We start from the raw sequence: 72089 nt of genomic DNA, 5'->3' as shown, positions 1-72089 counted from the left end.
AAGCCTAACCTGAACCCTAATCTAAACCTAACTGTAACCCTAACCATAACCCTATCCCTAACGAACCCTAACCAACACTAAACCTAACCCTAACCCTAAGCCTAACCCGAACCCAACCTTAACTCTAACTCTAAACCTAACACCTAACCCTAACCCTAACACTCACCCTAACCCTAACCCTAACCCCAAACCTAAACCCTCACACTAACTCTAAACCTAAACCTAAACCTTACCCTTATGCTAAGTCTAATCTTAAGCCTAAACCTAACCCAACCCTATACCTAACCCTAACCCAAACCCTAACACTAACCGTAACACCTAAACCTAATGCTAACCATAAACTTAACCCTATCCCTAACCCAACCCAACCTTAACTCTATTCCTACCCTAACCCAAACTCTAACCCTAAACCTAAACCTAAACCTAACCCTCAACTTAAACCTAACCCTAACCTAAACCTAAATGTAACTGTAACCCTAACCTTAAGCCTATCCCTAACCAACCCTAACCATCACTAAACCTAACCCTAACCCAAAGGCTGACCCTAACCCAACCCTAACCCTAACCCTAACCCTAACCCTAACCCTAACCCAACGCAAACCCTAACCCTAACCCTGACGCTAACCCCAAGCCTAACCCTAACCGTAACCCAAACAATAAAACCTAACACAACCCTAACCCTAACACTAACACTAAATCTAATCCTATCTCTAATCCTAAACCTAGCTCTAACACTCACGCTAACCCTGACCCTAACATAACCCTAACCCAACCCAAAACCTAACCCTAATCCTAAACCTAACCCCTAATCCTATCCCTAACTCGAACCCGAAACCTAACCCTAACACTAGCCCTAACCCCACCATAAAGCTAACACTAACCCAAACCGTAACCCTAACCCTAAGTCTTACCCTAACCCTAAGCCTAATGCTAACCCTAACCCTAACACTAAGCCTAACCAACCCTAACCAAACCTAACCCTAACCCTAGCCCTAACCCTAGCACTTAACCTAACCCAAACCCCAACGCCAACCCCAAATCGAAACACAACCGCAAACCCTACCCTAACCCAACCCTAAACCTACCCCTAACCCTAAACGTAACCCAAGCCTAACCATATCCCTAACCCTAACCCTACTCTAAACCTAACCCTAAACCTAACCCTAACCTTAAAGCCAAACCCAACCCCAACCCCAACCTGAACCACAACACCAACAGCAACCCTAACCCAACCCTAACCCTAACCCTATACCTAACCCAACATGAACCCTAACCCTAACCATAACCATAACCCTAACGATAAGAGTACCCTAACCCTAACGCTACCCTTACCCTACCATAGGCCTAAACCTAACCCTAACCCTAACCCTAAACGTAACACAACCCTGAAACTAAACCTAACTCAAAATGTAACCCTAACTCTAAACCTAAGCCTAAGCCTAAGCCTATCCCTAAACCTAACCACCCGAAACCAACCCTAAATTAACCCTAAACTTAAAGCTAACCAAAAGCCTAACCCTAACCCTAACCTGAAACACAAACCTAACCCTAAACGTAAATCTAACCCTAACCCTAACCCTAACTGTAACCCTAACACTAACCCTAACCCAACCCTAACCCTATCAATAACACTAACCCTACTCTACCCATACACCTAAGCCTAACACTTACCCTAACCAACCCTAACCAAATCTAAAAGGTACCCTAAACCAAACCCTATCGCTAAACCTTGCCGTAACCAACCCCCATCACAAACACGACCCTAACCCCAACCCCAACCCTAACCATAACCCGAACCATAACACTAACACTAGTGAAACACTAACCCTAACACTAACTCTAACACTACACCTAACCTTAACCCTAACCCTAACCATAACATAACCCAAAACCTAAATCAAACGTAACCCTAACCCTAGCCCTAACCCTAACACTAACCCAACGTGAACCCTAATACTAACCCTAACCCAACCCTAACCCAAAACATAACCCTAACCCTAAACCAACCCCAACCATAAACCTAACCATAACCCTAAACATAACCCAATAACACTAACCCTAAACCTAACCCTAACCATAACCCAAATCTAACACTAACCCTTTCCCTAACACTAACACAACCCTAACCCTAAACCTAATCCTAACCCTAACTCTAACAATAGCCCTAACCCTGACTCTAACCCTGTTCCTCACCCTAACCCTAACCCTAATCCTCACCCTAACTCTAAACCAATCCTAACCCTAACCTAACCCTCACCCTCACCCTAACGCTAACCCCAAGTCTAACCCTAACCCTAATCCAAAACTAACCTTAACCCTATCCATAAGCATAACCCCTAAACCTAATCCTAACCGTAAACCTAACCCTAACCCTAACTCTAACCCAACACTAATCCTAACCCTAGCCCAAACCCTAAACCTAAACCTAACCTAACCATAACCCTAAACCAACGCTGCACCTAACCCGAGCCCTAACACTAAATTTTACCCTAACCCTCCAACACTAACCCTAACCCTCAAACCCTGACCCTAGCCCTAACCCTAACCTTAACGCTTACACCCACTCAAGCCTAACCCAAACTCTAACCCTAACCTTAAACTAACCCTAACACTAACACTAACTCTAAGCCAACACCTAACCGAACACTAAACGTAAACCTAACCCTAACTCTAATCCTAACCTTAATCTAACCCTAACCCAAACCCTAAACCTAACCTTAACGCTAACCCTAACCCTAACCCAACCCTAATTCTTAACCTAACCCAACCCTAAAACTAACTCTAACCCTAAACCGAACCCAACCCTATACCTAACCCTAACCCAAACACGAACCCTAACCCTAACACCTAAACTTAATGCTGACCATAAACCTAACCCTAACCTTAACCCAAACCAACCTTAACTCTAATCCCAACCCTAACCCTAACCCTAAGCCTAACCCGCCCCTAATCTAAACCTAACCGTAACCCGAACCCTAACCCTATCCCTAAAGAACAATAACCAAAACTGAACCTAACCCTAACCCTAAATCTAACCCTAACCTTAACCCTAACTTTAACCCTAACACTAACCCTAACCCAACCCAAACACTAACCCTAACCCTAACCCTACCCTACCCATAAACCTAAGCCTAACACTTACCCTAACCAACCCTAACCAAATCTAGACCATACCCTAACACTAACCCTATCCCTAAACCTTGCCGTAAACCTACCGCCAAACACAACCACGACCCTAACCCCAACCCCAACTCTAACCATAAACCGAATAATAACACCAACAATAGTGAAACCCTAACCCTAACAGTAACTCTAACACAACCCCTAAACTTAACCCTAACCCTAACCATAACCTAACACAAAACCTAACCCAAACGTAACCCTAACCCAACCCTAACCCAAAACATAACCCTAACCCTAACCCTAACCCTAACCCAAACCCAACCATAAACCTAACCATAACCCTAACCATAACCCAATAACATTGACCCTAACCCTAAACCTTACCCAACCCTAACACTAACCCTATCCCTAACACTAACACAACCCTAACACTAAAACTAACCCTAACCCTAACTCTAACACTAGCCCTAACCCTGACTCTGAACCTGATCCTCACCCTAACCCTAACCCTAATACTCACCATAACTCTAAACCAATCCTAACCCTAACCTAACCCTCACCCTCACCCTAATGCTAACCCCAAGGCTAACCCTAACCCTAATCCAAAACTAAACTTAACCCTATCCATAAGCATAACTCCTAACCCTAATCCTAACCGTAAACCTAATCCTAACCCTAACTCTAACCCAAAACTAATCCTCACCCTAGCCCGAACCCTAAACCTAAACCTAACCTAACCATAACCCTAAACCAACGCTACAACTAACCCGAGCCCTAACCCTAAATTTTACCCTAACCCTCCAACATTAACCCTAACCCTCAAACCCTAACCCTAGACCTAACCCTAACCCTAACCCTAACCCTTACACCCACTCAAGCCTAACCCCAACTCGAACCCTAACCTTAAACTAACCCTAACCCTAACACTAACTCTAAGCCAACACCTAACCGAACAATAAACGTAACCCTAACCCTAACTCTAAGCATAACCCTAATCTAACCCTAACCCAAACGCAAAACCTAACCTTAACGCTAACCCTAACCCTAACCCTTACCCAAACCCAACCCTAATTCTAAACCTAACCCAACCCTAAAAATAACTCTAACCCGAAAACAAACCCAACCCTATACCTAACCTTAACCCAAACACTAACCCTAACCCTAACACCTAAACCTAATGCTAACCATGAACTTAACCCTATCCCTAACCCAACCCAACCTTAACTCGTTTCCTACCCTAACCCAAACTCTAACACTAAACCTAAACCTAAATCTAACCCAAAACCTAATCCTAACCCTAACCTAAACCTAAATGTAACCGTAACCCTAACCTTAAGCCTACCCCTAACCAACCCTAACCATCACTAAACCTAACCCTAAGCCTAAGGCTGACCCTAACCAACCCTAACCCTAACCCTAACCCTATCCCCTAACCCTAAACCTAACACTAACCATATCCCTGAACCTAACCCTAACGCAACGCTAACCCTAATCCTAACCTTGACCCTAACCCAAAGACTAAACCTAACACTAACCCAAACAATAAAACCTAACCCAAACCTAACCCTAACCCTAACCCTAACCCTAATCCTAAACCTAGCTCTAAGCCTAACGCTAACACTGACCCTAACCCTAACCCTAACCCAACCGTAACCCTAACCCTAACCTTAACCCTGAAAAATCCTAAACCTAGGTCGAACCCTAACCCTAACCCTAAAATTTACCCTAAACCAACCCTAACCCTAACACTAACCCAAACCGTAACCCTAACAATAAGCCTTACCCTAACCCTAAGATTAATGCTAAACCTAACCTTAACCAACCCTAACCATCACTAAACCTAACCCGAACACTAAGATTAACCCTAACACAACCCTAACCTTAACCCTAACATTAACCTCTAACCCAAAACCTAACACTTACCCTAACCCTGACCCTAACCCTAACCCAACGCTAACCCTAACCCTACCCTGACCCTAAGCCAAAGCCTAAACCTAACCCTAACCTAAACAATAAAACCTAATCCAACCCTAACTCTAACACTAACACTAAATCTAACCCTATCTCTAATCCTAACCCTAGCTCTGAGCCTAACGCTAACCCTGACCCTAACCCAACCCTAACCCTAACCCTAACCCTTATCCCTATTCCTAACCCTAACTCGAACCCTAACCCTAAACCTAACACTTACCCTAACCCAACCCTAACACTAACCCAAACCGTAACCCTAACCCTAAGCCTTACCCTAACCCTAAGGCTAATGCTAACCCTAACCCTAACACTAAGCCTAACAAACCCTAACCAAACCTAACCCTAACCCAAACCCTAGCACTTACCCTAACCCAAACCCCAACGCCAACCCCAAACCGAAACACAACCTCAAACCCTACCCTAACACAACCCTAAACCTATCCCTAACACTAACACTAACACAACCCTAACCCTATCCCTAACCCTAACCCTACCCTAACCCTAAACCTAAACCTAAACATAACCCTTTCCTTAAACGCAAACCAAACCCCAACCCCAACCTGAACCACAACCCCAACAGCAACCCTAACCAAACCTAACCCTAACCCTATACCTACCCCAACACGAACCCTAACCATAACCATAAACCTAACGATAAGAGTACCCTAACCCTAACGCTACCCTTACCCTACCATAGGCCTAAACCTAACCCTAACCCTATCCCTAACCGTAACACAACCCTGACACTAAACCTAACTCTAAAAGTAACCCTAATTCTAAACCTAAGCCTAAGCCTAACCCTAACCCTAACCAACCGAAACCAACCCTAAACTTAAATCTAAACAAAAGCCTAACCCTAACCCTAACCTGAAACCCAACCCTAACCCTAAACGTAAATCTAACCCTAACCCTAACCCTAACTGTAACCCTAACACTAACCCTAACCCAACCCTAACCCTAACCCTAACACTAACCATACCCTACACATAAACCTAAGCCTAACACTTACCCTAACCAACCCTAACCAAATCTAAACCGTACCCTAACCCTAACCCTATCCCTAAACCTTGCTGTAAACCTATCGCCAACCACAACCACAACCCTAACCCCAACCTCAACACTAACCATAACCCCAACCATAACACTAACACTAATGAAACCCTAACCCTCACTCTAACACTATCCCTAAGCTTAACCCTAACCCTAACCATAACCTAAACCAAAACCTAACCCAAAAGTAACCCTAACCCTAACCCTAACCCTAACACTAACCCAACCCGAACCCTAATACTAACCCTAAGCCAACCCTAACCCAAAACATAACCCTAACCCTAACCCTAATCTAAACCTAACCCTAACCCTAACCCTAACCCTAATGCTAACCCCTAACCCTAACCCTAACCTAACCCTCACCCTCACTCTAACACTAACACCAAGGCTAACCTTAACCCTAACCCAAAACTAACCCTAACCCTATCCATAAGCATAACCCCTAACCCTAATCCTAACCGTAAACCTAACCCTAACCCTAACTGTAACCCAAAACTAATCCTAACCCTAGCCCTAACCCTAAAACTAAACCTAACCTAACCCTAACCCTAAACCAACGCTACACCTATCCGGAGCCCTAACCCTAAATTTTGCCCTAACCCTCCAACACTAACCCTAACCCTCAAACCCTAACCCAACCCTAACCCTAACACTAACCCAAAACGTAACCCTAACCCTAAGCCGAACCCTAACCCTAAGCCTAATGCTAAGCCTAACCCTAACACAAAGCCTAACCAACCATAACCAAACCTAACCCTAACCCTAAACCTAGCACTTACCCTAACCCAAACCACAACGCCAACCCCAAAACGAAACACAACCGCAAACCCTACCCTAACCCAAACTTAAAACTAACCCTAACCCTAACACTAACCCAATCCTAACCCTATCCCTGACACTAACCCTACCCTAACCCTAACCATAACCCTAAAACTAACCCTAACCTGAAACCCAAACCCAACCCCAACAGAAACCCTAAAATAACCCTAAGCCTAACCTAAAGCAAACCCAACATGAACCCTAACCCTAACCATAACCATAACCCTAACGATAAGAGTACCCTATCCCTAACGCTACCCTTACCCTTCCATAGGCCTAAACCAAACCCTAACCCTAAACCTAACAATAACACAAACCTTACACTAAACCTAACCTTAACCCTAAACCGAAGCCTAAGCCTAAGCCTAACCCTAAACCTAACCAACCGTAACCAACCCGAAATTAACCCTAAACTTAAACCTAACCAAAAGCCTAACCCTAAACCTAACCTGAAACCCAACCCTAACCCTAAACGTAAATCTAACCCTAACCCTAACCCTAAATGTAACCCTAATACTAACCCTAACCCAACCCTAACACTAACCGTAATACTAACCGTAACCTACCCATAAACCTAAGCATAACACTTACCCTAACCAGCCCTAACCAAATCTAAACCGAACCCTAGCCCTAACCCTAACCCAAAACCTTGCCCTAAACCTATCGCTAACCACAACCCTAAACCCAACCCCAACCCTAACCATAACGTGAACCATAACACTAACACTAATGAAACCCTAACCCTAACACTAACTCTAACACTACCCCGAACCTTAACCCTAAGGTGAACCATAACCTAACCCAAAACCTAACACAAACGTAACAATAACCCTAGCTCTAACCTTAACACTAACCCAACCCGAACCCTAATACTAACCCTAACCCAACCCTAACACAAAACATAAACCTAACCCTAACCCTAACCCTAACCCTAACCCTAACCCTAAACCAAACCCAACCATAAACCTAACCATAACCATAACCATAACCCAATAACACTAACCCTAACCCTAACCCTAAACCTAACCCAACCCTAACACTAAGCCTATCCCTAACACTAACACAACCCTAACCCTAAACCTAACCCTAACCCTAACTCTAACACTAGCCCTAACCCTGACTCTGACCCTGTTCCTCAGCCTAACCCTAACCCTAATCCTCACCCTAACTCTAAACCAATCGTAACCCTAACCTAACACTCACCCTCACCCTAACGCTAACCCCAAGACTAACCCTAACCCTAATCCAAAACTAACCTTAACCCTATCCGTAAGCATAACTCCTAACCCTAATCCTAAACGTAAACCTAACCCTAACTCTAACCCAACACTAATCCCAACCCTAGCCCAAACCCTAAACCTAAACCTAACCTAACCCTAACCCTAAACCAACGCCACACCTAACCTGAGCCCTAACCCTAAATTTTACCCTAACCCTCCAACACTAACCCTAACCCTCAAATCCTAACCCTAGCCGTAACCCAAACCCTAACCCTTACAGCCACTCAAGCCTAACCCAAACTCTAACCCTAACCTTAAACTAACCCTAACCCTAACACTAACTCTAAGCCAACACCTAACCGAACACTAAATGTAACGCTAACCCTAACTCTAAGCCTAACCCTAATCTAATCTTAACCCAAACGCTAAAACTAACCTTAACGCTAACCCTAACCCTAACCCTAACCCAAACACAACCCTAATTGTAAAACTAACACATCCCTAATTCTAAACCTAACCCAACCCTAAACCTAACTCTGACCCGAAACTGAACCCAACCCTATACCTAACCCTAACCCAAACACTAAACCTAACCCTAACACCTAAACCTAATGCTGACCATAAACCTAACTCTAACCTTAACCCAAACCAAACTTAACTCTAATCCAACACTAACCCTAACCCTAAGCCTTACCCGAACCCTAATCTAAACCTAATCGTAACCCTAACCTAACCCTATCCCTAACGAACCCTAACCAAAACTAAACCTAACCCTAACCCTAAGACTAAACCTAAACCAACCCTAAACCCTAACCCTAAACCTAAACTCTAACCATAACCCAACACTAACCCTAACACTAACGCTTTCGCTAAGCCTAACCATAACCCTTACACTAACCAAACCCTAACACTAACCCTATGCCTAATACTAACACAACCCTAACGTTAAACCTAACCCTAAGCCAAACGTAACCCTAACCCTAACCATAACCGTAACCCAATAATATTAATCCTAGCCCAAACCCTAACCGTAACCCTAACTCTAAACCTAACCCTAACACAACCCTAACCCTACACCTAAACCTAACCCTAACTCTAACGCTAGCCCTAACCCTGAACCTGACCTTGATTCTCACCCTAACCCTAACCCTAATTCTCACCCTAACTCTAACCCAATCCTAACTCTAACCTAACTCTCACCCTCACCCTAACACTAATCACAAGGCTAACCCTAACCCTAACTCTAACCCAAAACTAATCCTAATCCTAGCCCTAACCCTAAACCTAAACCTAACCTAACCCGAACCCTAAACCGACCGCTACACCAAACCTGAGCCCTAACACTAAATATTACCATAAACCTCCAACACTAACCTGACCCTCAAACCCTAAGCCTAACACTAACCCCAGCACTAACCCTAACCCTAAACCTTACACCCACCCAAAGCCTAACCCCAACTCTAACCCTAACCTTAAACTAACCCTAACCATAACCGTAACACTAACTCTAAACTTACACCTAATCCAACACTAAACGTAACCGTAACACTAACTCTAAGCCTAACCCTAATCTAAACCTAACCCAAACGTTAACCCTAACCTTAACATTAACCCTAACCCTAACACTAACCCAACTTTGGTTCTAAACCTAATCCAAACCTAAACCTAACCTAACCCGAAAATTAACCCAATCCTATACCTAACCCTAACCCAAACCCTAACACTAACCCTAACACCTAAACCTAATGCTAACCATAAACTTAACCCTATCCCTAACCTAACCCAACCTTAAATCTATTCCTGCCCTAACCCAAACTCTAACCCTAAACCTAATCCTAAACCTAAACCTAAACCTAAACCTCAACCTCAACCTAACCCTAACCCTAACCTAAACCTAAATGTAACCGTAACCCTAACATTAAGCCTCCCCCTAACCAACCATAACCATCACTAAACCTAACCCTAACCCTAAGGCTAACACTAACCCAACCCTAACCCTAACCCTAACCACTAACCTTAACCCTAACACTAACCCTAACCCTGACCCTAACCCTAAACCAACGCTAACCCTAACCCTAACCCTTACCCTAACCCAAAGCCTAACCCTAACCCTAACCCAAACAAGAAAACCTAACCCAACCCTAACCATAACATTAACAATAAACATAATCCTATCTCTAATCCTAACCCTAGCTCTAAGCCTAACGCTAACCCTGACCCTAACATAACCCTAAACCAACCCTAACCCTAACCCTAACCCCTAATCCTAACCCTAACTCGAACCCTAACCCTAACCCTAACACTTACCCTAACCCCACACTAACCCTAACACTAACCCAAACCGTAACCCTAACCCTAAGTCTTACCCTAACCCTAAGCCTAATGCTAACCCTAACCCTAACACTAAGCCTAACCAACCCTAACTAAACCTAACCCTAACCCTAACCCTAACCCTAGCACTTACCCTAACCCAAACGCCAACTCCAACCCTAAACCGAAACACAACCGCAAACCCTAACCTAACCCAACCCTAAACCTATCCCTAACCCTAACACTAACCCAACCCTAACCCTATTCCTAACCCTAACCCTACCCTAAACCTAACCCTAAACCTAACCCTAACCTTAAACCCAAACCCAAACCCAAACCCAACCTGAACCACGACGCAAACAGCAACCCTAACCCAACCCTAACCCTAACCCTAAACCTAACCCAACATGAACCCTAACCCTAATCATAACCATAACCCTAACCCTAACGATGAGTACCCTAACCCTAACGCTACCCTTACCCTACCATAGGCCTAAACCTAACACTAACCCTAACCCTAACCTTAACACAACACTGACATTAAACCTAACTCTAAATGTAACCCTAACTCTAAACCTAAGCCTAAGCCTAAGCCTAACCCTAACCCTAACCAACCGAAACCAACCATAAATTAACCCTAAACTTAAATCTAACCTAAAGCCTAACCCTAACCCTACCCTGAAGCCCAACCCTAACCCTAAACGGAAATCTAACCCTAAACCTAAACCTAACTGTAACCCTAACACTAACCCTAACCCAACCCTAAACCTAACCCTAACACTAACCCTAACCTACCCATAAACCTAAGGCTAACACTTACCCTAACCAACCCTAACCAAATCTAAACCGTACCCTAACCCTAACCCTATCCCTAAACCTTGAAGTAAACCTATCGCCAACCACAACCACAACCCTAACCCCAACCCCAACCCTAACCATAACCCGAACCATAACACTAACACTAATGAAACCCTAACCCTAACACTAACTCTAACCCTACCCCTAACCTTAACCCTAACCCTAACCCTAACCTAACCCAAAACCTAACCCAAACGTAACCCTATCCCTAACCCTAACCCTAACACTAACCGAGCCCGAACCCTAATACTAACCCTAACCCAAACCTAACCCAAAACATAACCCTAACCCTAACCCTAACCCTAACCCAAATCCAACCATAAACCTAACCATAAACCAATAACACTAACCCTAACCCTAACCCTAAACCTAACCCAACCCTAACACTAACCCTATCCCTAACACTAACATAAACCTAACCATAACCCTAACTCTAACACTAGCCCTAACCCTGACTCTGACCCTGTTCCTCACCCTAACCCTAACCCTAAGCCTGACCCTAACTCTTAACCAATCCTAACCCTAACCTAACCCTCACCCTCACCCTAACGCTAACCCCAAGGCTAACACTAACCCTAATCCAAAACTAACTTTAACCCTATCCATAAGCATAACTCCTAACCCGAATCCGAAACGTAAACCTAACGCTAACCCTAACTCTAACCCAACGCTAATCCTAACCCTAGACCTAACCCTAAAACTAAACCTAACCTAACCCTAACCCGAAACCAACGCCACATCTAACCTGAGCCCTAACCCTAAATTTTACCCTAACCCTCCAACACTAACCCTAACCCTCAAACCCTAACCCTAGCCCTTACCCTAACCCTAACCCTTACACCCACTCAAGACGAACCCCAACTCTAACCCTAACCTTTAACTAACCCTAACCCTAACACTAACTCTAAGCCAACACCTAACCGAAAACTAAACGTAACCCTAACCCTAACTCTAAGCCTAACCCTAATCTAACCCTAACCCTAACGCTAAACCTAACCTTAACACTAACCCTAACCCTAACCCTAACCCTAACCCAACCCTAATTCTAAACCTAACGTAACCCTAAACCTAACTCTAACCCGAAACCGAACCCAACCCTATACCTAACCCTAGCCCAAAAACTAACCCTAACCCTAACACCTAAACCTAATGCTGACCATAAACCTAACTCTAACCTTAACCCAAACCAACCTTAACTCTAATCGCAACCCTAACAATAAACCTAAGCCTAACCCGAACCCTAATCTAAACCTAACCGTAACCCTAACCCTAACTCTATCGCTAACGAACCCTAACCAAAACTAAACCTAACTCTAACCCTCAGCCTAACCCTAAACCAACCCTAAACCCTAACCCTAAACCTAAACACTAACCATAACCCAACACTAATCCTAACCCTAACCCTAAACGTTACGCTAAGCCTAAACTCTAACCCTAAACTCTAAGCCTAAACTCTAACCGTAAACCCTAACCCTAAACCTAAACTCTAACCATAACCCAACACTAATCCTAACCCTAACCCTAAACGTTACGCTAAGCCTAACCATAACCCTAACCCTAACCAAACCCTAACACTAACCCTATCCCTAATACTAACACAACCCTAACCCTAAACCTAACCCTAAGCCAAACGTAACCCTAACCCTAACCATAACCATAACCCAATAATATTAATCCTAGCCCGAACCCTAACCCTAACACTAACTCTAAACCTAACCCTAACACAACCCTAACCCTAAACTTAAACCTAACCATAACTCTAACGCTAGCCCTAACCCTGAACCTGACCCTGATTTTCATCCTAACCCTAACCCTAATTGTCACCCTAACTCTAACCCAATCCTAACTCTAACCTAACCCTCACCCTCACCCTAACAGTAACCCCAAGGCTAACCCTAACCCTAACTCACACCCAACACTAAACCTAATCCTAGCCCTAACTCTAAACCTAAACCTAACCTAACCCTAACCCTAAACCGAACGCTACACCTAACCTGAGGCCTAACCCTAAATTTTACCCTAAACCTCCAACACTAACCCTAACCCTCAAACCCTAAGCCTAACCCTAACCCTAGCCCTAACTCTAACCCTAACCCTTACCCCCACCCAAAGCCTAACCCCAACTCTAACCCTAATCTTAAACTAACCCTAACCATAACGTTAACACTAAGTCTAAACTTACACCTAATCCAACACTAAACGTAACCCTAACCCTAACTCTAGGCCTACCCCTAATCTAACCCTAACCCAAACATTAACAATAACCTTAACGCTAACCCTAACCCTAACCCAACCTTAATTCTAAACCTAACCCAACCCTAAACCTAACCGTAACCCGAAATCGAACCCAACCCTATACCTAACCCTAACCCAAACACTAACCCTAACCCTAACACCTAAACCTAACGATGACCATAAACCTAACCCTAACACTAACCCAAAGCAAACTTAACTCTAATCCCAACCATAACCCTAACCCTAAGCCTAACCTGAACCCTAATCTAAACCTAACTGGAACACTAACCCTAACCCTTTCCCTAACGAACCCTAACCAACACTAAACCTAACCCTAACCCAAGCCTAACTCTAACTCTAAACCTAACACCTAACCCTAACCCTAACACTAACCATGATCCCAACCCTAAACCCTCACTCTAACTCTAACCCTAAACCTAAACCTAATCCTTATGCTAAGCCTAACCCTAACCCTAAACCTAACCCAAACTTATACCTAACCCTAACACAAACCCTAACACTAACCCTAAGACCTAAACCTAATGCTAACCATAAACTTAACCCTATCCCTAACCCAACCCAACCTTAACTCTATTCCTGCCCTAACCCAAACTCTAACACTCAACCTAAAATTAAACATCAACCTCAACCTAACCCAACCCTAACACTAACCCTAACACTAAACCTAATCCTATCTCTGATCCTAACCCTAGATCTAAGCCTAATGCTAACCCTGACCCTAACCCTAACCCTAACCTGAAACCCAACCCTAACCCTAAACGTAAATCTAACCCTGACCCTAAACCTAACCCTAACCCAACCCTAACCCTAACCCTAACCCTAACCCAACCCTAACCCTAACCCTAACCCTAACCCTAACCCTAACCCCTCATCCTAACCCTAACTCGAACCATAACCCTAAACCTAACACTTAACCTAAACCAACCCTAACCCTAACACTAACCCAAACCGTAACCCTAACCCTAAGCCTTACCCTAAACCTAAGCCTAATGCTAACCCTAACACTAACCAACCCTAACCATCACTAAACCTTACCCTAACCCTAAGGTTAACCCTAACCCAACCCTAAACCTAAACCTAACATAACCCCTAACCCTAATCTTAACACTAACCCTAAACCTGACCCTAACCCTAACCCTAACTCTAAACCTAACACTAACACAACCCTAACCCTAAACCTAAACCTAACCCTAACTCTAACGCTAGCCCTAACCCTAAACCTGACCCTGATTCTCACCCTAACCCTAACCATAATCCTCACTCTAACTCTAAACCAATCCTAATCCTAACCTAACCCTCACCCTCACGCTAATGCTAACCCCAAGGCTAACCCTAACCCTAATCCAAAACTAACCTTAACCCTATCCATAAGCTTAACCCATAACCGAATCCTAACCGTAAACCTAACCCTAACCCTAACTCTAACCCAACACTAATCCTAAACCTAGCCCGAACCCTAAACCTAAACCTAACCTAACCCTAACCCTAAACCAATGCTACACCTAACCCGAGCCCTAACCCTAAATTTTACCCTAACCCTCCAACACTATCCCTAACCCTCAAACCCTAACCCTAGCCCTAACCCTAACCCTAACCCTTACACCCACTCAAGCCTAACCCAAACTCTAACCCTAACCTTAAACTAACCCTGACCCTAACACTAACTCTAAGCCAACACCTAACCGAACACTAAACGTAACCCTAACCCTAACTCTAAGCCTAACCCTAATCAAACCCTAACCCAAACGCTAAACCTAACCTTAATGCTAACACTAATCCTAACCCTAACCCAACCCTAATTCTAAACCAAACCAACCCTAAACCTAACTCTAACCCGAAACCGAACCCAACCCTATACCTAACCCTAAACCAAACACTAACCCTAACCCTAACACCTAAACCTAATGCTGACCATAAACCTAAGCCTAACCTTAACCCAAACCAACCTTAACTCTAATCCCAACCCTAACCCTAACCCTAAGCCTAACCCGAACACTAATCTAAACCTAACCGTAACCCTAACCTTAACCCTATCCCTAAAGAACCCTAACCAAACCTGAACCTAAACCTAACCCTAAGCCTAACCCTAACCCAACCCTAAACCCTAACCCTAAACCTAAACTCTAACCATAACCCAACACTAACCCTAACCCTAAACTTGACCCATAACCTAAGCCAAAGCCTAACCTTAACCCTAACCCTAATCATAACCATAAGCCTACCCGAACCCTAAGAGTACCTCTAACATTTAACCTAACCCTACACCTAATAGGATCCCTATCCCTAACCCTAACCCTAACCCAACCCAAAACCCTAACCCTAAACCTATACACTAACCATAACCCAACACTAACCCTAACCCTAACCCTGACCCATACCCTAAGCCAAAGCCTAACCCTAACCCTAACCATAACCATAACCCAAACACAACCCTAACAGTACCTCTAACATTTAACCTAACCCTACACCTAATAGTATCCCTAATCCTAACCCTAACCCTAACCCTAATCCAACGCTAACACTAAGCCTAACCCTGACCCTAACCCAAAGCCTAAACCTATCCCTAACCCAAACAATAAAACCTAACCCAACCCTAACCCTAACACTAACAATAAACCTAATCCTATCTCTAATCCTAAACCTAGCCCTAAGCCTAATGCTAACCCTGACCCTAACCCTAACCCTAACCCAACCCTAAACCTAAGCCTAACCCATAATCCTAACACTAACTCAAACCCTAACCCTAACTCTAACCCTAACCCTTACTCTAACCCAACCTTAACCCTAACACTAACCCAAACCGTAACCCTAACCCTAAGCCTAACCCTAACCCTACGCCTAATGCTAAAGCTAACCCTAACCTTAAGCCTAACCAAACCTAACCAAACCTAACCTTAACCCTAACCCTAGCATTTACCCTAACACAAACCCCTACGCCAAACCCAAACCGAAACACAACCGCAAACCCTACCCTAACCCAACCCTAAACCTAACACTAACACAACCCTAACCCTATCCCTAAAGCTAACCCTACCCTAACCCAAACCCTAACCGTAAATATAACCCTTTCCTTAAAGCCAAACCCAACCCCAACCCCAACCTGAACCACAACCCCAACAGCAACCCTAACCCAACCCTAACCCTAACCATAACCCGAACCATAACACTAACACTAATGAAACCCTAACCCTAAAACTAACTTTAACCCTACCCCTAACCTTAACCCTAACCCTAACCATAAATAACCCAAAACCTAACACAAACGTAACAATAACCCTAGCTCTAACCTTAACACTAACCCAACCCGAACACTAATAAAAACCCTAACCCAACCCTAACAGAAAACATAACCCTAAACCTAACCCTAACCCTAACCCTAACCCTAACCCAAACCCAACCATAAACCTAACCATAACCCTAACCATAACCCAATAACATTGACCCTAACCCTAAACCTTACCCAACCTTAACACTAACCCTATCCCTAACACTAACACAACCCTAACCCTAAACCTAAACCTAACCCTAACTCTAACACTAGCCCTAACCCTGACTCTAACCCTGTTCCTCACCCTGACCCTAACCCTAATCCTCACCCTAACTCTAAACCAATCCTAACCCTAACCTAACCCTCACCCTCACCCTAACGCTAAACCCAAGGCTAACGCTAACCATAATCCAAAACTAATTTTAAGCCTATCAGTAGCATAACCCTAACCCTAATCCTAACCATAAACCTAACCCTAACCGTAACTCTAACCCAACACTAATCCTAACCCTAGCCTGAACCCTAAACCTAAACCTAAACCTAACCTTCAACCTAACCCTAAACCTAAACTAAACCTAAATGTAACCATAACACTAACCTTAAGCCTAGCCCTAACCAACCCTAACCATCACTAAAACTAACCCTAACCCTAAGGCTGAACCTAACCCAACCCTAACCCTAAACCTAACCCTAACCCTAACCCTAACCCTAACCCTAACCCAACGCACACCCTAACCCTAACCCTGACCCTAAGCCAAAGACTAACCCTAACCCTAACCCACACAATAAAACCTAACCCAACACTAACCCTAACACTAACACTAAATCTAATCCTATCTCTAATCCTAAACCTAGCTCTAACGCTCACACTAACCCTGACCCTAACATAACCCTAACCCAACCCTAAACCTAACCCTAACCCTAAACCTAACCCCTAATCCTAACCCTAACTCGAACCCGAACCCTAACCCTAACACTTACCCTAACCCCACACTAACCCTAACACTAACACAAACCGTAACCCTAACCCTAAGTCTTACCCTAACCCTAAGCCTAATGCTAACCCTAACCCTAACACTAAGCATAACAAACCCTAAACAAACCTAACCCTAACCATAACTCTAACCCTAGCACTTACCCTAACCCAAACCCCAACGCCAACCCCAAACCGAAACACAATCGCAAACCCTACCCTAACCCAACCCTAAACCTACCACTAACCCTAACACTAACCCAAACCTAACCCTATCCCTAACACTAACCCTACCCTAAACCTAACCCTAAACCTAACCCTAACCTTAAACCCAAACCCAACCCCAACCCCAAACTGAAAAACAACCCCAACAGCAACCCTAACCCAAACCTAACCCTAACCCTAAACCTAACCCAACACGAACCCTAACCCTAACCATAACCATAACCCTAACGATAAGAGTACCCTAACCCTAAAGATACCCTTACCCTAACATAGGCCTAAACCTAACCCTAACCCTAACCCTAACACTAACCCAAACCCAACCATAAACCTAAACATAACACTAACCATAACCCAATAACACTAACCCTAAACCTAACTCAAACCCTAACCCAACCCTAACACTAACCCTATCCCTAACACTAACACAACCCTAACCCTAAACCTAACCCTAACCCTAACTCTAAAACTAGCCCTAACCCTGACTCTGAACCTGATCCTCACCCTAACACTAACCCTAATCCTCACCCTAACTCTAAACCAATACTAACACTAACCTAACCCTCACCCACACCCTAACGCTAACCCCAAGGCTAACCCTAACCCTAATCCAAAACTAACCTTAACCCTATCCATAAGCTTAACCAATAACCGAATCCTAACCGTAAACCTAACCCTAACCCTAACTCTAACCCAACACTAATCCTAACCCTAGCCCGAACCCTAAACCTAAACCTAACCTAACCCTAACCCTAAACCAACGCTACACCTAACCCGAGCCCTAACCTTAAATTTTGCCCTAACCCTCCAACACTAACCCTAACCCTCAAACCCTAACCCTAGCCCTAACCCTAACCCTAACCCTTACACCCACTCAAGCCTAACCCAAACTCTAACCCTAACCTTAAAATAACCCTAACCCTAACACTAACTCTAAGCCAACACCTAACCGAACACTAAACGTAACCCTAACCCTAACTCTAAGCCTAACCCTAATCAAACCCTAACCCAAACGCTAAACCTAACCTTAATGCTAACACTAATCCTAACCCTAACCCAACCCTAATTCTAAACCAAACCAACCCTAAACCTAACTCTAACCCGAAACCGAACCCAACCCTATACCTAACCCTAAACCAAACACTAACCCTAACCCTAACACCTAAACCTAATGCTGACCATAAACCTAAGCCTAACCTTAACCCAAACCAACCTTAACTCTAATCCCAACACTAACCCTAACCCTAAGCCTAACCCGAACCCTAATCTAAACCTAACCATAACCCTAACCTTAACCCTATCGCTAAAGAACCGTAAAAAAACCTGAACCTAACCCTAACCCTAAGCCTAACCCTAACCCAACCCTAAACCCTAACCCTAAACCTAAACTCTAACCATAACCCAACACTAACCCTAACCCTAACCCTGACCCATACCCTAAGCCAAAGCCTAACCCTAACCCTAACCCTAATCATAACCATAAGCCTACCCGAACCCTAAGAGTACCTCTAACATTTAACCTAACCCTACCCCTAATAGTATCCCTATCCCTAACCCTAAACCTAACCCAACCCAAAACCCTAACCCTAAACCTAAACACTAACTATAACCCAACATTAACCCTAACCCTAACCCTGACCCATACCCTAAGCCAAAGCCTAACCCTAACCCTAACCCTAACCATAACCATAACCCAAACACAACCCTAACAGTACCTCTAACATTTAACCTAACCCTACACCTAATAGTATCCCTAATCCTAACCCTAACCCTAACACTAACCCAATGCTAACACTAAGCCTAACCCTGACCCTAAACCAAAGCCTAAACCTATCCCTAACCCAAACAATAAAACCTAACCCAACCCTAACCCTAACACTAACAATAAACCTAATCCTATCTCTAATCCTAAACCTAGCCCTAAGCCTAATGCTAACCCTGACCCTAACCCTAACCCTAAACCAACCCTAAAACTAACCCTAACCCCTAATCCTAACACTAACTCAAACCCTAACCCTAACTCTAACCCTAACCCTTACTCTAACCCAACCTTAACCCTAACACTAACCCAAACCGTAACCCTAACCCTAAGCCTAACCCTAACCCTACGCCTAATGCTAACGCTAACCCTAACCTTAAGCCTAACCAACCCTAACCAAACCTAACCTTAACCCTAACCCTAGCATTTACCCTAACACAAACCCCTACGCCAAACCCAAACCGAAACACAACCGCAAACCCTACCCTAACCCAACCCTAAACCTATCCCTAACCCTAACACTAACACAACCTTAACCCTATCCCTAAAGCTAACCCTATCCTAACCCTAACCTTAACCCTAAACATAACCCTTTCCTTAAAGCCAAACCCAACCCCAACCCCAACCTGAACCACAACCCCAACAGCAACTCTAACCCAACCCTAACACTAACCCTAAACCTAACCCAACACGAACCCTAACCATAACCATAAACCTAACGATAAGAGTACCCTAACCCTAACGCTACCCTTACCCTACCATAGGCCTAAACCTAACCCTAACCCTAACCCTAAACGTAACACAACCCTGACACTAAACCTAACTCTAATTGTGACCCGAACTCTAAACCTAAGCCTAAGCCTAAGCCTAACCATAACCCTAACCAATCGAAACCAACACTAAATTAACCCTACACTTAAATCTAACCAAAAGGCTAACCCTAACCCTAACTTGAAACCCAACCCTAACCCTAAACGTAAATCTAACCCTAACCCAAACCCTAAGTGTAACCCAAACGCTAACCCTAACCCAATCCTAAACCTAACCCTAACACTAACCCTACCCTACCCATAAACCTAAGCCTAACACTTACCCTAACCAACCCTAACCAAATCTAAACGGAACCCTAACCCTAACCCTATTCCTAAACCTTGCCCTAAACCTATCACCAACCACAACCACAACCCTAAACCCAACCCCAACACTAACCATAACCCGAACCATAACACTAACAAAATGAAACCCTAACCCTAACACTAACTCTAACCCTACCCTTAACCTTAATCCTAACCCTAACCTTACCCCAAACCTAACCCAAAGATAACCCTGACCCTAGACCTATCCCTAACACTAATCTTAACCCTGAACCTAACCCTAACACAACGCTAACCCTAATCAAAACCATGACCCTAACCCAAAGCCTAACCCTAACCCTAACCCAAACAATAAAACCTAACCCAACCCTAACCCTAACACTAACACTAAACCTAATCTTATCTCTAATCCTAAACCTAGCTCTAATCCTAACGCTCACCCTTACCCTAACCCTAACCCTAACCTAACCCAAACCCTAACCCTAAACCTAAGCCCTAATCCTAACCCTAACTCGAACCCTAACCCTAATCCTAACACTTACCCTAAACCAACCCTAACCCTAACACTAACCCGAACCGTAACCCTAACCCTAAGCCTTACCCTAACTCGAAGCCTAATGCTAACCCTAACCCTAACCAACCCTAACCATCACTAAACCTAACCCTAACCCTAAGGTTAACCCTAACCCAACCCTAACATTAAACCTAACCCTAACCCCTAACCCTAAACCTAACACTAACCCTAACCCTGACCCAACCCTAAACCAACGCTAACCCTAACACTAACCCTGATCCTAACCCAAAGCCTAAAACTAAGCATAACCCAAACAATAAAACCTAACCCAACCCTAACCCTAACACTAACACTAAACCTAATCCTATCTCTAATACTAACCCTAGCTCTAAGCCTAACGCTAAACATGAGCCTAACCCTAACCCTAACCCAACCCTAACCCTAAACCTAACCTTAACACAAACCCTAACCCTAACCCCTAATCCTAAACCTAACTCGAACCCTAACCCTAACACTAACACTTACCCTAACCCAACGCTAACCCTAACACTAACCCAAACCGTAACCCTAACCCTAAGCCTTAAATTAACCCTAAGCCTAATGCTAACCCTAACCCTAACACTAAACCTAAACTCTAACCATAACCCAACACTAACCCTATCCCTAACCCTGACCCATACCCTAAGCCAAAGCCTAAACCTAACCATTACCATAACCATAACCATAACCCAACCCGAACCATAACAGTACCTCTAACATTTAACCTAACCCTACCCCTAATAGTATCCCTAACCCTAACCTTAAACCTAACCCAACCCTAAACCCTAACCCTAAACCTAAACACTAACCATAACCCAATACTAACCCTAACCCTAACCCTGACACATACCCTAAGCCAAAGACTAACCCTAACACTAACCCTAACCATAACCATAACCCAAACACAACCCTAAAAGTACCTCTAACATTTAACCTAACCCTACACGTAATAGTATCCCTAATCCTCACCCTAACCCTAACCCTAACCCAACGCTAACACTAAGCCTAACCCTGACCCTAACCCAAAGCCTAAACCTATCCCTAACCCAACAATAAAACCTAACCCAACCCTAACCCTAACACTAACACTAAACCTAATCCTATCTCTAATCCTAAACCTAGCCCTAAGCCTAATGCTAACCCTGACCCTAACCCTAACCTTAACCCAACCCTAAAACTAACCCTAACCCCTAATCCTAACACTAACTCAAACCCTAACCCTAACTCTAGCCCTAACCCTTACTCTAACCCAACCTTAACCCTAACACTAACCCAAACCGTAACCCCAACCCTAAGCCTAACCCTAACCCTACGCCTAATGCTAAAGCTAACCCTAACCTTAAGCCTAACCAACCCTAACCAAACCTAACCTTAACCCTAACCCTAGCATTTACCCTAACACAAACCCCTACGCCAAACCCAAACCGAAACACAACCGCAAACCCTACCCTAACCCTACCCTAAACCTATCCCTAACCCTAACACTAACACAACCCTAACCCTATCCCTAAAGCTAACCCTACCCTAACCCTAACCCTAACCCTAAACATAACCCTTTCCTTAAAGCCAAACCCAACCCCAACCCCAACCTGAACCACAACCCCAACAGCAACCCTAACACAACCCTAACCCTAACCCTAAACCTAACCCAACATGAACCGTAACCATAACCATAAACCTAACGATAAGAGTACCCTAACCTTAACGCTACCCTTACCCTACCATAGGCCTAAACCTAACCCTAACCCTAACCCTAAACGTAACACAACCCTGACACTAAACCTAACTCTAATTGTGACCCGAACTCTAAACCTAAGCCTAAGCCTAAGCCTAACCATAACCCTAACCAATCGAAACCAACACTAAATTAACCCTACACTTAAATCTAACCAAAAGGCTAACCCTAACCCTAACTTGAAACCCAACCCTAACCCTAAACGTAAATCTAACCCTAACCCAAACCCTAAGTGTAACCCAAACGCTAACCCTAACCCAATCCTAAACCTAACCCTAACACTAACGCTACCCTAGCCATAAACCTAAGCCTAACACTTACCCTAACCAACCCTAACCAAATCTAAACCGAACCCTAACCCTAACCCTATTCCTAAACCTTGCCCTAAACCTATCACCAACCACAACCACAACCCTAACCCCAACCCCAACACTAACCATAACCCGAACCATAACACTAACAAAATGAAACCCTAACCCTAACACTAACTCTAACCCTACCCTTAACCTTAATCCTAACCCTAACCTTACCCCAAACCTAACCCAAAGATAACCCTGACCCTAGACCTATCCCTAACACTAACCTTAACTCTGACCCTAACCCTAACACAACGCTAACCCTAATCCTAACCCTGACCCTAACCCAAAGCCTAACCCTAACCCTAACCCAAACAATAAAACCTAACCAAACCCTAACCCTAACACTAACACTAAACCTAATCTTATCTCTAATCCTAAACCTAGCTCTAATCCTAACGCTCACCCTTACCCTAACCCTAACCCTAACCTAACCCTAACCCTAACCCTAAACCTAAGCCCTAATCCTAACCCTAACTCGAACCCTAACCCTAATCCTAACACTTACCCTAAACCAACCCTAACCCTAACACTAACCCGAACTGTAACCCTAACCCTAAGCCTTACCCTAACCCGAAGCCTAATGCTAACCCTAACCCTAACCAACCCTAACCATCACTAAACCTAACCCTAACCCTAAGGTTAACCCTAACCCAACCCTAACATTAAACCTAACCCTAACCCCTAACCCTAAACCTAACACTAACCCTAACCCTGACCCTAACCCTAAACCAACGCTAACCCTAACACTAACCCTGATCCTAACCCAAAGCCTAAAACTAAGCATAACCCAAACAATAAAACCTAACCCAACCCTAACCCTAACACTAACACTAAACCTAATCCTATCTCTAATCCTAACCCTAGCTCTAAGCCTAACGCTAAACATGACCCTAACCCTAACCCTAACCCAACCCTAAACATAAACCTAACCTTAACACAAACCCTAACCCTAACCCCTAATCATAAACCTAACTCGAACCCTAACCCTAACACTAACACTTGCCCTAACCCAACGCTAACCCTAACACTAACCCAAACCGTAACCCTAACCCTAAGCCTTAAATTAACCCTAAGCCTAATGCTAACCCTAACCCTAACACTAAACCTAAACTCTAACCATAACCCAACACTAACCCTATCCCTAACCCTGACCCATACCCTAAGCCAAAGCCTAAACCTAACCATTACCATAACCATAACCATAACCCAACCCGAACCATAACAGTACCTCTAACATTTAACCTAACACTACCCCTAATAGTATCCCTAACCCTAACCCTAAACCTAACCCAACCCTAAACCCTAACCCTAAACCTAAACACTAACCATAACCCACCACTAACCCTAACCCTAACCCTGACACATACCCTAAGCCAAAGCCTAACCCTAACACTAACCCTAACCATAACCATAACCCAAACACAACCCTAACAGTACCTCTAACATTTAACCTAACCCTACACCTAATAGTATCTGTAATCCTAACCCTAACCCTAACCCTAACCCAACGCTAACACTAAGCCTAACCCTGACCCTAAACCAAGGCCTAAACCTATCCCTAACCCAAACAATAAAACCTAACCCAACCCTAACCCTAACACTAACACTAAACCTAATCTTATCTCTAATCCTAAACCTAGCCCTAAGCCTAATGCTAACCCTGACCCTAACCCTAACCTTAACCGAACCCTAAAACTAAACCTAACCCCTAATCCTAACACTAATTCAAACCCTAACCCTAACTCTAACCCTAACCCTTACTCTAACCCAAACTTAACCCTAACACTAACCCAAACCGTAACCCTAACCCTAAGCCTAACCCTAACCCTACGCCTAATGCTAAAGCTAACCCTAACCTTAAGCCTAACCAACCCTAACCAAACCTAACCTTAACCCTAACCCTAGCATTTACCCTAACACAAACCCCTACGCCAAACCCAAACCGAAACACAACCGCAAACCCTACCCTAACCCTACCCTAAACCTATCCCTAACCCTAACACTAACACAACCCTAACCCTATCCCTAAAGCTAACCCTACCCTAAACCTAACCCTAACCCTAAACATAACCCTTTCCTTAAAGCCAAACCCAACCCCAACCCCAACCTGAACCACAACCCCAACAGCAACCCTAACCCAACCCTAACCCTAACCCTAAACCTAACCCAACATGAACCGTAACCATAACCATAAACCTAACGATAAGAGTACCCTAACCCTAACGCTGCCCTTACCCTACCATAGGCCTAAACCTAACCCTAACCCTAACCCTAAACGTAACACAACCCTGACACTAAACCTAACTCTAATTGTGACCCGAACTCTAAACCTAAGCCTAAGCCTAAGCCTATCCATAACCCTAACCAATCGAAACCAACACTAAATTAACCCTACACTTAAATCTAACCAAAAGGCTAACCCTAACCCTAACCTGAAACCCAACCCTAACCCTAAACGTAAATCTAACCCTAACCCTAACCCTAAGTGTAACCCAAACGCTAACCCTAACCCAATCCTAAACCTAACCCTAACACTAACCCTACACTACCCATAAACCTAAGCCTAACACTTACCCTAACCAACCCTAACCAAATCTAAACCGAACCCTAACCCTAACCCTATTCCTAAACCTTGCCCTAAACCTATCACCAACCACAACCACAACCCTAACCCCAACCCCAACACTAACCATAACCCGAACCATAACACTAACAAAATGAAACCCTAACCCTAACACTAACTCTAACCCTACCCCTAACCTTAATCCTAACCCTAACCTTACCCCAAACCTAACCCAAAGATAACCCTGACCCTAGACCTATCCCTAACACTAACCTTAACCCTGACCCTAACCCTAACACAACACTAACCCTAATCCTAACCCTGACCCTAACCCAAAGCCTAACCCTAACCCTAACCCAAACAATAAAACCTAACCCAACCCTAACCCTAACACTAACACTAAACCTAATCTTATCTCTAATCCTAAACCTAGCTCTAATCCTAACGCTCACCTTTACCCTAACCCTAACCCTAACCTAACCCTAACCCTAACCCTAAACCTAAGCCCTAATCCAAACCCTAACTCGAATCCTAACCCTAATCCTAACACTTACCCTAAACCAACCCTAAACCTAACACTAACCCGAACCGTAACCCTAACCCTAAGCCTTACCCTAACCCGAAGCCTAATGCTAACCCTAACCCTAACCAACCCTAACCATCACTAAACCTAACCCTAACCCTAAGGTTAACCCTAACCCAACCCTAACATTAAACCTAACCCTAACCCCTAACCCTAAACCTAACACTAACCCTAACCCTGACCCTAACCCTAAACCAACGCTAACCCGAACACTAACCCTGATCCTAACCCAAAGCCTAAAACTAAGCATAATCCAAACAATAAAACCTAACCCAACCCTAACCCTAACACTAACACTAAACCTAATCCTATCTCTAATCCTAACCCTAGCTCTAAGCCTAACGCTAAACATGACCCTAACCCTAACCCTAACCCAACCCTAACCCTAAACCTAACCTTAACACAAACCCTAACCCTAACCCCTAATCCTAAACCTAACTCGAACCCTAACCCTAACACTAACACTTACCCTAACCCAACGCTAACCCTAACACTAAGCCAAACCGTAACGCTAAGCCTAAGCCTTAAATTAACCCTAAGCCTAATGCTAACCCTAACCCTAACACTAAACCTAAACTCTAACCATAACCCAACACTAACCCTATCCCTAACCCTGACCCATACCCTAAGCCAAAGCCTAAACCTAACCATAACCATAACCATAACCATAGCCCAACCCGAACCATAACAGTACCTCTAACATTTAACCTAACCCTACCCCTAATAGTATCCCTAACCCTAACCCTAAACCTAACTCAACCCTAAACCCTAACTCTAAACCTAAACACTAACCATAACCCAACACTAACCCTAACCCTAACCCTGACACATACCCTAAGCCAAAGACTAACCCTAACACTAACCCTAACCATAACCATAACCCAAACACAACCCTAACAGTACCTCTAACATTTAACCTAACCCTACACCTAATAGTATCCCTAATCCTAACCCTAACCCTAACCCTAACCCAACGCTAACACTAAGCCTAACCCTGACCCTAAACCAAGGCCTAAACCTATCCCTAACCCAAACAATAAAACCTAACCCAACCCTAAGCCTAACACTAACACTAAACCTAATCCTATCTCTAATCCTAAACCTAGCCCTAAGCCTAATGCTAACCCTGACCCTAACCCTAACCCTAACCCAAACCTAAACCTAACCCTAACCCTTAATCCTAACACTAACTCAAACCCTAACCCTAACACTAACCCTTACTCTAACCCAACATTAACCCTAACACTAACCCAAACCGTAACCCTAACCCTAAGCCTAACCCTAACCCTACGCCTAATGCTAACCCTAACCCTAACCCTAAGCCTAACCAACCCTAACCAAACCTAACATTAACCCTAACCCTAACCCTAGCATTTACCCTAACACAAACCCCTACGCCAAAACCAAACCGAAACACAACCGCAAACCCTACCCTAACCCAAACCTAAACCTATCCCTAACCCTAACACTAACACAACCCTAACCCTATCCCTAAAGCTAACCCTACCCTAACCCTAAACCTAACCCTAAACATAACCCTTTCCTTAAACACAAACCCAACCCCAACCCCAACCTGAACCACAACCCCAACAGCAACCCTAACCAAACCGTAAACCTAACCCTAAAACTAACTCAACACGAACCCTAACCATAACCATAAACCTAACGATAAGAGTACCCTAACCCTAACGCTACCCTTACCCTACCATAGGCCTAAACCTAACCCTAACCCTAACCCTAACCGTAACACAACACTGACACTAAACCTAACTCTAAATGTGACCCGAACTCTAAACCTAAGAATAAGCCTAACCCGAACCCTAACCCTAACCAACAGAAACCAACACTCAATTAACCCTAAACTTAAATCTAACCAAAAGTCTAACCCTAACCCTAACCCGAAACCAAACCCTAACCCTAAACGTAAATCTAAACCTAACCCTAACTCTAACTGTAACCCTAACACTAACCCTAACCCAACCCTAAAACTAACCTTAACACTAACCCTACCCTACCCATAAACCTAAGCCTAACACTTACCCTAACCAACCCTAAATAAACCTAAACTGAACCCTAACCCTAACCCTATTCCTAAACCTTGCCCCAAATCTATCACCAACCACAACCACAACCCTAACCCCAACCCCAACACTAACCATAACCCGAACCATAAGACTAACACTAATGAAACCCTAACCCTAACACTAACTCTAACCCTACCCCTAACCTTAACCCTAACCCTAACCCTAACCTTACCCCAAACCTAACCCAAAGGTAACCCTGACCCTAGACCTAACCCTAACACTAACCTTAACCCTGACCCTAACCCTAACCGAACGCTAACCCTAAACCTAACCCTGACCCTAACCCAAAGCCTAACCCTAAACCTAACCCAAACAATAAAACCTAACCCAACCCTAACCCTAACACTAACACTAAACCTAATCTTATCTCTAATCCTAAACCTAGCTCTAATCCTAACGCTAACCCTTACCCTAACCCTAACCTTAACCTAACCCTAACCCTAACCCTAACCCTAAACCTAACCCCTAATCCTAACCCTAACTCGAACCCTAACCCTAATCCTAACACTTACCCTAAACCAACACTAACCCTAACACTAACCCGAACCGTAAACCTAACCCTAAGCCTTACCCTAACCCGAAGCCTAATGCTAACCCTAACCCTAAACAACCCTAACCATCACTAAACCTAACCCTAACCCTAAGGTTAACCGAAACCCAACGCTAACATTAACCCTAACCCTAAACCCTAACCCTAAACATAACACTAACCCTAACCCTGACCCTAACCCTAAACCAACGCTAAACCTCAACCTAACCCTGATCCTAACCCAAAGCCTAAAACTAACCCTAACCCAAACAATAAAACCCAACCCAACCTTAAACCTAACACTAACACTAAACCTAATCCTATCTCTAATCCTAACCCTAGCTCTAAGCCTAACGCGAAACCTGACCCTAACCCTAACCCTAACCCAACCCTAACCCTAATCCTAACCCTAACACAAACCCTAACCCTAACACCTAATCCTAAACCTAACTCAAACCCTAACCCTAACACTAACACTTACCCTAACCCAACCCTAACCCTAACACTAACCCAAACCGTAAGCCTAACCCTAAGCCTTAAACTAAGCCTAAGCCTAATGCTAACCCTAACTCTAACACTAAGCCTAACCAACCCTAACCAAACCTAACCCTAACCCTAACCCTAACCCAACCCTAACACTAACCCTATCCCTAACACTAACACAAACCTAACCCTAAACCTAACCCTAACCCTAACTCTAACACTAGCCCTAACCCTGACTCTGAACCTGATCCTCACCCTAACCCTAACCCTAATCCTCACCCTAACTCTAAACCAATCCTAACCCTAACCTAACCCTCACCCTCACCCTAACGCTAACCCCAAGGCTAACCCTAACCCTAATCCAAAACAAACCTTAACCCTATCCATAAGCATAACCCCTTACCCTAATCATAACCGTAAACCTAACCCTAACCCTAACTCTAACCCAACAGTAATCCTAACCCTAGCCCTAACCCTAAACCTAAACCGAACCTAACCCTAACCCTAACCCAACGCTACACCTAACACGGGCCCTAACCCTAAATTTTACCCTAACCCTCCAACATTAACCCTAACCCTCAAACCCTAACCCTAGCCCTAACCCTAACCCTTATACGCACTCAAGCCTAACCCCAACTCTAACCCTAAACTTAAGCTAACCCTAACCCTAACACTAACTCTAAGCCAACACCTAACCGAACACTAAACGTAACCCTAACCCTAACTCTAAGCATAAACCTAATCTAACCCTATCCCAAACACTAAACCTAACCTTAACGCTAAACCTAATCCTAACCCTAACCCTAACCCAACCATAATTCTAAACCTAACCCAACCCTAAACCTAACTCTAACCCGAAACCGAACCCAACCCTATACCTAACCCTAACCCAAACACTAAACCTAACCCTAACACCTAAACCTAATGCTGACCATAAACCTAACCCTAACCTTAACCCAAACCAACCTTAACTCTAATCCCAACCCTAACCCCAAACCTAAGTCTAACCCGAACCCTAATCTAAACCTAACCGTAACCCTAACCCCAACCCTATCCCTAACGAACCCTAACCAAAACTAAACCAACCCTAACCCTAAGCCTAACCCTAACCCAACCCTAAACCCTAGCCCTAAACCTAAACTCTAACCATAACCCAACACTAACCCTAAACCTAACCCTTACACTAAGCCTAACCATAACCCTAACCATAACCAAACCCTAACAGTAACCCTATCCCTAATACTAACACAACCCTAACCCTAAAACTAACCCTAAGCCAAACGTAACCCTAAACCTAACCATAACCATAACCCAATAATATTAATCCTAGCCCGAACCCTAACCCTAACCCTAACTCTAAACCTAACCCTAACACAACCCTAACCCTAAAACTAAACCTAACCCTAACTCTAACGCTAGCCCTAACACTGAACCTGACCCTGATTCTCACCCTAACCCTAACCCTAATTCTCACCCTAACTCTAACCCAATCCTAACCCTAACCTAACCCTCACCCTCACCCTAACACTAACCCCAATGCTAACCCTAACCCTAATCCAAAACTAACCTTAACCCTATCCATAAACATAACCCCTAAACCTAATCCTAACCGTAAACCTAACCCTAACCCTAACTCTAACCCAAAAGTAATCCTAACCCTAGCCCGAACCCTAAACCTAAACCTAACCATAACCCTAAACCAACGCTACACCTAACCCGAGCCCTAACCCTAAATTTTACCCTAACCCTCCAACATTAACCCTAACCCTCAAACACTAACCCTAACCCTAACCCTAACCCTTACACCCACTCAAGCCTAACCCCAACTCGAACCCTAACCTTAAACTAACCCTAACCCTAACACTAACTCTAAGCCAACACCTAATCGAACAATAAACGTAACCCTAACCCTAACTCTAAGCCTAACCCTAATCTAACCCTAACCCAAACTCAAAACCTAACCTTAACGCTAACCCTAACCCTAACCCTAACCCAAACCCAACCCTAATTCTAAACCTAACCCAACCCTAAAAATAACTAACCCGAAAACGAACCCAACCCTATACCTAACCCTAACCCAAACACTAATCCTAACCCTAAAACCTAAACTTAATGCTGACCATAAACCTAACCCTAACCTTAACCCAAACCAACCTTAACTCTAATCCCAACCCTAACTCTAACCTTAAGTCTAACCCGAACCCTAATCTAAACCTAACCGTAACCCTAACCCTTACCTTGTCCCGAACGAACCCTAACCAAAACTAAACCTAACCCTAACCCTAAGCCTAACCCTAAACCAAACTTAAACCATAATACTAAACCTAAACTGTAACCAAAACCGAACACTAACCCTAACCCTAATCCTTACGCTAAGCCTAACCATAACTCTAACCCTAACCAAACCCTAACACTAACCCTATCCCTAATATAAACACAACCCTAACCCTAAACCTAACCCTAAGCCAAAGGTAACCCTAACCCTAACCATAACCATAACCCAATAATATTAATCCCAGCCCGAACCCTAAACCTTACCCTAACTCTAAACCTAACCCTAACACAACCCTAACCCTATACCTAAAATTAACCCTAACTCTAATGCTAGCCCTAAAAAAGAACCTGACCCTGATTCTCACCCAACCCTAACCGTAATTCTCACCCTAACTCTAACCCAATCCTAACCCTAATCTAACACTCACCCTCACCCTAACACTAACCCCAAGTCTAACCGTAACCTAACCCTCAACCGAACGCTACATTTAACCTGAGCCCTAACCCTAAATTTTACCCTAAACCTCCAACACTAACCCTAATACTCAAAACCTAAGCCTAACCCTAACCCTAGACCTAACACTAACCCTTACCCACACCCAAAGCCTTACCCCCACCCAAACCCTAACCATAACCGTAAAACTAACTCTAAACTTACACCTAATCCAACACTAAACGTAACCCTAACCCTAAATCTAAGCCTAACCCTAATCTAACCCTAACCCAAACGTTAAACCTAACCTTAACGCTAACCCTAACCCTAACCCTTAACCAACCTTAATTCTAAACCTAACCCAGACACTAACCCTTACCCTAACACCTAAACATAATGATGACCATAAACCTAACGCTAACCATAACCCGAACCAACCTTAACTCTAAACCCAACCATAACCCTAACCCTAAGCCTAACCTGAACCCTAATCTAAACCTAACTGGAACCATAACCATAACCCTAACGAACCCTAACCAACACTAAACCTAACCCTAACCCTAAACCTAACCCTAACCCAACCCTAACCTTAACTCTAAACCTAACACCTAACCCTAACACTAACACCAACCCTAACCCTAACGCTAACCCCAACCCGAAACACTCACCCTAACTCTAACCCAAAACCAAAACCTAACCCTTATGCTAAGCCTAACCATAACCCTAAACCTAACCCAACCCTATACCTAACCTTAACCCAAACCCTATCAGTAACTCTAACACTAATCCTAATGCTAACCATAAACTTAACACTATCCCTAACCCAAGCAAACCTTAACTCTATTCCTACCTAACCCAAACTCTAACACTAAACCTAAACCTAAATCTAACCTTCAACCTAACCCTAACCCTAACCTAAACCTAAATGTAACCGTAACCCTAACCTTAAGCCTACCCCTAACCAACCCTAACCATCACTAAACCTAACCCTAAGCCTAAGCCTGACCCTAACCAACCCTAACCCTAACCCTAACCCTAACCCCTAACCCTAAACCTAACACTAACCATAACCCTGAACCTAACCCTAACCCAATGCTAACCCTAATCCTAACCTTGACCCTAACCCAAAGACTAACCCTAACACTAACCCAAACAATAAAACCTAACCCAAACCTAACCCTAACACTAACACTAAACCTAATCTTATCTCTAATCCTAAACCTAGCTCTAAGCCTAACGCTAACACTGACCCTAACCCTAACCCTAACCCAACCCTAACACTAACCCTAACCTTAACCCTGAACCCTAATCCTAACCCTAGGTCGAACCCTAACCCTAACCCTAACCCTAAAACTTACCCTAAACCAACCCTAACCCTAACACTAACCCAAACCGTAACCCTAACAATAAGCCTTACCCTAACCCTAAGACTAATGCTAAACCTAACCTTAACCAACCCTAACCATCACTAAACCTAACCCGAACCCTAAGGTTAACCCTAACACAACCCTAACATTAACCCTAACATTAACCTCTAACCCAAAACCTAACACTTACCCTAACCCAGACCCCAACCGTAACCCAACACTAACCCTAACCCTAACCCTGACCCTAAGTCAAAGCCTAACCCTAACCCTAACCCAAACAATAAAACCTAATCCAACCCTAACCCTAACACTAACACTAAACCTAACCCTATCTCTAAACCTAACCCTAGCTCTGAGCCTAACGCTAACCCTGACCCTAACCCAACCCTAAACCTAACCCTAACCCTTATCCCTATTCCTAACCTTAACTCGAACACTAACCCTAAACCTAACACTTACCCTAACCCAACCCTAACACTAACCCAAACCGTAACCCTAACCCTAAGCCTTACCCTAACCCTAAGGCTAATGCTAACCCTAACCCTAACACTAAGCCTAACAAACCCTAAACAAACCTAACCCTAACCCAAACCCTAACCCTAGCACTTACCCTAACCCAAACCCCAACGCCAACCCCAAACCGAAACACAACCTCAAACCCTACCCTAACACAACCCTAAACCTATCCCTAACACTAACACTAACACAACCCTAACCCTATCCCTAACCATAACCCTACCCTAACCCTAACCCTAAACCTAAACATAACCCTTTCCTTAAACCCAAACCAAACTCCAACCCCAACCTGAACCACAACCCCAACAGCAACCCTAACAAAACCTAACCCTAACCCTAAACCTAACCCAACACGAGCCCTAACCATAACCATAAACCTAACGATAAGAGTACTCTAACCCTAACGCTACCCTTACCCTACCATAGGCCTAAATCTAACCCTAACCCTAACCCTAACCGTAACACAACCCTGACACTAAACCTAACTCTAAAAGTAACCCTAATTCTAAACCTAAGCCTAACCCTAACCCTAACCCTAAACAACCGAAACCAACCCTAAATTAACCCTAAACTTAAATCTAAACAAAAGCCTAACCCTAACCCTAACCTGAAACCCAACCCTAACCCTAAACGTAAATCTAACCCTAAACCTAACCCTAACTGTAACCCTAACACTAACCCTAACCCAACCCTAACCCTAACCCTAACACTAACCATACCCTACACATAAACCTAAGCCTAACACTTACCCTAACCAACCCTAACCAAATCTAAACCATACCCTACCCCTAACCCTATCCCTAAACCTTGCTGTAAACCTATCGCCAACCACAAACACAACCCTAACCCCAACCCCAAACCTAACCATAACCCGAACCATAACACTAACACTAATGAAACCCTAACCCTCACTCTAACACTATCCCTAACCTTAACCCTAACCCTAACCATAACCTAACCCAAAACCTAACCCAAAAGTAACCCTAACCCTAGCCCTAACCCTAACACTAACCCAACCCGAACCCTAATACTAACCCTAAGCCAACACTAAACCAAAACATAACCCTAACCCTAACCCTAACCCTAACCCTAATGCTAACCCCTAACCCTAACCCTAACCTAACCCTCACCCTCACTCTAACACTAACACCAAGGCTAACCCTAACCCTAACCCAAAACTAACCCTAACCCTATCCATAAGCATAACCCCTAACCCTAATCCTAACCGTAAACATAACCCTAACCCTAACTCTAACCCAAAACTAACCCTAACCCTCAAACCCTAACCCAACCCTAACCCTAACACTAACCCAAAACGCAACGCCAACCCTAAGTGAACCCTAAACCTATGCCTAATGCTAAGCCTAACCCTAACACAAAGCCTAACCAACCATAACCAAACCTAACCCTAACCCTAAACCTAGCACTTACCCTAACCCAAACCACAACGCCAACCCCAAACCGAAACACAACCGCAAACCCTACCCTAACCCAACCTTAAAACTAACCCTAACCCTAACACTAACCCAATCCTAACACTATCCCTGACACTAACACTACCCTAACCCTAACCATAACCCTAAAACGAACCCTAACCTGAAACCCAAACCCAACCCCAACAGAAACCCTAAAATAACCCTAAGCCTAACCTAAAGCATACCCAACACGAACCCTAACCATAACCATAACCATAACCCTAACGATAAGAGTACCCTATCCCTAACGCTACCCTTACCCTTCCATAGGCCTAAACCAAACCCTAACCCTAAACCTAACAATAACACAAACCTTACACTAAACCTAACCTTAACCCTAAACCGAAGCCTAAGCCTAAGCCTAACCCTAAACCTAACCAACCGTAACCAACCCGAAATTAACCCTAAACTTAAACCTAACCAAAAGCCTAACCCTAACCCTAACCCTAACCCTAACCCTAACCCTAACCCTAACGCTAAACCTAACCTTAACCCTAACCCTAACCCTAACCCTAACCCAACCCTAATTCTAAACCTAACCCAACCCTAAACCTAACTCTAACCCGAAACCGAACCCAACCCTATACCTAACCCTAACCCAAAAACTAACCCTAACCCTAACACCTAAACCTAATGCTGACCATAAACCTATCTCTAACGTTAACCCAAACCAACCTTAACTCTAATCGCAACCCTAACAATAAACCTAAGCCTAACCCAAACCCTAATCTAAACCTAACCATAACCCTAACCCTAACTCTATCCCTAACGAACCCTAACCAAAACTAAACCTAACCCTAACCCTCAGCCTAACCCTAAACCAACCCTAAACCCTTACCCTAAACCTAAACTCTAACCATAACCCAACACTAATCCTAACCCTAACCCTAAACGTTACGCTAAGCCTAAACTCTAACCCTAAACTCTAAGCCTAAACTCTAACCGTAAACCCTAACCCTAAACCTAAACTCTAACCATAACCCAACACTAATCCTAACCCTAACCCTAAACGTTAGGCTAAGCCTAACCATAACCCTAACCCTAACCAAACACTAACACTAACCCTATCCCTAATACTAACACAACCCTAACCCTAAACCTAACCCTAAGCCAAACGTAACCCTAACCCTAACCATAACCATAACCCAATAATATTAATCCTAGCCCGAACCCTAACCCTAACACTAACTCTAAACCTAACCCTAACACAAGCCTAACCCTAAACTTAAACCTAACCCTAACTCTAACGCTAGCCCTAACCCTGAACCTGACCCTGATTTTCATCCTAACCCTAACCTTAATTCTCACCCTAACTCTAACCCAATCCTAACTCTAATCTAACCCTCACACTCACCCTAACACTAACCCCAAGGCTAACCCTAACCCTAATTCACACCCAACACTAAACCTAATCCTAGACCTAACTCTAAACCTAAACCTAACCTAACCCTAACCCTAAACCGAACGCTACACCTAACCTGAGGCCTAACCCTAAATTTTACCCTAAACCTCCAACACTAACCCTAACCCTCAAACCCTAAGCCTAACCCTAACCCTAGCCGTAACTCTAACCCTAACCCTTACTCCCACCCAAAGCCTAACCCCAACTCTAACCCTAACCTTAAACTAACCCTAACCATAACGTTAACACTAAGTCTAAACTTACACCTAATCCAACACTAAACGTAACCCTAACCCTAACTCTAGGCATAACCCTAATCTAATCCTAAACCAAACGTTAACAATAACCTTAACGCTAACCCTAACCCTAACCCAACCTTAATTCTAAACCTAACCCAACCCTAAACCTAACCGTAACCCGAAATCGAACCCAACCCTATAACTAACCCTAACCCAAACACTAACCCTAACCCTAACACCTAAACCTAACGATGACCATAAACCTAACCCTAACCCTAACCCAAACCAAACTTAACTCTAATCCCAACCATAACCCTAACCCTAAGCCTAACCTGAACCCTAATCTAAACCTAACTGGAACACTAACCCTAACCCTTTCCCTAACGAACCCTAACCAACACTAAACCTAACGCTAACCCTAAGCCTAACCCTAACCCAAGCCTAACTCTAACTCTAAACCTAACACCTAACCCTAACCCTAACACTAACCGTAATCCCAACCCTAAACCCTCACCCTAACTCTAACCCTAAACCTAAAACTAATCCTTATGCTAAGCCTAACCCTAACCCTAAACCTAACCCAAACTTATACCTAACCCTAACACAAACCCTAACACTAACCCTAAGACCTAAACCTAATGCTAACCATAAACTTAACCCTATCCCTAACCCAACCCAACCTTAACTCTATTCCTGCCCTAACCCAAACTCTAACACTCAACCTAAACCTAAACCTCAACCTCAACCTAACCCAACCCTAACCCTAACCCTAACACTAACCTAATCCTATCTCTGATCCTAACCCTAGATCTAAGCCTAATGCTAACCCTGACCCTAACCCTAAACCTAACCTGAAACCCAACCCTAACCCTAAACGTAAAACTAACCCTGACCCTAAACCTAACCCTAACCCAACCCTAACCCTAACCCTAACCCTAACCCTAACCCAACCCTAACCCTAACCCTAACCCCTCATCCTAACCCTAACTCGAACCATAACCCTAAACCTAACACTTACCCTAAACCAACTTTAACCCTAACACTAACCCAAACCGTAACCCTAACCCTAAGCCTTACCCTAACCCTAAGCCTAATGCTAACCCTAACACTAACCAACCCTAACCAACACTAAACCTTACCCTAACCCTAATGTTAACCCTAACCCAACCCTTACCCTAAACCTAACATAACCCCTAACCCTAACCCTAACCCTAACACTAACCCTAAACCTGACCCTAACCCTAACCCAACGCTAACCATAACCCTAACCCTGAACCTAACCAAAAGCCTAACCCTAACCCTAAACCAAACAATACAACCTAAACCATCCTAACCTTAACACTAACACTAATCCTATCTCTAATCCTAACCCTAGCTCTAAGCCTAACGCTAACGCTGACCCTAACCATAACCCTAAACCAACCCTAACCCTAACCCTAACCCTAAACCTAACCCATAATCCTAACCCTAACTCAAACCCTAACCCTAACCCTAACACTTACCCTAACACAACCCTAACCCTAAAACTAACCCAAACCGTAACCCTAACTCTAAGCCTTACCCTAACCCTAAGCCTAATGCTAACCCTAACCCTAACAAACAGTAACCGTCACTAAACCTAAACCTAACCCTAACCCTAAGGTTAACCCTAACCCAACCCTAACCCTAACCCTAACCCTAACCCTAACCCCTAACCCTAACTCTAACACAAACCCTAACCCAGAACCTAACCCTAACCCAATGCTAATCCTAACCCGAACCGTGACACTAACCCAAAGCGTAACCCTAACCCTAAGCCAAACAATAAAACCTAACCCAACCCTAACCCTAACACTACACTAAACCTAATCCTATCAATAATCCTAACCCTAGGTCTAAGCCTAACGCTAACCCTGACCCTAACATAATCCTAACCCAACCTAACCCTAACCCTAACCCTAACCCCTAATCCTAACCCTAACTCGAAACCTAACCCTAACCCTAACACTTACCCTAACCCAACCCTAACCCTAACAGTAACCCAAAACATAACCCTAACCCTAAGCCTTACACTAACCCTAAGCCAAATGCTAACCCTAACCCTAACACTAAGCCTAACCAACCCTAACAAAAGTAACCCTAACCCTAACCCTAACCTTAGCACTTACCCTAACCCAAACCCCAACGCAAACCCAAACCGAAACACAACCGCAAAAACTACCCTAACCCAACCCTATACCTATCCCTAAACCTAACACTAACCCAACCCTAACCCTATTCCTAACCCTAACCCTACCCTAAACCTAAACCAACACGAACCCTAACCCTAACCATAACCATAACACTAACGATAAGAGTACCCTAACCCAAACGCTACCCTTACCCTACCATAGGCCTAAACCTAACCCTAACCCTATCCCTAACCATAACACAACCCTGACACTAAACCTAACTCTAAATGTAACCCTAATTCTAAACCTAAGCCTAAGCCTAACCCTAACCCTAACCAACCGAAACCAACCCTAAATTAACCCTAAACTTAAATCTAACCAAAAGCCTAACCCCAACCCTAACCTGAAACCCAACCCTAACCCTAAATGTAAATCTAACCCTAACCCTAACCCTAACTGTAACCCTAACACTAAGCCTAACCCAACCCTAACCCTAACCCTAAAACTAACCCTACCCTACACATTAACCTATGCCTCACACTTACCCTAACCAACCCTAACAAAATCTAAACCATACCCTAACCCTAACCCTATTCCTAAACCTTGCCCTAAACCTATCGCCAACCACAACCATAACCCTAACCCGAAACCCAACCCTAACATCACCCGAACCATAACACTAACACTAATGAAACCCTAACACTAACACTAACTATAACCCTACCCCTAACCTTAACCCTAACACTAACCATAACTTAATCCAAAACCTAACCCAAACGTAACCCTAACCCTAGCCCTAACCCTAACACTAACCCAACCCGAACCATAATACTAACCCTAACCCAACCTTAACACTAAATATAACCCTAACACTAACCCTAACCCTAACCCTAACCGAAACCCAACCATAAACCTAACCATAACCCTAACCATAACCCAATAACACTAACCCTAACCCTAACCCTAACCCTAACACAACCCTAACACTAACCCTTCCCTAGCACTAACACAATCCTAACCCTAAACCTAACCCTAACCCTAACTCTAACACTAGCCCTAACGCTGACTCTGACCCTGTTCCTTACACTGACCCTAACCCTAATCCTCACCCTAACTCTAAACCAATCCTAACCCTAACCTAACACTCACCCTCACCCTAACGCTAACCCCAACGCTAACCCTAACCCTAATCCAAAACTAACCTTAACCCTATCCATAAGCATAACCCCTAACCCTAATCCTAACCGTAAACCTAACCCTAACTCTAACCCAACACTAATCTTAACCCTAGCCCTAACCCTAAAACTAAACTTAACCTAACCCTAACCCTAAACCAATGCCACACCTAACCTGAGCCCTAACCCTAAATTTTACCCTAACCCTCCAACACTAACCCTAACACTCAAACCCTAACCCTGGCCCTAACCCTAACCCTAACCCTTACACCCAATCAAGCCTAACCCCAACTCTAACCCTAACCTTAAACTAACCCTAACCCTAACACTAACTCTAAGCCAACACCTAACCGAACACTAAACGTAACCCTAACCCTAACTCTAAGCCTAACCCTAATCTAACCCTAACCCAAACGCTAAACCTAACCTTAACGCTAACCCTAACCCTAACCCTAAGCCAACCTTAATTCTAAACCTAACCCAATCCTAAACCTAACCCTAACCCGAAACCGAACCCAACCCTATACCTAACCCTAACCCAAACACTAACCCTAACACCTAAACCTAATGATGACCATAAACCTAACCCTAACCCTAACACAAACCAACCTTAACTCTAATCCCAACCATAAACCTAACCCTAAGCCTAACCTGAACCCTAATCTAAACCTAACTGTAACCCTAACCATAACCCTATCCCTAACGAACCCTAACCAACACTAAACCTAAGCCTAACGCTAAGGTTAACCCTAACACAACGCTAACTCTCACTCTAAACCTAACACCTAACCCTAACCCTAACACTAACCCTAACCCTAAACCCAACCCTAAAACCTCACACTAACTCTAACCCTAAACCTAAACCTAAAACTTATGCTAAGCCTAACCCTAACACTAAACCTAACCCAAACATATACTTATCCCTAACTCAAACCCTAACGCTAACCCTAACACCTAAACCTAATGCTAACCATAACTTAACCCTATCCCTAACCCAACGCAACCTTAACTCTATTCCTGCCCTAACCCATACTCTAACCATAAACCTAAACCTAAACCTCAATCTAACCCTAACAATAACCCTAACCTAAACCTAAATGTAACCGTAACCCTAACTTTAAGCCTACCCCTAACCAACCCTAACCATCACTAAACCTTACCCTAACCCTTAGGCTAACCCTAACCCAACCCTAACCCTAAGTATAACCCTAACCCCTAACCCTAACCCTAACACTAAACCTAACCCTGACCCTAACCCTAACCCAACGCTAACCCTAACCCTAACCCTGACCCTAACCGAAAGCCTAACCCTAACCCTAACTCAAAAAATAAAACCTAACCCTAACCCTAACCCTAAACCTAACCCTGACCCTAACCCTAACCCAACGCTAACCCTAACCCTAACCCTAACCCTAAACCTAACCCTAACCCAACCCTAACCCTAACCCTAAACCTAACCGCTAATCCTAACCCTAACTCGAACCATAACCCTAACCCTAACACTTACCCTAACCCCACCCTAACCCTAACACTAACGCAAACCATAACCCTAACCCTAAGTCTTACCCTAACCCTAAGCCTAATGCTAACCCTAACCCTAACACTAAGCCTAACCAACCCTAACCAAACCTAACCCTAACCCTAACCCTAGCACTTACCCTAACCCAAACCACAACGCCAACCCCAAACCGAAACACAACCGCAAACCCTACCCTAACCCAACCATAAACCTATCCCTAACCCTAACCCTACCCTAAACCTAACCCTAAACCTTACCCTAACCTTAAACCCAAACCCAACCCCAACCCCAACCTGAACCACAACCCCAACAGCAACCCTAACCCAACCCTAACACTAACCCTAAACCTAACCCAACACGAACCCTAACCCTAACCATAACCATAACCCTAACGATAAGAGTACCCTAACCCTAACGCTACCCTGACCCTACCATAGGCCTAAACCTAACCCTAACCGTAACACAACCCTGACACTAAACCTAACTCTAAATGTAACACTAACTCTAAACCTAAACCTAAGCCTAAGCCTAACCCTAACCCTAACCAAACCGAAACCAACATTAAATTAACCCTAAACTTAAATCTAACCAAAAGCCTAAAACTAACCCTAACCTGAAACCCAACCCTAACCCTAAACGTAAATCTAACCCTAAACCTAACCCTAAATGTAACCCTAACACTAACCCTAACCCAACCCTAACCCTAACACTAACTCTAACCCTACCCTACCCATAAACCTAAGCCTAATACTTACCCTAACCAACCCTAACGAAATCTAAACCCTACACTATCCCTAACCCTATCCCTAAACCTTGCCGTAAACCTATCGCCAACCACAAGCACAACCCTAACCCCAACCCCAAGCCTAACCAGAACCCGAACCATAACACTAACACTAATGAAACCCTAAACCTAACACTAACTCTAACCCTACCCCTATCCTTAGCCCTAACCCTAAGCCGAACCTAACCCAAATCCTAACCCAAATGTATCCCTAACCCTAACCCAACCCTGACACTAACCCTATCCCTAACACTAACACAACCCTAACCCAAAACCTAACCCTAACCCTAACTCTAACACTAGCCCTAAAACTGATTCTGAACCTGATCCTCACTCTAACCCTAACACTAAACCTAACCCCTAATTCTAACCCTAACTCGAACACTAACCCTAACCCTAACCCTAACAGTAACCCCTAAACCTAACCCTAACCGTAAACGTAACCAACCCTAACCATCACTAAACCTTACCTTAACCCTAAGGTTAATCCTAACGGAACCCTAACCCTAACCCTAACCCTAAGCCCTAACCTTAACCCTAACACTAACCCTAAACCTGACCCTAACCCTAACACAATGCTAACCCTAACCACAACCCTGACCCTAACCCAAAGCCTAACCCTAACCCTAACCCAAACAATAAAACCTAACCCAACCCTAACCCTAACACAAACACTAAACCTAATCCTATTTCTAATCCTAACCCTAGCTATAAACCTAATGCTAACCCTGTCCCTAAACCTAACCCTAACCCAAACCTAACCGTAACCCTAACCCTAACCCTAACTCAAACCCTCAACCTAACCCTAACCCTAACACTTACTTTAACCCAACCCTAACCCTAACACTACCCCAAAACCTTAACACTAAACCTAAGGCTTACCCTAACCCTAAGCCTTATGCTAACGCTAACCCCAACCAACCATAACCATCACTAAACCTAGCCCTAACCCTAAGGTTAACCCTAACCCAACCCTAACCCTAACCCTAACCCTAACCCTAACCTAACCCCTAACCCTAACCCTAACACTAACCATAACCCAGACCCTAAACCTAACCCTAACCCTAACCCTAACCCCTAATCCTAACCCTAACTCGAACCCTAACCCTAAACCTAACACTAACCCTAACCCTGACCCTAACCCGAACCCAACGCTAACCATAATCCTAACCCTGACCCTAACCCAAAGCCTAACCCTAACCCTAACCCAAACAATAAAACCTAACCCAACCCTAACCCTAACACTAACAATAAAGCTAATCTAATCTCTAATACTAACCCTAGCTCTAAGCCTAACGATAACCCTGACGCTAACCATAACCCTATCCCAACACTAACACTAAGCCTAACACTAACCCCTAATCCTAACCCTAACTCGAACCCTAACCCTAACCCTAACACTTACCCGAACCCAACCCTAACCCTAACACTAACACAAAACATAATCCTAACCCTAATCCTTACATAACCATAAGCCTAATGCTAACCCTAACCCTAACACTAAGCCTAACCAACCCTAACCAAACCTAACCCTAACCCTAACCCTAACCCTAGCACTTACCCTAACCCTAACGCCAACGCCAACCCTAAACAGAAACACAACCGCAAACCCTACCCTAACCAAACCCTAAACCTATCCCTAACCCTAACACTAACCCAAACCTAAACCTATCCCTAACCCTAACCCTACCCTAAACCTAACCCTAAGCCTAACCCTAACCTTAAACCCAAACCAAAACCCAACTCCAACCTGAACCACAACCCCAACAGCAACCCTAACCCAACCCTAACCCTAACCCTAAACCTAACCCAACACGAACCCTAACCCTAACCATAACCATAACCCTAACGATAAGAGTACCCTAACTCTAACGCTACCCTTACCCTACCATAGGCCTAAACCTAACCCTAACCCTAACCCTAAACGTAACACAACCCTGACACTAAACCTAACTCTGAATGTGACCCTAACTCTAAACCTAAGCCTAAGCCTAAGCCTAACCCTAACCCTAACCAACCGAAACCAACCCTAAATTAAACCTAAACTTAAATCTAAACAAAAGCCTAACCCTAACCCTAACCTGAAACCCAACCCTAACCCTAAACGTAAATCTAACCCTAACCCTAACCCTATCTTCTACCCTAACACTAAACCTAACGCAACCCTAACCCTAGCCCTAACACTAACCCTACCCTACCCATAAACCTAAGCCTAACAATTACCTTAACCAACCCTAACCAAATCTAAACCGTACCCTAAACCTAACCCTATTCCTAAACCTTGGCGTAAACCTATTGCCAACGAAAACCACAACCCTAACCCCAACCACAACCCTAACCATAACCCGAACCATAACACTAACACTAATGAAACCCTAACCCTAACACTAACTCTAACACTACCCCTAACCTTAACCCTAACCCTAACCATAATCTAACCCAAAACCTAACCCAAACGTAACCCTAAACCTAACCCAACCCTAACACTAAACCTATCCCTAACACTAACACAACCCTAACCCTAAACCTAACCCTAAACCTGATTCTAACACTAGCCCTAACACTGACTCTGAACCTGATCCTTACCCTAACCCTAACCCTAACTCTAACCCCTAATCCTAACCCTAACTCGAACCCTAACCCTAACCCTAACACTTACCCTAAACCAACCCTAACCCTAACACCAACACAAACCGTAACCCTAACCCTAAGCCTTACCCTAACCCTAAGCCTAATGCTAACCCTAAACCTATCCAACCCTAACCATCACTAAACCTTACCCTAACCCTAAGGTTAACCCTAACCCAACCCTAACATAACGCTAACCCTAACCCCTAACCCTAACCCTGACCCTAACCCTAACCCTGACCCTAACCCTAACCCAACACTAACCCTAACCCTAACCCTGAACCTAACTCAAAGCCTAACCCTAACCCTAACCCAAACAATAAAACCTAACCCAACCCTAACCCTAACACTAACACTAAACCTAAACCTATCTCTAATCCTAAACCTAGCTCTAAGCCTAACACTAACCCTGACCCTAACCCTAACGCTAACCCAACCCTAACCCTAACCCTAATCCTAACCCCTAATCCTAATCCTAACTCGAACTCTAACCATAAACCTAACCCTAACACTTACCCTAACCCCACCCTAACCATAACACTAACCCAAACTGTAACCCTAAACCTAAGCCTTACCCTAACCCTAAGCCTAATGCTAACCCTAACCCTAACCAACCCTAACCAACACTAAACCTAACCCTAACCCTGAGGTTAATTCTAACCCAACCCTAACCCTAACCCTAACCCTAACCCTAACACCTAACCCTAACCCTAACACTAACCTTAACCCTGACCCTAATCCTAACACTAACCCTAACCCCTTATCCTAACCCTAACTCGGAACCCTAACCCTAACCCTAACACTATCCCTAACCCTTACCCTAACCCTAACGCTAACCCTAACCCCTTATCCTAACCCTAACTCGAACCCTAACCCTAACCCTAACCCCTAATCCTAACACTAACTCGAACCCTAACCCTAACCCTAACACTTACCCTAACCCAACCTTAACCCTAACACTAACCCAAACCATAATCCTAACCCTAAGCCTTAGCCTAATCCTAAGCCTAATTCTAACCCTAACCCTAACACTAAGCCTAACCAACCCTAACCAAACCTAAACTAACCCTAACCCTAACCCTAACCCTAGCACCTACCCTAACCCAAACGCCAACGCCAACTACAAACCGAAACACAACCGCAAACAATACCCTAACACAACCCTAAACCTATCCCTAACCTAACACTAATCCCAACCATAAACCTAACCCTAAGCCTAACCTGAACTCTAATCTAAACCTAACTGTAACCCTAACCATAACCCTATCCCTAACGAACCATAACCAACACTAAACCTAACCCTAACGCTAAGGCTAACCCTAACCCAACCCTAACCCTCACTCTAAACCTAACACCTAACCCTAACCCTAACACTAACCCTAACCCTAAACCCAACCCTAAAACCTCACACTAACTCTAACCCTAAACCTAAACATAAAACTTATGCTAAGCCTAACCCTAACACTAAACCTAACCCAAACCTATACTTATCCCTAACTCAAACCCTAATGCTAACCCTAACACCTAAACCTAATGCTAACCATAACTTAACCCTATCCCTAACCCAACGCAACCTTAACTCTATTCCTGCCCTAACCCATACTCTAACCCTAAACCTAAACCTAAACCTTTACCTAACCCTAACAATAACCTTAACCTAAACCTAAATGTAACCGTAACCCTAACTTTAAGCCTACCCCTAACCAACCCTAACCATCACTAAACCTAACCCTAACCCTTAGGCTAACCCTAACCCAACCGTAACCCTAACCATAACCCTAACCCCTAACCATAACCCTAACACTAAACCTAACCCTGACCCTAACACTAACCCAACGCTAACCCTAACCCTAACCCTGACCCTAACCCAAAGCCTAACCCTAACCCTAACCCAAAAAATAAAACCTAACCCAACCCTAACGCTAACACTAACACTAAACCTAATCCTATCTCTAATCCTAACCCTAGCTCTAAGCCTAACGCTCAACCTGACCCTAACTTAACCCTAACCCAACCCTAACCCTAACCCTAACCCTAACCCTAAACCTAACCCCTAATCCTAACCATAACTCGAACCCTAAACCTAACCCTAACACTTACCCTAACCGCACCCTAACGCTAACACTAACACAAACCGTAACCCTAACCCTAAGACTTACCCTAACCCTAAGCCTAATGATAACCCTAACCCTAACACTAAGCTTAACCAACCCTAACCAAACCTAACAATAACCCTAACCCTAGCACTTACCCTAACCCAAACCACAACGCCAACCCCAAACCGAAACACAACCGCAAACCCTACCCTAACCCAACCTTAAACCTATCCCTAACACTAACCCTATCCTAAACCTAACCCTAAGCCTAACCTTAACTTTAAACCCAAACCCAACCCCAACCCCAACCTGAACCACAACCCCAACAGCAACCATAACCCAACCCTAACCCTAACCCTAAAACTAGCCCAACACGAACCCGAACCCTAACCATAACAATTACCCTAACGATAAGAGTATCCTAACCCTAACGCTACCCTTACCCTACCATAGGCCTAAACCTAACCCTAACCCTAACCCTAAACGTAACACAACCCTAACACTAAACCTAACTGTAAATGTAACCCTAACTCTAAACCTAAGCCTAAGCTTAAGCCTAACCCTCACCATAACCAACCTAAACCAACCCTAAATTAAACCTAAACTTAAATCTAAACAAAAGCCTAACCCTAACCCTAACCTGAAACCCAACCCTAAACCTAAACGTAAATCTAACCCTAAACCTAACCCTAACTGTAACCCTAACACTAACCCTAACCCAACCCTAACCCTCACCCTAACACTAACCCTACCCTACCCATAAACCTAAGCCTAACACTTACCCTAACCAACAATAACCAAATCTAAACCATACCCTAACCCTAACCCTATCCCTAAACCTAGCCATAAACCTATCGCCAACCACAACCACAACCCTAATCCCAACCCCAACCCTAATCATAACCCGAACCATAACACAAACACTAATGAAACCCTAACCCTAACACTACCTCTAACCCTACCCCTAACCTTAACCTTAACCCTAACCATAACCTAACCCAAAACCTAACCCAAACGTAACCCTAACCCTAACCCAAGCCTAACACTAACCCTATCCCTAACACTAACACAACCCTAACCCTAAACCTAACCCTAAGCCTAACTCTAACACTATCCCTAAAACTGACTCTGAACCTGATCCTCACTCTAACCCTAACCCTAACTCTAACCCCTAATCCTAACCCTAACTCGAACCCTAACCCTAACCCTAACACTTACCCTAAACCAACCCTAACCCTAACACTAACCTAAAATGTAACCCTAACCCTAAGCCTTAACCTAACCCTAAGCCTAATGCTAACCTAAACCTAACCAACCCTAACCATCACTAAACCTTACCCTAACCCTAAGATTAACCCTAACCCAACCCTAACCCTAACCCTAACCCTAACCCCTAAACCTAACCTTAATACTAACCCTAATCCTGACCCTAACCCTAACCCAACGCTAACCCTAACCCTAACCCAGATTCTAACCCAAAGCCTAACCCTAACACTAACCCAAACAATAAAACCTAACCCAACCCTAACCCTAACACTAAAACTAAACCTAATCCTATCTCTAATCCAAAACCTAGCTATGAGCCTAACGCTAAACCTGACCCTAACCCTAACCCTAACCCAACCCTAACCCTAACCCTAACCCTAACCCAAACCCCTAATCCTAACCCTAACTTGAACCCTAACCCTAACCCTAATTCTAACCTTTACACTAACCCAACCCTAACCCTAACACTAACCCAAACCTTAACACTAACCCTAAGCCTAATGCTAACCCTAACCCTAACCAACCCTAACCATCAATAAACCTAACCCTAACCCTAAAGTTAACCCTAACCCAACACTAACCCTAAACCTAACCCTAACCCAAAACCCTAACCCTATCACTAACCATAAACCTGACCCTAACCCTAACCCTAACCCTAAACCCGAATCCTAACCCTAACTCGAACCCTAACCCTCACCCTAACACTAACCCTAACCCTGACCCTAACCCTAGCCCATCGCTAACCGTAATCCTAACCCTGTCCCTAACCCAAAGCCTAACCCTAACCCTAACCCAAACAATAAAACCTAACCCAACCCTAACCCTAACACTAACACTAAACCTAGTCTTATCTCTAATACTAACCCTAGCTCTAAGCCTAACGCTAACCCTGACCCTAACCCTAACCCTATCCCAACACTAACCCTAACCCTAACCCTGACCCTAACCCTAACCCCTAATCCTAACCCTACCTCCAACACTAACTCTAACCCTAACACTTACCCGAATCCAACCCTAACACTAACACTAACCCAAAACGGAACGCTAACCCTAAGCCTTACACTAACCCTAAGCCTAAAGCTAACCCTAACCCTACCCAACCCTAACCATCACTAAACCTAACCCTAACCCTAAGGTTAACCCTAACCCAACCCTAACCCTAACCCTAACACTAACCCCTAACACTAACCCTAACACTAATCGTAACCCTGAACCTAAACCTAATCCTAACCCTAACCCTAAAGCTAACCCCTTATCCTAACCCTAACTTGAACCCTAACCCTAACATTAACCCTATCCTTGACCCTAACCCTAACCCAACGCTAACCGTATTCCTAACGCTGACCCTAACCCAAAGTCTAACCCTAACCCTAACCCAAACCATAAAACCTAAACCAACCCTAACCCTAACACTAACACTAAACCTAATCTTATCTCTAATCCTAAACCTAGCTCTAAGCCTAATGCTAACCCTGACCCTAACCCTAACCCTAACCCAACCCTAACCCTATCCCTAACCCTAACACTAACCCCTAATCGTAACCCTAACTCGAACCCTAACCCTAACCCTAACACTTGCCCTAAACCAACCCTAACCCTAACACTAACCCAAATCGTAACCCTAACCCTAATCCTCACCCTAACTCTAAACCAATCCTAACACTAACCTAACCCTCACCCTCACCCTAATGCTAACCCCAAGGCTAACCCTAACCCTAATCGAAAACTAAACTTGACCCTATCCATAAGCATAATCCCTAACCCTAATCCTAACCGTAAACCTAACCCTAACCCTAACTCTAACTCAGCACTAATCCTAAACCTAGCCCTAACCTTAAACCTAAACCTAGCCTTACCCTAACCCTAAACCAATGCTACACCTAACCCGAGCCCTAACCCTAAATTTTACCCTAACCCTCCAACACTAACCCTAACCTGAAACCCTAAATCTAGCCCTAACCCAAACCCTAACCCTTACACCCACTCAAGCCTAACCCCAACTCTAACCCTAACCTTAAACTAACCCTAACCCTAACACTAACTCTAAGCCAACACCTAACTGAACACTAAACGTAACCCTAACCCTAACTCTAAGCCTAACCCTAATCTAACCCTAACCCAAATGCTAAACCTAACCTTAACGCTAACCCTAACCCTAACCCTAACCCAAACCTAATTCTAAACCAAACACAACCCTAAACCTAACTCTAACCCTAATCTGAACCCAACCCTATACCTAACCGTAACCCAAACACTAACCCTAACCCTAACACCTAAACCTAATGCTGACCATAAACCTAAACCTAACCTTAACCCAAACCTACCTTAATTCTAATCCCAACAGTAACCCTAACCCTGACCCTAACCCTAACCCATCGCTAACCGTAATCCTAACCCTGTCCCTAACACAAAGCCTAACCCTAACCCTAACCCAAACAATAAAACCTAACTCAACCCTAACCCTAACACTAACACTAAACCTAGTCTTATCTCTAATACTAACCCTAGCTCTAAGCCTAACGCTAACCCTGACCTAAGTCTAACCCGAACCCTAATCTAAACCTAACCGTAACCCTAACCCTAACCCTATCCATAACGAACCCTAACCAAAACTAAACCTAACCCTAACCCTAAGCCTAACCCTAACCTAACCCTAAACCCTAGCCCTAAACCTAAACTCTAACCATAACCCAACTCTAACCCTAACCCTAACCCTTACGCTAAGCCTAACCATAACCCTAACCCTAACCAAACCCTAACACTAACCCTATCCCTAATACTAACACAAACCTAACCCTAAACCTAACCCTAAGCCAAACGTAACCCTAACCCTAACCAAAACCATACCCCAGTAATCCTAATACTAGCCCTAACCCTAAACCTAACCTAACCCTAACCCTAAACCGAACGCTACACCTAACTTGAGCCCTAACCCTAAATTTTTCCCTAAACCTCCAACACTAACCCTAACCCTCAAACCCTAAGCCTAACCCTAACCCGAACCCTAACACTAACTCTAACCCTTACCCCCACCCAAAGCCTAACCCCAACTCTAACCCTAACCTTAAACTAACCCTAACCATAACCATAACACTAACTCTAAACTTACACCTAATCCAACCTAAACATAACCCTAACCCTAACTCTAAGCCTAACCCTAATCTAACCCTAACCCAAACGTTAACCCTAACCTTAACGCTAAACCTAACCCTAACCTAACCCAACCTTAATTCTAAACCTAATCCAACCCTAAACCTAACCCTAACCCGAAACCAAACCCAACCCTATACCTAACCCTAACCCAAACACTAACACTAACCCTAACACCTAAACCTAATGATGACCATAAACCTAAGCCTAACCCTAACCTGAACCAACCTTAACTCTAATCCCAACCATAACCCTAACCCTAAGCCTACCCTGAAACCTAATCTAAACCTAACTGTAACCCTAACCCTAACCCTATCCCTAACGAACCCTACCAACACTAAACTTAACACTAACACTAAGACTAACGCTAACCCAATCCTAACCCTAATTCTAAACCTAACACCTAACCCTAACCCTTACACTAACCCTAACCCTAACCCCAACCATAAACCCTCACCCTAACTCTAACCCTAAACCTAACCCTAACCCTTATGCTAAGCCTAACCCTAACCCTAAACCTAACCCAAACGTATACCTAACCCTAACACAAAACCTAACACTAACCCTAACACCTAAACCTAATGCTAACCATAAACTTAACCCTATCCCTAACCCAACCCAACCATAACTCTATTCCTACCCTAACCCAAACTCTAACCCTAAACCTAAACCTAAATCTAACCCTCAACGTAACCCTAACCTAAACCTAAATGTAACCGTAACCCTAACATTAAGCCTACCCCTAACCAACCCTAACCATCACTAAACCTAACCCTAACCCTAAGGCTAACCCTATCCCAACCCTAAACCTTACCCTAACCCTAACCCCTAACAATAACACTAACCCTACCCCTGACCCTAACCCTAACCCAACGCTAACCCTAATCCTAACCCTGACCCTAACCCAAAGCCTAACCCTAACCGTAACATAAACAATGAAACCTATCCCAACCCTAACCCTAACAAAAACACTAAACCTAAACTTATCTCTAATCCTAAACCTAGCTCTAAGCCTAACACTAACCCTGACCCTAACCCTAACCCAACCCTAACAGTAACCCTAACCCTAAACCTAAACCCTAATCCTAAACCTTACTCAAACCCTAAACCTAACCCTAACACTTACCCTAAACCAACCCTAACCCTAACACTAACCCAAACCGTAAACCTAACCCTAAGACTTACACTAACCCTAAGCCTGATTCTAAGCCTAAACCTAACCAACCTTAACCATCACTAAACCTAACACTAACCCTAAGGTTAACCCTAACCCAACCCTAACCCTAACCCTAACCCTAAACCCTAACCCTAAACCTAACACTAACCCTAAACCAACCCTAACAATAACCCTATCACTAACTCTAACATAACCCTAACCCTAAACCAAACCCTAACCTTAAATCTAACACTAGCCCTAACCCTGACTCTGAAGCTGATCCTCAACCTGACCCTAACCCTAATCCTCACCCTAACTCTAAACCAATCCTAGCCCTAACCTAACCCTCATACTAACCCTAACACTAACCCCAAGGGTAACCCTAACCCTAACCCAATATTAACCCTAATCCTATCCATAAATATAACCCCTAACCATAATCCTAACCGTAAACCTAATCCTAACCCTAACTCTAACCCAACACTAATCCTAACCCTAACCCTAAACTTAAACCTAACTTAACCCTAACCCTAAACCAATGCCACACCTAACCCAAGCCCTAACCGTAAATTTTACCCTAACCCTCCAACACTAACCCTAACCCTCAAACCCTAACCCTAACCATAACCATAACCCTAACCGTTACACCCACTCAAGCCGAACCCCAACACTAACCCTAACCTGAAACTAACCCTAACCCTAACACTAACTCTAAGCCAACACCTACCCGAAAACTAAACGTAACCCTAACCATAACTCTAAGCCTAACCCTAATCTAACCCTAACCGAAACGCTAAACCTAACCTTAACGCTAACCCTAACCCTAACCCTAACCCAACCCTAATTCTAAACCTAACCTAACCCTAAACCTAACTCTAACCCGAAACCAAACCCAACCCTATACCTAACCCTAACACAAACACTAACCATAACCCTAACAACTAAACCTAATGCTGACCATAAACCTAACCCTAGCCTTAACCCAAACCAACCTTAACTCTAATCCCAACCCGAACCCTAACCCTAACCCTAACCATAACGATAACCCAAACCCAACCCTAACAGTACCTCTAACATTTAACTTAACCCTACCCCTAATAGTATCCCCAACCCTAAACCTAATCCTAACCCTAACCCAACGCTAACACTAACCCTTACCCCGACCCTAAACCAAAGCCTAATCCTATCCCTAACCCAAACAATAAAACCTAACCCAACCCTAACCCTAACACTAACACTAAACCTAATCCTATCTCTATTCCTAACCCTAGCCCTAAGCCTAATGCTAACCCTGACCCTAACCCTAACCCTAACCGAACCCTAAACCTAACCCTAACCCATAATCCTAACCCTAACCCTAACCCTAACCCTAACCCTAACCCTAACCCTCACACTATCACTTACCCTAACACAAACCCCAACGCCAACCCCAAACCAAAACACAACCGCAAACCCTACCCTAACCCAACACTAAACCATTCCCTAACCCTAACTCTAACCCAACCCTAACCCTATCCCTCACCCTAACACTACCCTAACACTAACCCTAACCCTACACATAACCCTGTCCTGAAACAAAAACCCAACCCCAATCCCAACCTGAACCACAACCCCAACAGCAAACCTAACCCAACCCTAACCCTAACACTAAACCTAACCCAACATGAACCCTAACCATAAACATAACCCTAACGATAAGAGTACCCTAACCCTAACGCTACCCTTACCCTCCCATAGGCCTAAACCTAACACTAACCCTAACCCTAAACATAACACAAACCTGACACTAAACCTAACTCTAAATGTAACCCTAACTCTAAACCTAAGCCTAAGCCTAAGCCTAACCCTAACCCTAACCCTAACCAACCGAAACCAACACTAAAATAACCCTAAACTTAAATCTAACAAAAAGCCTAAACCTCACCCTAACCTTAAACCCAACCCTAACCCTAAACGTAAATCTAACCCTAACCCTAACCCTAACGGTAACCCTAACAGTAAACCTAACCCAACCCTATTCCTAACCCTAACACTAACCCTTCCCTACCCATAAACCTAAGCCTAACACTTACACTAACCAACCCTAACCAAATCTAAACCGTACCCTAACCCTAACCCTATACCTCAACCTTACCGTAAACCTATCGCCAACCACAACCACAACGCTAACCCCAACCCCAACCCTAACCATAACCTGAACCATAACACTAAAACTAATGAAACCCTAACCCTAACCCTAACCCTAACCATAACCTAATCCAAAACCTAACCCAAACGTAACCCTAACCCTAGCCCTAACCCTAACACTATCCCAACCGGATCCCTAATAATAACCCTAACCCAAACCTAACCCAAAACATAACCCTAAACCTAACCCTAACCCTAACCCTAACCCAAACCCAACCATAAACCTAACCATAACCCTATCCATAACCCAATAACACTAACCCTCAACCTAACCCTAACCCAACCCTAACATTAACCCTATTCCTAACACTAACACAACCCTAACCCTAAACCTAACCCTAACCCTAACTCTAACAGTAGCCCTAACCCTGACTCTGAACCTGATCCTCACCCTAACCCTAACCCTAACCCTAACCCTAAAACTAACCCTAAACCAACACTAACCCTAACCCTAACCTTGACCCTAAACCAAAGCCTAAACCTATCCCTAACCCAAACAATAAAACCTAACCCAACTCTAACCCGAACACTAACATTAAACCTAATCCTATCTCTAATCCTAACCCTAGCCCTAAGCCTAATGCTAACCCTGACCCTAACCCTAACCCTATCCGAACCCTAAACCTAAACCTAACCCCTAATCCTAAGCCTAACTCGAACCCTAACCCTAACCCTAACCCTTACCCTAACCCAACCCTAACCCTAACACTAACCCAAACCGTAAGCCTAACCCTAAGCCTAACCCTAACCCTCAGCCTAATGCTAACCCTAACACTAACCCTAAGCCTAACCAACCCTAACCAAACTTAACCCTAACCCTAACCCTAACGCTAGCACTTACCCTAACCCAAACCCCAACGCCAACCCCAAACCGAAACACAACGGCAAACCCTACCCTAACCCAACCCTAAACCTATCCCTAACCCTAACACTAACCCAACACTAACCCTATCCCTAACCCTAACCCTACCCTAAACCTAACACTAACCCTAAACATAACCCTAACCTTAAACCCAAACACAATCCCAACCCCAACCTGAACCACAACCCCAACAGCAACCCTAAACCAACCCTAACCCTAACCCTAAACCTAACCCAACACGAACCCTAACCCTAACCATAACCATAACCCTAATGATAAGATTACCCTAACCCTAACGCTACCCTTACTCTACCATAGGCCTTAATCTAACCCTAACCCTAATCCTAACCATAAACCTAATCCTAACCCTAACTCTAACCCAACACTAATCCTAACCCTAACCCTAACCCTAAACTTAAACCTAACTTAACACTAACACTAAACCTAATCCTCACTCTAATCCTAACCCTAACTCTAAACCCTAATCCTAACACTACCTCGAACCCTAACCCTAACCCTAACACTTACCCTAAATCAACCCTAACACTAACACTAACCCAAACCGTAAACCTTACCCTAAGCCTTACCCTAACCCTAAGCCTAATGCTAACCTAAACCTAACCAACTCTAACCATCACTAAACATTACCCAAACCCTAAGATTAACCCTAACCCAACCCTAAGCCTAACCCTAACCCCTAACCCTAACCCTAACACTAACCCTAATCCTGACCCTAACCCTAACCCAATGCTATCCCTAACCCTAACTCAGACCCTAACCCAAAGCCTAACCCTATCCCTAACCCAAACAATAAAACCTAACCCAACCGTAACCCTAACACTAACATTAAACCTAAACCTATCTCTAATCCTAACCCTAGCTATAAGCCTAACGCTAACTCTGACCCTAACCCGAACCCTAACCCAACCCTAACCCTAACCCTATCCCAAACCCCTCATCCTAACCCTAACTCGAACCCTAACCTTAACCCTAACCCTAACACTCACCCTAACCCCACCCAAACCCTAACCCTAACCCTAACCCTAACCCTAACCCTAAGCCTTACCCTAACCCTAAGCCTAATGCTAACCCTAACCCTAACCAACCCTAACCATCACTAAACCTAACCCTAACCCTAAGGTTAACCCTAACTCAACCCTAACCCTAACACTAACCCTAACCCCTAACCCTAACCCTAACACTAACCCTAACGCTGACAATAACCCTATTACTAACCCTAACCCAACCCTAACCCAAAACATAACCCTAACCCTAACCCTAACCCTAACCCAAACCCAACCATAAACCTAACCATAACCCTAATCATAACCCAATAACACTAACCCTAACCCTAACCCTAACCCTAACCCTAACCAAACCCTAACACTAACCCTATCCCTAACACTAACACATACTAACCCTAACCCTAACCCTAACCCTAATACTAGCCCTAACCCGACTCTGAACCTGATCCTAACCCTAATCCTAACCCTAATCCTCACCCTAACTCTAAACCAATCCTAACACTAACCTAACCCTCACCCTCAACCTAACGCTAACCCCAAAGCTAACCCTAACCCTAATCAAAAACTAACATTAACCCTATCCATAAGCATGACCCCTAACCCTAATCCTAACTGTAAACCTAACCCTAACCCTAACTCTAACCCAACACTAATCCTAACCCAAGCCCGAACCCTAAACCTAAACCTAACCTAACCCTAAGCCTAAACCAACGCTACACCTAACCCGAGCCCTAACCCTAAATTTTACCCTAACCCTCCAACACTAATCCTAACCCTCAAACCCTAACCCTAGCCCTAACCCTAACCCTAACCCTTACACCCACTGAAGCATAACCCCAACTCTAACCCTAACCTTAAACTAACCCTAACCCTAACACTAACTCTAACCCAACACCTAACCGAACACAAAACGTAACCCTAACCCTAACTCTAAGCCTAACCCTAATCTAACCCTAACCCAAACGCTAAACCTAACCTTAACGCTAACCCTAACCCTAACCAACCAAAACCAACCCTAAATTAACCCTAAACTTAAATCTAACCAAAAGCCTAACCCTAAACCTAACCTGAAACCCAACCCTAACCCTAAACATAAATCTAACCCTAAGCCTAAGCCTAACTGTAACCCTAACACTAAACATAACCCAACCCTAACCCTAACCCTAACAGTAAACCTACCCTACCCATAAACTTAAGCCTAACACTTACCCTAACCAACCCTAACCAAATCTAAACCGTAGCCTAACCCTAACGCTATCCCTAAATCTTGCCATAAACCTATCGACAACCAGAACCTCAACCCTAACTCCAACCCCAACCCTAACCATAACCCGAACCATAACACTAACGCTAATGAAACCCTAACCCTAACACTAACTCTAACCCTACCCCTAACCTTAACCCTAAACCTAACCATAACGTAACCCAAAACATAACACCAACGTAACCCTAACCCTAGCCCTAAGCCTAACACTAACCCAACCCGAACCCTAAAACTAACCCTAACCCAACCCTAACCCAAAACATAACCCTAACCCTAAACGGAACCCTAATCTAAACCTAACCGTAACCCTAACCATAACCCTATCCCTAACGAACCCTAACCAAAACTAAACCTAACCCTAACACTAAGCCTAACCCTAACCCAACCCTAAACCTAAACTCTAACTATAACCCAACACTAACCCTAAACCTAACCCTTACGCTAAGCCTAACCATAACCCTAACCCTAACCAAACCTTAACACTAACCCTATCCCTAATACTAACACAAACCTAACCGTAAACCTAACCGTAAGCCAAATGTAACCCTAACCCTAACCATAACCATAACCCAGTAATCCTAATCCTAGCCCTAACCCTAAACCTAAACCTAACCTAACCCTAACCCTAAACCGAACGCTACATTTAACCTGAGCCCTAACCCTAAATTTTACCCTAAACCTCCAACACTAACCCTAACACTCAAACCCTAAGCCTAACCCTAACCCTAGACCTAACACTAACCCTAACCCTTACCCCCAACCAAAGCCTAACCCCAACTCTAACCCTAACCTTAAACTAACCCTAACCTTAACCGTAACACTAACTCTAAACTTACACCTAATCCAACCTAAACGTAACCCTAACCCTAACTCTAAGCCTAACCCTAATCCAACCCTAACCCAAACGTTAATCCTAACCTTAACGCTAACCCTAACCCTAACCCTAACCCAACCTTAATTCTAAACCTAACCCAACCCTAAACATAACCCTAACCCGAAACCGAACCCAACCCTATACCTAATCCTAACCCAAACACTAACCCTAACCCTAACACCTAAACCTAATGATGACCATAAACCTAAGACTAACACTAACCCGAACCAACCTTAACTCTAATCCCAACGATAACCCTAAACCTAAGCCTAACCTGAAACCTAATCTAAACCTAACTGTAACCCTAACCCTAACCCTATCCCTAATGAACCCTACCAACACTAAAACTAACCCTAACCCTAAGCCTAACCCTAACCCTAAGCCTAACCCTAACCCAATCCTAACCCTAACTCTAAACCTAACACCTAACCCTAACCCTAACACTAACCCTAACCCTAACCCCAACCCTAAACCCTCACCCTAACTCTAACCCTAACCCTAACCCTAACCCTTATGCTAAGCCTAACCCTAACCCTAAACCTAACCCAAACGTATACCTAACCCTAACCCAAACCCTAACACTAACCCTAACACCTAAACCTAATGCTAACAATAAACTTAACCCTATCCCTAACCCAACCCAACCATAACTCTTTTCCTACCCTAACCCAAACACTAACCCTAAAACTAACCTAAACCTAACCCTCAACCTAACCCTAACCCTAACCTAAACCTAAATGTAACCGTAACCGTAACCATAAGCCTACACCTAATCAACCCTAACCATCATTATCCCTAACCCTAACCCTAAGGCTAACCCTCACCCAACACTAACCCTTACACTAACCCTAACCCCTAACCTTAACACTAACCCTAACCCTGACCCTAACCCTAACCCAACGCTAACACTAATCCTAACCCTGAACCTAACCCAAAGCTTAACCCTAACCCTAACCCCAAAAATAAAACCTAACCCAGCCCTAACCCTAACACTAACACTTAACCTAATCTTATCTCTAATCCTAAACCTAGCTCTAAGCCTAACGCTAACCCTGACCCTAACCCTAACCCAACCCTAACCCTAACCCTAACCCTAACCCTAACACTTACCCTAAACCAACCCTAACCCTAACACTAACCCAAACCGTAACCCTAACCCTAAGACTTACACTAACCCTAAGCCTAATGCTAAGCCTAAACCTAACCAACCCTAACCATCACTAAACCTAACCCTAACCCTAAGGTTAATCCTAACCCAACCCTAACCCTAAACCTAACCCTAAACCCTAACCCTAAACCTAACACTAACCCTAACACAACCCAAACACGAACCCTATCCCTAAAACTAACAAAACCCTAACCCTAAACCTAACCCTAACCCTAAATCTAACACTAGCCCTAACCCTGACTCTGAACCTGATCCTCACCCTGACCCTAAACATAATCCTCACCCTAACTCTAAACCAATCCTAACCCTAACCTAACCCGCATCCTCACCGTAACACTAACTCCAAGGGTAACCCTAACCCAAACCCAAAATTAACCCTAACCCTATCCATAAGCATAACCCCAAACCAATCCTAACCCTAACCTAACCCTCATCCTCACCGTAACACTAACTCCAAGGGTAACCCTAACCCAAACCCAAAATTAACCCTAACCCTATCCATAAGCATAACCCCAACCCTAATCCTAACCGTAAACCTAATCCTAACCCTAACTCTAACCCAACACTAATCCTAACCCTAACCCTAACCCTAAACTTAAACCTAACTTAACCCTAACCCTAAACCAACGCTACACATAACCCAAGCCCTAACACTATATTTTACCCTAACCCTCCCACACTAACCCTAACCCTCAAACCCTAACCCTAACCATAACCATAACCCTAATCCTTACACCCACTCAACCCTAACCCCAACTCTAACCCTAACATTAAACTAACCCTAACCCTAACACTAACTCTAAGCCAACACCTAACCGAACACTAAACGTAACCCTAACCCTAACTCTAAGCCTAACCCTAATCTAACCCTAACCCAAACGCTAAACCTAACTTTAACGCTAACCCTAACCCTAACCCTAACCCAACCCTAATTCTAAACCTAACCCTACCTCCAACCCTAACTCTAACCCTAACACTTACCCGAATCCAACCCTAACACTAACACTAACCCAAAACGGAACGCTAACCCTAAGCCTTACACTAACCCTAACCCTAAAGCTAACCCTAACCCTAACCAACCCTAACCATCACTAAACCTAACCCTAACCCTAAGGTTAACCCTAACCCAACCCTAACCCTAACCCTAACACTAACCCCTAACACTAACCCTAACACTAATCGTAACCCTGAACCTAAACCTAATCCTAACCCTAACCCTAACCCTAAAGCTAACCCCTTATCCTAACCCTAACTTGAACCCTAACCCTAACATTAACCCTATCCTTGACCCTAACCCTAACCCAACGCTAACCGTAATCCTAACCCTGTCCCTAACCCAAAGCCTAACCCTAACCCTAACCCAAACCATAAAACCTAAACCAACCCTAACCCTAACACTAACACTAAACCTAATCTTATCTCTAATCCTAAACCTAGCTCTAAGCCTAATGCTAACCCTGACCCTAACCCTAACCCTAACCCAACCCTAACCCTAACCCTAACCATAACCCTAACCCTAACCCCTAATCGTAACCCTAACTCGAACCCTAACCCTAACCCTAACACTTGCCCTAAACCAACCCTAACCCTAACACTAACCCAAATCGTAACCCTAACCCTAATCCTCACCCTAACTCTAAACCAATCCTAACACTAACCTAACCCTCACCCTCACCCTAATGCTAACCCCAAGGCTAACCCTAACCCTAATCGAAAACTAAACTTGACCCTATCCATAAGCATAATCCCTAACCCTAATCCTAACCGTAAACCTAACCCTAACCCTAACTCTAACTCAGCACTAATCCTAACCCTAGCCCTAACCTTAAACCTAAACCTAGCCTTACCCTAACCCTAAACCAATGCTACACCTAACCCGAGCCCTAACCCTAAATTTTACCCTAACCCTCCAACACTAACCCTAACCTGAAACCCTAAATCTAGCCCTAACCCAAACCCTAACCCTTACACCCACTCAAGCCTAACCCCAACTCTAACCCTAACCTTAAACTAACCCTAACCCTAACTCTAACTCTAAGCCAACACCTAACTGAACACTAAACGTAACCCTAACCCTAACTCTAAGCCTAACCCTAATCTAACCCTAAACCAAATGCTAAACCTAACCTTAACGCTAACCCTAACCCTAACCCTAACCCAAACATAATTCTAAACCTAACACAACCCTAAACCTAACTCTAACCCGAATCTGAACCCAACCCTATACCTAACCGTAACCCAAACACTAACCCTAACCCTAACACCTAAACCTAATGCTGACCATAAACCTAACCCTAACCTTAACCCAAACCTACCTTAATTCTAATCCCAACAGTAACCCTAACCCTAAGTCTATCCCGAACCCTAATCTAAACCTACCGTAACCCTAACCCTAACCCTATCCATAACGAACCCTAACCAAAACTAAACCTAACCCTAACCCTAAGCCTAACCCTAACCTAACCCTAAACCCTAGCCCTAAACCTAAACTCTAACCATAACCCAACTCTAACCCTAACCCTAACCCTTACGCTAAGCCTAACCATAACCCTAACCCTAACCAAACCCTAACACTAACCCTATCCCTAATACTAACACAAACCTAACCCTAAACCTAACCCTAAGCCAAACGTAACCCTAACCCTAACCAAAACCATACCCCAGTAATCCTAATACTAGCCCTAACCCTAAACCTAACCTAACCCTAACCCTAAACCGAACGCTACACCTAACTTGAGCCCTAACCCTAAATTTTTCCCTAAACCTCCAACACTAACCCTAACCCTCAAACCCTAAGCCTAACCCTAACCCGAACCCTAACACTAACTCTAACACTTACCCCCACCCAAAGCCTAACCCCAACTCTAACCCTAACCTTAAACTAACCCTAACCATAACCATAACACTAACTCTAAACTTACACCTAATCCAACCTAAACATAACCCTAACCCTAACTCTAAGCCTAACCCTAATCTAAACCTAACCCAAACGTTAACCCTAACCTTAACGCTAAACCTAACCCTAACCTAACCCAACCTTAATTCTAAACCTAATCCAACCCTAAACCTAACCCTAACCCGAAACCAAACCCAACCCTATACCTAACCCTAACCCAAACACTAACACTAACCCTAACACCTAAACCTAATGATGACCATAAACCTAAGCCTAACCCTAACCTGAACCAACCTTAAATCTAATCCCAACCATAACCCTAACCCTAAGCCTAACCTGAAACCTAATCTAAACCTAACTGTAACCCTAACCCTAACCCTATCCCTAACGAACCCTACCAACACTAAACTTAACACTAACACTAAGACTAACGCTAACCCAATCCTAACCCTAATTCTAAACCTAACACCTAACCCTAACCCTTACACTAACCCTAACCCTAACCCCAACCATAAACCCTCACCCTAACTCTAACCCTAAACCTAACCCTAACCCTTATGCTAAGCCTAACCCTAACCCTAAACCTAACCCAAACGTATACCTAACCCTAACACAAAACCTAACACTAACCCTAACACCTAAACCTAATGCTAACCATAAACTTAACCCTATCCCTAACCCAACCCAACCATAACTCTATTCCTACCCTAACCCAAACTCTAACCCTAAACCTAAACCTAAATCTAACCCTCAACGTAACCCTAACCTAAACCTAAATGTAACCGTAACCCTAACATTAAGCCTACCCCTAACCAACCCTAACCATCACTAAACCTAACCCTAACCCTAAGGCTAACCCTATCCCAACCCTAAACCTTACCCTAACCCTAACCCCTAACAATAACACTAACCCTACCCCTGACCCTAACCCTAACCCAACGCTAACCCTAATCCTAACCCTGACCCTAACCCAAAGCCTAACCCTAACCGTAACATAAACAATGAAACCTATCCCAACCCTAACCCTAACAAAAACACTAAACCTAAACTTATCTCTAATCCTAAACCTAGCTCTAAGCCTAACACTAACCCTGACCCTAACCCTAACCCAACCCTAACAGTAACCCTAACCCTAAACCTAAACCCTAATCCTAAACCTTACTCAAACCCTAAACCTAACCCTAACACTTACCCTAAACCAACCCTAACCCTAACACTAACCCAAACCGTAAACCTAACCCTAAGACTTACACTAACCCTAAGCCTGATTCTAAGCCTAAACCTAACCAACCTTAACCATCACTAAACCTAACACTAACCCTAAGGTTAACCCTAACCCAACCCTAACCCTAACCCTAACCCTAAACCCTAACCCTAAACCTAACACTAACCCTAAACCAACCCTAACAATAACCCTATCACTAACTCTAACATAACCCTAACCCTAAACCAAACCCTAACCTTAAATCTAACACTAGCCCTAACCCTGACTCTGAAGCTGATCCTCAACCTGACCCTAACCCTAATCCTCACCCTAACTCTAAACCAATCCTAGCCCTAACCTAACCCTCATACTAACCCTAACACTAACCCCAAGGGTAACCCTAACCCTAACCCAATATTAACCCTAATCCTATCCATAAATATAACCCCTAACCATAATCCTAACCGTAAACCTAATCCTAACCCTAACTCTAACCCAACACTAATCCTAACCCTAACCCTAAACTTAAACCTAACTTAACCCTAACCCTAAACCAATGCCACACCTAACCCAAGCCCTAACCGTAAATTTTACCCTAACCCTCCAACACTAACCCTAACCCTCAAACCCTAACCCTAACCATAACCATAACCCTAACCGTTACACCCACTCAAGCCGAACCCCAACACTAACCCTAACCTGAAACTAACCCTAACCCTAACACTAACTCTAAGCCAACACCTACCCGAAAACTAAACGTAACCCTAACCATAACTCTAAGCCTAACCCTAATCTAACCCTAACCGAAACGCTAAACCTAACCTTAACGCTAACCCTAACCCTAACCCTAACCCAACCCTAATTCTAAACCTAACCTAACCCTAAACCTAACTCTAACCCGAAACCAAACCCAACCCTATACCTAACCCTAACACAAACACTAACCATAACCCTAACAACTAAACCTAATGCTGACCATAAACCTAACCCTAGCCTTAACCCAAACCAACCTTAACTCTAATCCCAACCCGAACCCTAACCCTAACCCTAACCATAACGATAACCCAAACCCAACCCTAACAGTACCTCTAACATTTAACTTAACCCTACCCCTAATAGTATCCCCAACCCTAAACCTAATCCTAACCCTAACCCAACGCTAACACTAACCCTTACCCCGACCCTAAACCAAAGCCTAATCCTATCCCTAACCCAAACAATAAAACCTAACCCAACCCTAACCCTAACACTAACACTAAACCTAATCCTATCTCTATTCCTAACCCTAGCCCTAAGCCTAATGCTAACCCTGACCCTAACCCTAACCCTAACCGAACCCTAAACCTAACCCTAACCCATAATCCTAACCCTAACCCTAACCCTAACCCTAACCCTAACCCTAACCCTCACACTATCACTTACCCTAACACAAACCCCAACGCCAACCCCAAACCAAAACACAACCGCAAACCCTACCCTAACCCAACACTAAACCATTCCCTAACCCTAACTCTAACCCAACCCTAACCCTATCCCTCACCCTAACACTACCCTAACACTAACCCTAACCCTACACATAACCCTGTCCTGAAACAAAAACCCAACCCCAATCCCAACCAGAACCACAACCCCAACAGCAAACCTAACCCAACCCTAACCCTAACACTAAACCTAACCCAACATGAACCCTAACCATAAACATAACCCTAACGATAAGAGTACCCTAACCCTAACGCTACCCTTACCCTCCCATAGGCCTAAACCTAACACTAACCCTAACCCTAAACATAACACAAACCTGACACTAAACCTAACTCTAAATGTAACCCTAACTCTAAACCTAAGCCTAAGCCTAAGCCTAACCCTAACCCTAACCCTAACCAACCGAAACCAACACTAAAATAACCCTAAACTTAAATCTAACAAAAAGCCTAAACCTAACCCTAACCTTAAACCCAACCCTAACCCTAAACGTAAATCTAACCCTAACCCTAACCCTAACGGTAACCCTAACAGTAAACCTAACCCAACCCTATTCCTAACCCTAACACTAACCCTTCCTTACCCATAAACCTAAGCCTAACACTTACACTAACCAACCCTAACCAAATCTAAACCGTACCCTAACCCTAACCCTATACCTCAACCTTACCGTAAACCTATCGCCAACCACAACCACAACGCTAACCCCAACCCCAACCCTAACCATAACCTGAACCATAACACTAAAACTAATGAAACCCTAACCCTAACCCTAACCCTAACCATAACCTAATCCAAAACCTAACCCAAACGTAACCCTAACCCTAGCCCTAACCCTAACACTATCCCAACCGGATCCCTAATAATAACCCTAACCCAAACCTAACCCAAAACATAACCCTAAACCTAACCCTAACCCTAACCCTAACCCAAACCCAACCATAAACCTAACCATAACCCTATGCATAACCCAATAACACTAACCCTCAACCTAACCCTAACCCAACCCTAACATTAACCCTATCCCTAACACTAACACAACCCTAACCCTAAACCTAACCCTAACCCTAACTCTAACAGTAGCCCTAACCCTGACTCTGAACCTGATCCTCACCCTAACCCTAACCCTAACCCTAACCCTAAAACTAACCCTAAACCAACACTAACCCTAACCCTAACCTTGACCCTAAACCAAAGCCTAAACCTATCCCTAACCCAAACAATAAAACCTAACCCAACTCTAACCCGAACACTAACATTAAACCTAATCCTATCTCTAATCCTAACCCTAGCCCTAAGCCTAATGCTAACCCTGACCCTAACCCTAACCCTATCCGAACCCTAAACCTAAACCTAACCCCTAATCCTAAGCCTAACTCGAACCCTAACCCTAACCCTAACCCTTACCCTAACCCAACCCTAACCCTAACACTAACCCAAACCGTAAGCCTAACCCTAAGCCTAACCCTAACCCTCAGCCTAATGCTAACCCTAACACTAACCCTAAGCCTAACCAACCCTAACCAAACTTAACCCTAACCCTAACCCTAACGCTAGCACTTACCCTAACCCAAACCCCAACGCCAACCCCAAACCGAAACACAACGGCAAACCCTACCCTAACCCAACCCTAAACCTATCCCTAACCCTAACACTAACCCAACACTAACCCTATCCCTAACCCTAACCCTACCCTAAACCTAACACTAACCCTAAACATAACCCTAACCTTAAACCCAAACACAATCCCAACCCCAACCTGAACCACAACCCCAACAGCAACCCTAAACCAACCCTAACCCTAACCCTAAACCTAACCCAACACGAACCCTAACCCTAACCATAACCATAACCCTAATGATAAGATTACCCTAACCCTAACGCTACCCTTACTCTACCATAGGCCTTAATCTAACCCTAACCCTAATCCTAACCATAAACCTAATCCTAACCCTAACTCTAACCCAACACTAATCCTAACCCTAACCCTAACCCTAAACTTAAACCTAACTTAACACTAACACTAAACCTAATCCTCACTCTAATCCTAACCCTAACTCTAAACCCTAATCCTAACACTACCTCGAACCCTAACCCTAACCCTAACACTTACCCTAAATCAACCCTAACACTAACACTAACCCAAACCGTAAACCTTACCCTAAGCCTTACCCTAACCCTAAGCCTAATGCTAACCTAAACCTAACCAACTCTAACCATCACTAAACATTACCCAAACCCTAAGATTAACCCTAACCCAACCCTAAGCCTAACCCTAACCCCTAACCCTAACCCTAACACTAACCCTAATCCTGACCCTAACCCTAACCCAATGCTATCCCTAACCCTAACTCAGACCCTAACCCAAAGCCTAACCCTATCCCTAACCCAAACAATAAAACCTAACCCAACCGTAACCCTAACACTAACATTAAACCTAAACCTATCTCTAATCCTAACCCTAGCTATAAGCCTAACGCTAACTCTGACCCTAACCCGAACCCTAACCCAACCCTAACCCTAACCCTATCCCAAACCCCTCATCCTAACCCTAACTCGAACCCTAACCTTAACCCTAACCCTAACACTCACCCTAACCCCACCCAAACCCTAACCCTAACCCTAACCCTAACCCTAAGCCTTACCCTAACCCTAAGCCTAATGCTAACCCTAACCCTAACCAACCCTAACCATCACTAAACCTAACCCTAACCCTAAGGTTAACCCTAACTCAACCCTAACCCTAACACTAACCCTAACCCCTAACCCTAACCCTAACACTAACCCTAACGCTGACAATAACCCTATTACTAACCCTAACCCAACCCTAACCCAAAACATAACCCTAACCCTAACCCTAACCCTAACCCAAACCCAACCATAAACCTAACCATAACCCTAATCATAACCCAATAACACTAACCCTAACCCTAACCCTAACCCTAACCCTAACCAAACCCTAACACTAACCCTATCCCTAACACTAACACATACTAACCCTAACCCTAACCCTAACCCTAATACTAGCCCTAACCCGACTCTGAACCTGATCCTAACCCTAATCCTAACCCTAATCCTCACCCTAACTCTAAACCAATCCTAACACTAACCTAACCCTCACCCTCAACCTAACGCTAACCCCAAAGCTAACCCTAACCCTAATCAAAAACTAACATTAACCCTATCCATAAGCATGACCCCTAACCCTAATCCTAACCGTAAACCTAACCCTAACCCTAACTCTAACCCAACACTAATCCTAACCCAAGCCCGAACCCTAAACCTAAACCTAACCTAACCCTAAGCCTAAACCAACGCTACACCTAACCCGAGCCCTAACCCTAAATTTTACCCTAACCCTCCAACACTAATCCTAACCCTCAAACCCTAACCCTAGCCCTAACCCTAACCCTAACCCTTACACCCACTGAAGCATAACCCCAACTCTAACCCTAACCTTAAACTAACCCTAACCCTAACACTAACTCTAACCCAACACCTAACCGAACACAAAACGTAACCCTAACCCTAACTCTAAGCCTAACCCTAATCTAACCCTAACCCAAACGCTAAACCTAACCTTAACGCTAACCCTAACCCTAACCAACCAAAACCAACCCTAAATTAACCCTAAACTTAAATCTAACCAAAAGCCTAACCCTAAACCTAACCTGAAACCCAACCCTAACCCTAAACATAAATCTAACCCTAAGCCTAAGCCTAACTGTAACCCTAACACTAAACATAACCCAACCCTAACCCTAACCCTAACAGTAAACCTACCCTACCCATAAACTTAAGCCTAACACTTACCCTAACCAACCCTAACCAAATCTAAACCGTAGCCTAACCCTAACGCTATCCCTAAATCTTGCCATAAACCTATCGACAACCAGAACCTCAACCCTAACTCCAACCCCAACCCTAACCATAACCCGAACCATAACACTAACGCTAATGAAACCCTAACCCTAACACTAACTCTAACCCTACCCCTAACCTTAACCCTAAACCTAACCATAACGTAACCCAAAACATAACACCAACGTAACCCTAACCCTAGCCCTAAGCCTAACACTAACCCAACCCGAACCCTAAAACTAACCCTAACCCAACCCTAACCCAAAACATAACCCTAACCCTAAACGGAACCCTAATCTAAACCTAACCGTAACCCTAACCATAACCCTATCCCTAACGAACCCTAACCAAAACTAAACCTAACCCTAACACTAAGCCTAACCCTAACCCAACCCTAAACCTAAACTCTAACTATAACCCAACACTAACCCTAAACCTAACCCTTACGCTAAGCCTAACCATAACCCTAACCCTAACCAAACCTTAACACTAACCCTATCCCTAATACTAACACAAACCTAACCGTAAACCTAACCGTAAGCCAAATGTAACCCTAACCCTAACCATAACCATAACCCAGTAATCCTAATCCTAGCCCTAACCCTAAACCTAAACCTAACCTAACCCTAACCCTAAACCGAACGCTACATTTAACCTGAGCCCTAACCCTAAATTTTACCCTAAACCTCCAACACTAACCCTAACACTCAAACCCTAAGCCTAACCCTAACCCTAGACCTAACACTAACCCTAACCCTTACCCCCAACCAAAGCCTAACCCCAACTCTAACCCTAACCTTAAACTAACCCTAACCTTAACCGTAACACTAACTCTAAACTTACACCTAATCCAACCTAAACGTAACCCTAACCCTAACTCTAAGCCTAACCCTAATCCAACCCTAACCCAAACGTTAATCCTAACCTTAACGCTAACCCTAACCCTAACCCTAACCCAACCTTAATTCTAAACCTAACCCAACCCTAAACATAACCCTAACCCGAAACCGAACCCAACCCTATACCTAATCCTAACCCAAACACTAACCCTAACCCTAACACCTAAACCTAATGATGACCATAAACCTAAGACTAACACTAACCCGAACCAACCTTAACTCTAATCCCAACGATAACCCTAAACCTAAGCCTAACCTGAAACCTAATCTAAACCTAACTGTAACCCTAACCCTAACCCTATCCCTAATGAACCCTACCAACACTAAAACTAACCCTAACCCTAAGCCTAACCCTAACCCTAAGCCTAACCCTAACCCAATCCTAACCCTAACTCTAAACCTAACACCTAACCCTAACCCTAACACTAACCCTAACCCTAACCCCAACCCTAAACCCTCACCCTAACTCTAACCCTAACCCTAACCCTAACCCTTATGCTAAGCCTAACCCTAACCCTAAACCTAACCCAAACGTATACCTAACCCTAACCCAAACCCTAACACTAACCCTAACACCTAAACCTAATGCTAACAATAAACTTAACCCTATCCCTAACCCAACCCAACCATAACTCTTTTCCTACCCTAACCCAAACACTAACCCTAAAACTAACCTAAACCTAACCCTCAACCTAACCCTAACCCTAACCTAAACCTAAATGTAACCGTAACCGTAACCATAAGCCTACACCTAATCAACCCTAACCATCACTATCCCTAACCCTAACCCTAAGGCTAACCCTCACCCAACACTAACCCTTACACTAACCCTAACCCCTAACCTTAACACTAACCCTAACCCTGACCCTAACCCTAACCCAACGCTAACACTAATCCTAACCCTGAACCTAACCCAAAGCTTAAC

The sequence above is a fragment of the Cavia porcellus genome, unplaced genomic scaffold (genome assembly GCF_034190915.1).
Source record: "Cavia porcellus strain 051 isolate PalLab524CR breed Dunkin Hartley unplaced genomic scaffold, mCavPor4.1 scaffold_64, whole genome shotgun sequence".
Classification (NCBI taxonomy): Eukaryota; Metazoa; Chordata; class Mammalia; order Rodentia; family Caviidae; genus Cavia; species Cavia porcellus.
This window is presented reverse-complemented; position numbering follows the sequence as displayed.